This window comes from Apodemus sylvaticus, chromosome 9 (genome assembly GCF_947179515.1).
Source record: "Apodemus sylvaticus chromosome 9, mApoSyl1.1, whole genome shotgun sequence".
Lineage (NCBI taxonomy): Eukaryota > Metazoa > Chordata > Mammalia > Rodentia > Muridae > Apodemus > Apodemus sylvaticus.
In genome coordinates this window covers 64,621,030-64,693,118 of record NC_067480.1, presented here as the reverse complement: position 1 = coordinate 64,693,118, position 72,089 = coordinate 64,621,030, and the positions used below count along the sequence as shown (strand labels likewise).

Below are 72,089 nucleotides of genomic sequence, written 5' to 3'. Positions count from 1 at the left end.
ATACCTTCATCCTTCCTCCTTCTTGTAGCCATAGTGAAGATTGCCTACATCTGAGCATGCTGTGCAACTGGGTGATGTGTTGAACATTGTATGCTCAGGAGCTAGACTTTGGGGAAGAATAAAATAATGCAGCTAGTTGAGAGAAAACAAAGAATGTGTGAAGTATTTCAGCTAGCTCTTTCTAGGACTCCCTAGGTAATTATTCCAGTTATTATAGGGCATTTTAAAATTCTAAGTCAATCTTAGTGAGATGAGGGAGCCATGGCTCTCAGATATGCAGAAAAAAGTAGAGGGGGTGGGGAAGAAGAACTCAAACGGCCAAGCCTAGCGTTGGTTATTGTATTTTAATTTTTCCATTTATTTAAAAGTTCTTGGCGATGAGTTCATTATCTCTTTAACTTAGTTTCCAGATCATTTAATTTAACATTCCAGGAGAAGGTGGATCCGGACAGGCTGCGATGTTTCTTAGGGGACTCTATGGACTGAGAGGTGACCTCATGGGAGACATTCCCGTAGGAGTGATGCTCACCATTAAACAGCAAGACAGCCGAGTAGACGATGTGTCATTCTGGGGCAGAGCTCGTCTTTACTCTGCTGTGAACTGGAATAAAATTAGAAAAAGACAGCATTAAGTGTTGACCTAGAAACATCGAAAAAAAGGCTATTATTTCATTAGGATACATTTTCTGCCTGGAGTAAGTTTTATATGGTACAATAAGGAAGATGGAACCCATTACAGATATTTATTTAAACTATTGGGGATAATAAGGAAGAATGCAGAATAAAATGGCAACAATTGCTTAGGAGTTAGCCAGCAGTAGCTCTGTTTTATTTTCCCTGGGTGAGGACATTTGCTTAGAATGAAATGGATTTCCAAATAATCACTTCCATTATAAATGAGTTTACCTAGCAGGAAAAAGCTGTTAAGGTGTCAGTGCAGCCCCTCCTCTATCCTTACCTGGGAATCTGAACAAAATGTTTGCCAATCAAAGACCCCATTTCCAAAGGAGGCCTGTAAATTAATAACCGTGCCTCCAGAACTTCAATTTGCAAACATATGCCAAATATTTGCCTTAAAAACTTAAGTCCTTAAAATAGCAACTGTTTGCAGATAAGATTCGGAGGTCCAGAACGCTGTGTAAAGAAATTACCATCAGGCCACTTTGGAGATGTGAATCTGCGAAAATATAATGTCTGAATTTGTACTTGTCGAAACATTCCGTGTGTGTGACTCAATTAGGTATTCTTAGTCTTCATCTTTGCTTTGCATATGTAAATACGGTATTTTGTTCTTGTGGAATGTTTAGATAATTAGAGACTTGGATTGAGAAAATCAAATCTTTCAAAGGCATATTTGAAAAGCAGCAGGACTTCTTTCTTTCTTTCTTTCTTTCTTTCTTTCTTTCTTTCTTTCTTTCTTTCTTTCTTTCTTTCTTTCTTTCATCTTTGCGGGTCTTTTGGGTTATGAGGAAAGCAACGTTCCTTTGGTCAGTTTAAATTATGTGCCTGCCAACCTCTCAGGGGGACATGGCGGTTTGTATGTGGGAAGTAATGAGTCAGGGAGGAAAAATAAATGGTGATTAAGAAATGAGAGTGAGATTAATGTGGAAAGATGTCAAGTGGTGCCTAGGTGCCAAACATTTCTTCTGCTGGGAAGTTTTAGGGCATGTGTGCTACAGGGGAGGCTTAGGTAAAAGGTTGATTTATTCAATAAATATCCATTGAGTTCCTAATAGATGGCAGTTAGGTTCTGGAGTGAGGAAAACAGATGAGGCTCAGGACCAGCGGGGTGTTCAGCAAAGCTCTGTGCACCAGGAAAGAGCAGTTGCAGTGTTGACAGTAGGGGGAAGCGTGGCCCTGGGTTTCAACCCAGAAGGTACCCTGTTAACTAAAGAACTGTTCAAACAAGTCCCTTAGAATATCACCTACCTCACAGGTTCCTTATGCCTCCAGAGCAGGGCTTAGAGCTACAGTCTACACTCAGAGATGCGATCTTCCATGGATGTTCTGGATGTTGGTCCAGGTCTGGTGTTTCTAAAGGAGAGTTAGAATACTCATTCTATGTTAACAGCATTACTCGACTTCTCCCAGGCTCAAGACATGGAAGGGTACAGTGGTGATAGAAAGCTCTTAGATGGTTCAGTGCCCTTCACACTGTATCCACACTTGTGAAAGACACAGACACCAAGCAAATGAAAATCAGAGGAAATGATCTCACTATAAACTGAGCAGTATAAGGCTTTGCAGGAGCATAGACCCAGGCTTCTCATACTGGCCTGCGATCTGATGGGGAAGGTGGGGTTGGGCTTTATTAGGGGAATGGTGGGGGAAGAAATGTTGCCTGGGACTGGGGCTGGAGAGGAAGAAAGCCTTTTATGGGTGGAATTCAGAATAGAGGTCAAAATGAGTATATTCAGGGAAGGTAGGTGCCAAGACATGACACTCTCTTGGGTCCAGCTGGGTTGCTGGAGATTTTGAGAAGGCAAGAGATGTTCAACTTCCTATGTAGAAAAGATGATGGGGTATTAGACTTATTTTAATGTTTAATTTTTTGTGAGTCTATTGGACAGATTTTCTCAGTGAGAGTAGTTTGTTACAACAGCACAATTCAAAAACAGTAAGATGACATGCCAGTACACTATTTTCCAGTTCAACCACATCCAGGACTGATTTAATAAGACATTTCTTATAGTTCAGGACAGTGCCTGCCTAGAGTATGAGCCTTTTTTTGGCCATTAAGCTTAATGCAATTACAGTATTTATTAACCTCTCGTCTACAGTCTAGTGAATGATTTTACATATGTGATGGGAATCTAATGATGGTGTCTTAGTTAGGTTACTATTGCTGTGATGAAATACCATGGTCAAAAGAAAGTTAGGCAGGAAAGGGTTTATTTGGCTTACATTTCCACATCATGGCCCACCCACGGAAGAAAGTCAAGACAAGAACTCAAATGGCAGGAACCTGAAGGCAGGAGCAGATGCAGAGGCCATGGAGTGTGCTGCTTGTTGGCTTGTTCCTTGTGGCTTTCTTATAGAATCCAGAACCACCTTCCAGGGCCGGCCCCACCCACAATGGGCTTGGCCTTCCACATCAGTCGGCTGACCTACAGGCCAGTCTTATGGAGGCATTTTCTTTTTTTAATTGAATTTATTCTTCATTTGCATTTTAAAGGTTATACCCCTTCCCGGTTTCCCCCTCTCCGAAAACCCCCAACCCATCCTCCCACCCCCTGACTCTAAGAATATGCTCCTCCACCCAACCCACTCCCATGACCCCCCACTAGATTTCCCCACGCCTTTATTGAGCCTTCACAGGACCAAGGACCTCTCTTCCCTCTGATGCCCAACAAGGCATTTCTCTGCCACATTTTTGGCTGGAACCATGTGTACCCCTTAGTTGATGGCTTAGTCCCTGGGAACCCTGGGGCATCTGGTTGGCCAACATCATAACTGAGGTTCCCTCATCTACAGTCACTTTAGTCAAGTTGACTGAGAATCATCTAGTTCAAATGGAGATGGGGAAGTAGAAGAGGATTTCAGGATTTCATAACTGAATAATTTAATATGCCTTCCAAACCATAATTACCCAAATCTTGGACTCTTCTCTCTCTCTCTCTCTCTCTCTCTCTCTCTCTCTCTCTCTCTCTCTCTCTCTCTCTCTCTCTCTCTCTCTCTCTCTCTCTCTCTCTTTCCAAATCACTGGAATTAGGGACTATTCAGTAGCATCTTATCATAGAAAATCATCAGATTGCATGATGTGAGTATCTTGTCTAAATTTTTTTACTGTCAAAAAATGATCTTGTCTGAGAAAATATTTCAAACTCACTAAAGGCTCCTATATGTTCCTGAGTGTTTTATAGTCTGGGTTCTGTTATCAGGACTCGTGCACTGACGTAGCCCCTGTCTAGCTTTGTTTGAATGTTTCTCTTTATCTTGTTGGATTTAAAGCAGTAGTGCCATTGGCAGCCTTACAGGAACGGAGTGCTTCATCCTCAGTGCCACACTGAGTGGTATTCGTGCTCCTCTAGGACAGCTGCATGTGGACTGGGTGTTAAAAGTTGGCGCCATACCAGGGATGAGATCACAAGAGCTTCTTTCTCATCAATGAATCAAAGTGCTCATAAAAGTGGCTGTGCTTGCTGTACGTTTCTTATTTTATTTTATTTTTTTATTTTGGCTCAGAGAGGATATAATATGTATCTCTTTGGAGAGATACAGCCTCCAGATAACCATGGTGTAGTGTTGGCCTCAAACATCTCAGTATTGAGAAACACGATGACCGACCGTGTCTGAGTTTTATAAACAACACAGTGTGTGCTGTGCTGAAGCAGGAGTATGAATGGACTCACATAGTGCGTATGCTTTCCATGAATTGTTCTGGAGGAGATTGGCCAATGGGGCTCTGTCATTTTCACAAACTTCCACTTCTAGTCTTTGTAAGAAAGTCATACTCCTAGTACTTTCCCCGTCTTTTACCTTACACTGTACAGTGGTGGAATTCCAGAGGAACTTACTCCTGTAAAATCAGGGCAGAGAAAGCCTAGGTAGATTTGCAGAAGCATAATGAACTAATTTTCATATCATGTCAGCAATAAACTCATGTCTTTCCCTCTCAGTCTAACAGTGAATTTTGATTTATACATAAGGATGTATGCGATTATTTAAAGCAAACAAAGGACCCAGAGATGCTCTGTGAGAAAATGAGTCTGATTTAGTTATTGGTTTGACAGTGAAGATAAGCTTTGTTAGTTAGGTCCCTGATGGACAGTTTCTATACGTTTAATGAAAGAGACCCCCATAAAGTATGTCTTGGCATAAAGGCCAGCACATCCTTTACAATGATTGGCAGTTATAATAAAAATTTGAGATCTCAGCTTAAAAATTTGACAAAGAATCTAGGACTTCCATGCATTTTAGATTTCTTTATATTGTGTATGTGAGTGTTTTGCCTGAGTGTATGTATGTGCAGTACACATGTGTGTGATAGAAATCAGAAGGGGGTGCTGGAGAGCCCATAACTGGAGTTTCATATGGTTATGAAGCAATATTTGGGCACTGGGAAGGGAATTCAGGTCCTCTGCAAGAGTAAGTGCTCTTAACCACTGAGCCATCTCCCCAGCCCTTGATTCAGATATTTAATTTTAACTGTTTTTGTTTTTTAGATCATGGATCTCAAACATTACCTGTTGGAAATATGAGATAATGTGGCAGCCCAGGAAGGAAAGGTGCCTTCTAATCGCTTGCTAGAAAAAATGACTTAGCAATAACTTAACAATTCAAACAGTAAGAAAGCAGGTTCCTGGAAGTTCTATATATATACATATATGTATATGTGTACATGAACACATTGTAGCTGGTCTACAGTTGTTCTGGGGACACATGATGGATTCTACCAGTTGTTCTCAATGTCCTAGCTTGTTCATAAAGGTTGTTTTGCAGAACCCAAGAAGTGAACTTGTTATTCTGAATTTTAAATGTACTCTGGAATTAGTACCAAGAGAAAACAGCATTTTGACCCCATATTTATTCCCTAGAGATCTATCTTCTCACTATAAAGTTAATATTCATTGCAAGAGCTTTTGAAATGTCAAAAAGCATAAGAAAAACAATGTAGCAATGTATTAACATTTGGTTGTATTTCAATTCTTTTTCATTGTCAGACTTTTTCTTTAACAAGTTGCAAGTACCTTCAGCCTCATCCACATATTATCATCTCACCATCTCATTACATGTTTTCCTAGATTACATCTTCTCTCTCTCTCTCTCTCTCTCTCTCTCTCTCTCTCTCTCTCTCTCTGTGTGTGTGTGTGTGTGTGTGTGTTGCACATGACTGTGCATTTGTACATGTCGAGCCTGGCGGAGGACTTTGGATATCTTTCCTGTAACTTTCTGCCTTTCTTCACTGAGCTAGGGCTTGCCATTCAACATGTTGCTGTTTGGCTAGGGAGTTTCCAGGGTCCACCTGTCTCCAAGACCCACTACTGCGCCTGTGCTCCTATGTTGGGAATTTGAACTTAGGTTCTCCTGTTTTCAGAACACATGCAGTACTCTTACCCACTGAGCCATCTCCCAGCCCCTAAAACATTATTTGTAATGGTATGACATCACATGAGAAAGAAGTTCTATGATTAAATAAGTCTATTTCAAGACTTGAGCAAGTACACAGACCCTTTTCAAAAAGAGAAACAAATTCCTATGCTTTTTACAGGGCTCATATATTACTTTACTATGTTCTCATGCAGAAACACTGTGTAGAAACAGAATAATTAGATAAATTCAAAGCCAAACCTACCATTTAAAATTCAGATGTAAAATCATCATACTTAACATTCTGACAGTCGAGTGGAGTGGTGGCAGAAGTTTGGTAGCAGACTGCATCTGCTGTACATTTTTTAAATTTTGACGCAAGGAAACAACCATTGTGTCATTGTTATTATATCTTTTAATAACAAATTTATATCAAAGGAATAGTCCATTACTTTCCTGGGTCAACCAGAAATTGTACTTCAGAATATGCTTTAAATGCAACTTTAAATAAAACTCTTTCCCACTAAATTCATTCTTATTAGATATAAAGATGGCAGCTTCCATCGGTGTCAGTGTAACATTAACAGCTGGTTACCAAGCGACACCACGGTCCAGGCTGATGCTGGGGGTGCTAGGACCTCTTTTTTTCCTCAGGCTTCTCTGCCCTCCTTTCACATTATTACCACTATAAACACAAGCCTGGGCTGCAAGGCCACAGAGTAACCGAAGTAACTTGTCTCCTGATGATCCATGACGTCATTACTGTGACATTTTAAAGACATAAACTCCCTAAAGCAATAACATTAGTTTAAAATCTGAACAAAACAAAACAAAACAAAACCCTCCAAAATTGAGATCCTCAAGTATAAGATTTTGGATCCTTTACCAGTTCTAAATTGGCAAGTCTCTGATTCTCTGTAACTTGATATCTCGTGTAGCCATATATTGCTACATCAATAAAATATTATATATTAGTAATTTAAAACAACACCAAATTATCTTTCATTTTGGAGAAGAGGAGGCCTAGAATCACAGTGTAGTCCAGAGCCATTGCCCTTTGGGAGAGCCTGTAAGTAGTCTGTTTTCCCCTTTAGCCTCTAGGGCAGTGGTTCTCATCCTTTCTGATACTGTGACCCTTTAATACAGTTCCTCATGACGTAGTGACTCCCAAACATAAAATTATTTTCATTACTACTTCAGAATGGTTATCAATCTGAATGTAAATATCTTTGAAGATAGAGGTTAGCCATGGGGCCAAGTCCCACAGGTTGAGAACGGCCACTGTAGAGACCATCTACACTCTAGAACTGCTGCTGTCGAGGCTGTCTACACTCTAGAACTGCCACTTTAGAAGCCATCTACACTCTAGAACTGCCGCTGTAGAAGCCATCTACACTCTAGAACTGCTGCTGTCAAGGCTGTCTACACTCTAGAACTGCCACTGTAGAAGCCATCTACTCTCTAGAACTGCTGCTGTCGAGGCTGTCTCCACTCTAGAACTGCCACTGTAGAAGCCATCTACACTCTAGAACTGCTGCTGTAGAAGCCATCTACACTCTAGAACTGCTGCTGTAGAAGCCATCTACACTCTAGAACTGCCGCTGTAGAGGCTGTCTACACTCTAGAACTGCCACTGTAGAGGCTGTTGTCTACATTCTTTGGCTTGGTACATTCTTTGGTGCGCTTGGTAAAGCCAGGAGGTTGAGTTTTGTTTTGTTTGTTATTTAATCTGGACAATACCCATCTTTATATCCTGTGGGTGCCCAGTGTTCGAGCCTCATCTAATCTTAAACTTGTTTTGCTTCTGGCATCTCTTTAACTCCTGTTGTCTGATCACTTCTTAGGGTTTTGAAGCATCTGTTTTGCCCTTCTGGGGACTTTTGTGATTACTCTGGTCACATCCAGAAAGGCCACAATAAATCATTCCACCTCAACTCCTTACCCGAGACTCATCTATGAAGTCCTTTGCATCATATAAGGTCACTTACAGGTCCCAGGGTTAAGGACAATGGCACGTTTGCAGAGGCCATGCTTGAGTATGGAAAGCTTTTCATGCAGGAGACAAGATCAGCTGCCGACCGTGGTGCTCATTAGCCTAGTGCTGGAGTGCACAAATTACAGAGTATTTCAAAACTATTTCTCTGACAGGGCTGATCCAAACTGTACCCATGTACATAGAACATAGCAAGGATTTCTTGTCCAAGGATCAAAATGGTATTATTTTTGCAGAAACACTTTGCTGTTTGGTAACACAGATAATTCGTATTTTATATATTTTTACTGTGATTTCATGCTGTCTCTTTTGATGACACTGAGTATCGAAACCACGCGGAAGGTGATTGTAAATACATCAGCATATTAACTTACTTGCTTGGAAATTGTACTCAAGACTCTTATTGAGTGTTTACTGAAAGCTTATGAGGTTGCAGTATGGAAGGGATGGTGGGCAGTGGGGGGCGGCTGGACACAGAGTTCTCTGAACATTTCAGAATGTTTAGGACAGTGGGCTACAAGCTGTGAGAAGGGACCTGTCCATTGGGGACATCAGTTTAATAGGACTTGCGACTGTCACAGATTGTAGAGACCTGCAGCATGCAGCGTGTCTCTGTCATACCAGGCGAAACTCACTTCTCCCCCCGAGGAACATGGCTACCAAGCAAAACCTAGACATTTCGCTTAAAGGCAGCTGGTGTCTAAGGATGGACATGATGGTGTGAGTGGCATAAAAAGCTTTCTAAATAGGTAAAAATTAGAAAGCCTTTTATAAAATGTTCTATTACGCAATTACTACTTGCTAACCGGGAGAAAATTAAATTGTGGGCAATTAAAAAACAAAACAAAACACAAGTTATGTTGAAGAAGGAAGATGTGCTAAGGGCTCCTTTATTCCCAGAGAATTTGGCATCCTGAGGCCTGTGGTGACAGTAACAGAAAGTCTAAAATGGTAAGATTGAGCACACGCTATAAAATGAGGAGGGTTTTATAGTGGCTAGATTTTATATGCCTGTAAAGCCTTTATCCTTCCTGCTTCTTAAGAACACTTGTTGCCACGTTAGAGCATCCAGATATAATGTAAGGTAAGCCCCAAGGAAATCATGCAAAATGCTGCTCAGAGGGTTCTGAAAGCCTAAGGTTTCATTTCTCACTTAATGCAACTGGGGCTTTGCTTTCCCTGAACAAGACAAGTGTCAGTGGTTTTCCTCCCTACGATCTGCAGGAGGAGGCTGTTTTTAGCCGAGAGCGGCTGCTTTGCCTATCACTGAAGTGTGGTTGTAGAATGCCTGGGAGAGAAGGCAGCTGGAGAGGAGGAAGGAGGAAGCAAAATGCGTGTAGCGAGCTCAGGGCTAGCAAGCCAGTGTGCTAGGGATGTACTCCCCGAGCGAGGAGAGGCAGGCGGATCAGGGTGCGTTTTTTTGTTTTGTTTTGTTTCATTTTGTTTTGTTTTGTTTTTTGGAAATCTTTAGCGTCTTATGTTCTTCCATTTGTTTCTTATTCTATGGAGCTCTGATTTATTTGTACCATGTCACTGATATTGCGAGATTAAAAATACATTTCCGTGTGTATAGCAATTAACTGCAGACTCTGCAGAGTGGAATATTCCAGGATTTCGGAGACTGCTAGACCTTTATTGGTTCTAGCCAGCAGATGGCGGTAGGGTACCATAAAAGAGCACAGGGTGCGCCTGGTGAAGCCGGGAGGTTGAGTTTTGTTTTGCTTTGTTATTTAAGCTCGACAATACCCATCTATATATCCTGTGGGCGCACAGTGTTTGAGCCTCATCTAATCTTAAACTTGTTTTATGATGATATCGTTATTTTTTACTGCTACAAATTAACTGTCGGGTTCAATCTACCCTATATTTCAGCTGCCTTGGGGGATCATCTTGTCAGTTGTGCGGCTTTCCAATTTTATGACTGAGATCAAGAGTGATCCCTTAAAGGCACAAGGGAAACAATGAAATGTGGGGCAGCAACCGGGAGCTCTGTTTGGTGGCCACTCCCAGAGGTGGTCGGGACGGTACAGAAGGGCAAGCAAGCCACGAAGCCCACAGCTCCGTTTGAAAAGTGAGTTTCTTGACATTTACCCAGGCTCAGCCAATCATTTAGGCATGGCCCTGACTTACTATCAATGGAGTAAAGTGGGGCTACACGAATCCCAATATTATCTTACAGAGTTATGTTCAAACACAGGAGAAAGTAGAGAGATTGTAAGGCACAAATGTCTTCTTTCGCAGGGACAAAAAGCACCCGCATCCAATCACCTACTTACTCTCCCTTGAGTAGGCTGCTTTCTGGGAGCCTACTGGGTGCTTGCCCTTGTGTGAAAAGTCCTTGTGAACTTACAGGTCAGAAGCTCTTGATTGCTGCCTAATCTTTTCTTGAAGCGTAAGGGCAAAAGAGATTAGGATCCTCTTGATAGAGTTGGCAGAGCACCATTGATTGATGATAAACTTGAAGGAGAAAGGGGTCATATTCCAGCTTGCCCCAGTCAAAGATTTCCGACAGACAGCAGCACACTGTTGTAAATCTCTTGCCAGCCAGCATACTGTCTGTGGGTGTGCAGAGGCAGGGACAAAGCCCAGAGGCTGTGAAAAGACCAGGCTGCTCTTGAAATGCTGGGCGAACAGAGTAAGTGTGGGTTCAAGCTCCCTCCAAAGTCATCTGTTCTTTGCATAACGGCTATTTCGGCTTCTTCAGCAATCTGTGACCCACTCATCCCCCCCCCCCTCCGCGTCCCCCACGCCCCCCATCTCCTGCACATTCATTTCCTCATGCAATTGTTCTTAACCCTGCTTCTCCAAGGAAACCTAGAATTACTTGAAGAATTTTCTTTTAAATAAGAAAGCTTTAACCCCAGCATCTAGAACTGGTTGGTTTTTATTAGAATACATAAAAATGGCTACCCTATGTCCAATATGAGCTAAGACTCTTCCAGGTTTTATGTGTGTATGTCTGTGTGTGTATAGGACAAGTATCAAATGACTTTTTTTTTTCCTCAGATGTTTTTCTCAATCACTTCTTCACCTTACTTTTTGAAACAGGTGGTACTCTGTCTTTAAAGACAATGCTTGCTGTAACACTGCTCGGTGTCCTGGACAGGTGAGACAGAGAAAAGCAGAGATTGCAGGGTTTGTGCAGAGAGACTGATATATCTGCAAATGCGCCAGGCAGAAGATTCAATATACAGAGGCTTCAAGGTTTCCAAAGGCTGGATATGCAGAGGTTTGGGGTATTGAGAGACCAAAATCAGGAGACTCTCCTCAGAGGTTTAGCCAGCAGAGAGGAGCTGATTTATTCCAAGCCTGGGCTTCAGAGCTCCATTCAAATTGTGCAGTTAAAAGCACAGAGCAAAAACACACTTAGAACTGCTATGCTGGGATGTCTTTGCCTGATTACAGGACGCAAAGGAAGGATGCTTATGCACTGGTCCTTTTGGCTGACAGGCAAGGACAACAGCAGGAGTGTCAGCAGCATCTTACAACGCAGACAACCGCAGGTATTTTTTTTTTTTTTAGCTGAGAAAGTGTACACACTGAGGTAAGTGCACAGAAACACATTGAACACTGAGCACAGTTCAAATGGGCCCACTATTGATCCTTAGCGGAAATGTTCATGTTGGCCTTATGAGCAAATATTACTCCTGAGACCACCTTTAACAAAATATTTAGTCAGGCCTCACCAGGATGCATTTACAAGCTCATTTCTGTCCTCTTTTCACTAGGTTGCAGACTGGGGAGCCGTCCCAGGAGAATTTACTAGAAGGCTTTCAGACAGTGCAGTAGGTTTCCATGCAAAGGCATGCTGGGACTGCAGTGGAGGGGAGTTAGACATTGCAGGGAGTTAACAGACAGGGTAGGGCAGGCAGATTAGGTAGTAGCATCAGTTGCCTAGGGAGACCGCGGACTGTCCAGAAGCAGTGTTGTCAGACTGCCTGTTGACCCGAGTGTAGCTTCTCCATATGGAGATAATTCAGTCTATTGTGGATGTGGACACAGCCAAGTGTGGAGAACCACTTAGGGCAGTTTAAGAATCCATTAGAATCATTAGATCTCCTCTGAGCTAGCCAGAATAATTAAATCTGTGTCCAAGTGGAGACTAGTTTAGCTGCTGATTTTAGATTTTACTTACCTTTCAAAAGAATTGAGAGGAAATTCTTATGCACGATTCACTCACAAATGCCTTCTAATGGTTCCATAAAGGCATTTGACTCGTCTCCACTCAAAATGGTTTCATATTTATGTTGCTGAAGGCTGTTTTCAAAATGTATTGTGACTTTGTTTTAAATAGTCTGTGAGCTCAGGTTACTCACGGGATGGCTGGGAATTCAGCAGTCTGTGATTACAATGATGTTTTAAAGAAATCAGACTACGAACTTATTTGATTGCTCAAAGTTCTTGGTGCATTATCTGAATAGCCTGTCAATTTTTGTCTGGGTTAGTGTCAGAAGTTTTCAATTGCAAGTCCCTCCAGGGTAGGACTGATGTCATCTCCATCACTTTGAGAGCTCCAGGCTCTTCATCCCATAAGCATTTCTTGAGTGGCCATTACAAGACTGGACTTCTCAGCTGGTGAAGAGAGTGCCTACATTTATAGGACAGCACAGACCTCTGTATGATCAGGCACCGAGCATCAAAACAAGCTAGTTCCTTTCCTTCTCCATATCTGTCTCTTTCTACATCTCCTTTCTCCACTTCTTTCCAGCTTGCTTTCCCCAACTCCTGACTCTGTGGAAGCAAGAGGAAACAAAGATACATTGATGGTTTTCAACCTTGAGCATTCCTTCCTAGGCTAAAGTTGGGTTAAATATAGACCATTCAGGTACTAGGGTGCTTGCTGCAGCGTGTCAGACATTTTGGTTATATTCACTGCTTTTTTCTCTTCTTTCATCTCATTTTATTTTGGAAACACATTACCTCTTCTCGATGACCATACCTCATACAACCTTTGCTTCTTTCCTAGTCTCATGGTCTCCTACCATGGGTGTGGTGCTTGCTGCAGTGTGGCAGACATTTTGGTTGTATTCATTATTTTTTCTCTTCTTTCATCTCATTTTATTTTGGAAACACATTACCTCTTCTCAATGACCATACCTCATACAACCTTTGCTTCTTTCCCAGTCTCATGGTCTCCTACCATGAGTGTGGCACATTTTTTTTGACCAGCCAGTTGCCTAGAGCCTGTAAGCATGTGCTTTTTTATTGCAACTAAAAAGTGTCAATCAAGGCTGCTAGCTTCATGGGTTTATGCTCATAGTTGTCTCAACAGAAATGTAATTGGTAGGATAGTAGGGGCATATGAGTATAGTGGGTGGTTCTGATGCTAAGGTCCTGTTCCACAATTGGTTCTTGATCGATCAATAAAGATGTCTTATTGGTTCAAATGCTGGGCTCTTCTAAGCCTTCCCCAGCTATCTTGTGCCCAAAAAGGTGACCAGGCATGTGAGATCTTGGGTGGAGCAGCCATCGGCCACTTGCTTCCCCAGACAAGAGATTAGAAATGCAACAAAGTGGAGGGCAGTTTTGGGTTGCTGAACAAGGAGAAGGTAAAGTTGAGGGCAGATTTAGGGTGCTGACTTGAGACTGAAAGAAGTGTGCGAGATAAAAAAGCTCAGAAAAAGCTTAGAAGAGGCCAGCAATTGAGCCAATAAGGCAGGTTGAAAAATAAGCTAGTGTGTGTGTGTGTGTGTGTGTGTGTGTGTGTGTGTGTGTGTGTTTCATCCATGGATCTGAGGGAATCTGGGTTGGGCTAGTAGTATGGTCTGCCCAGAGCTTAAAGAGGGGTAACAAAAATTGCATGCTACATAGAAGCATGTAGATATCAATGATTTATATTTGTAAAGAAGATACTGAGTTATTATACTGTTTTGCATGTGTGATATGTAATCTGTGTGTAAGGGTATGTATGTCTATGTGCACATATGTGTGTGATCTGTGTGTAAGGGTGTGTGTGTCTATGTGCACATATATATGTGATCTGTGTGTAAGGGTGTGTGTGTTTATGTGCACATATACGTGTGATCTGTGTGTAAGGGTATGTGTGTTTATGTGCACATATACATGGTCCAGAGTAGAACATTAGGTTCCTATTCTATTGCTCCCTCCCTTCATCTCTCAAGACAGGGTCTCTCCCTGGATTGGAAATTTGCCCTTTCTGTTCATCTGCTAATCTGCTAGTCAAAGAGCTCTCAGGATCTACCTGTCTATGTGCCCAAATCCAGAATTACAAGAACATGAAGCTTTGGCCATCTTTTTTTATACTAGTACTAGATAGTTGAACTCAGTACTTTGTCAAGAGTGCAGAAGTGCTTGTGACCACTGGGCCTTCTCCATATCTCTCGTGCTGTTTTCTAGTCACTTAATTGGAAAGTGATGCTAAAGGTAGGAGATGAACTAGGATGAAAGACTTGGAGAACCAGACTCACAAAGCTGCTTTAAAATCTTTTAACTGGAGCCAGACACTTTCTACAAGTTTCTGAATTCCCATCAGCTAAATTAGGAGTAATAATCCTCTCTCTAGATTCTCTTTAGTTGCACAGTATTGAAGAGATGTATAAGTATTTACAACTGAAAGCTGTGTTAGAAGCATGGCTAGTAGGAGAGATTGTGCTTATTGATGTACTTCTTTATGTGACAAACAGTGCTAAAGCAATACTATTGCTTAAAAAGTAGGGAGTGTTATCTAAATATTCATTAAATAGATCCCGTATAAAATATAGCATCAAAATAGGAATGATAAATCAATGCCTATTTCTTGGTTAAAACAAGGAACCAGCAAGCAAATATGTGTTAAATTTTTCCTCTACTATTTTTTTAATGGAAAAAAATAAAATTCTCATTTATAAAGTGAAGTTAATAGTTTTACTTCAAGGAAGTAGGAGATGGATTAAGGGGAGTGTAGTAGGCTGGAATGCATAACATGCTGTGTGTATGAAATGAACACATTAGTTAGGGACTTGCATATACTTCTACATAAACAGTAGTTTCGATTTGCTTTATACGAAATGTGCCCTCAATAAAGTATTAATTCATGATTTTAAAAATGTATGGAGCTGGGCTTGGTTTAAGCCTGTAGTTCTAGCTCCTGGGAGGTGGAGGGCCACATATTTAAGGCCTCCTTAGCTACAAATAGAGTTTAGGCCTAGCTTAGGCAACTAAGAGAGATGCTGTCTCAAAAAAGAAAATAAGAAGGAGACCAGGGATAGCCCTCAGTGGTTGAACATCAGCCTCTTATGTGGGGCCTTAGGTACAAACACAGTCAGGGGCGGGTGTCACAGTGAGAGGCAGGGGCGGGTGTCACAGTGAGAGGCTGGGGTGGGTGTCACATGTGACAGTCAGGGGCGGGTGTCATAGTGAGAGGCTTGGGCGGGTGTCACAGTGAGAGTCAGGGGCGGGTGTCATAGTGAGAGGCAGGGGCGGGTGTCACAGTGAGAGGCAGGGGCGGGTGTCATAGGGGTGGGTGTCATATGTAAGAGGCAGGGTGGGTGTCATATGTGAGAGGCAGGGGTGGGTGTCATATGTGAGAGGCAGGGGTGGGTGTCATATGTGAGAGGCAGGGGCGGGTGTCATATGTGAGAGGCAGGGTGGGTGTCATATGTGAGAGGCAGGGTGGGTGTCATATGTGAGAGGCAGGGTGGGTGTCATATGTGAGAGGCAGGGTGGGTGTCATATGTGAGAGTCAGGGGCAGGTGTCATATGTAAGAGGCAGGGGTGGGTGTCATATGTAAGAGGTAGGGCGGGTGTCATATGTGAGAGGCAGGGCAGGTGTCATATGTGAGAGGCAGGGTGGGTGTCATATGTGAGAGGCAGGGTGGGTGTCATATGTGAGAGGCAGGGTGGGTGTCATATGTGAGAGGCAGGGTGGGTGTCATATGTGAGAGGCAGGGTGGGTGTCATATGTGAGAGGCAGGGTGGGTGTCATATGTGAGAGGCAGGGTGGGTGTCATATGTGAGAGGCAGGGTGGGTGTCATATGTGAGAGGCAGGAGTGGGTGTCATATGTGAGAGGCAGGGGTGGGTGTCATATGTGAGAGGTAGGGTGGGTGTCTTATGTGAGAGTCAGGGGTGGGTGTCATATGTGAGAGGCAGGGGTGGGTGTCATATGTGAGAGTCAGGGGTGGGTGTCATATGTGAGAGGCAGGAGTGGGTGTCATATGTGAGAGTCAGGAGTAGGTGTCATATGTGAGAGGCAGGAGTAGGTGTCATATGTGAGAGTCAGGGGCAGGTGTCATATGTGAGAGGCAGGGTGGGTGTCATATGTGAGAGGCAGGGTGGGTGTCATATGTGAGAGTCAGGGGTGGGTGTCATATGTGAGAGTCAGGGGTGGGTGTCATATGTGAGAGTCAGGGGTGGATGTCATATGTGAGAGGCAGGGTGGGTGTCATATGTGAGAGGCAGGGTGGGTGTCATATGTGAGAGGCAGGGTGGGTGTCATATGTGAGAGGCAGGGTGGGTGTCATATGTGAGAGGCAGGGGTGGGTGTCATATGTGAGAGGCAGGGTGGGTGTCATATGTGAGAGGCAGGGGTGGGTGTCATATGTGAGAGGCAGGGTGGGTGTCATATGTGAGAGGCAGGGCAGGTGTCATATGTGAGAGGCAGGGCGGGTGTCATATGTGAGAGGCAGGGTGGGTGTCATATGTGAGAGTCAGGGGCAGGTGTCATATGTAAGAGGCAGGGGTGGGTGTCATATGTAAGAGGTAGGGTGGGTGTCATATGTGAGAGGCAGGGCAGGTGTCATATGTGAGAGGCAGGGTGGGTGTCATATGTGAGAGGCAGGGTGGGTGTCATATATGAGAGGCAGGGTGGGTGTCATATGTGAGAGGCAGGGGCGGGTGTCATATGTGAGAGGCAGGGGCGGGTGTCATATGTGAGAGGCAGGGTGGGTGTCATATGTGAGAGGCAGGGTGGGTGTCATATGTGAGAGGCAGGGCAGGTGTCATATGTGAGAGGCAGGGTGGGTGTCATATGTGAGAGGCAGGGGCGGGTGTCATATGTGAGAGTCAGGGGCAGGTGTCATATGTAAGAGGCAGGGGTGGGTGTCATATGTAAGAGGTAGGGTGGGTGTCATATGTGAGAGGCAGGGCAGGTGTCATATGTGAGAGGCAGGGTGGGTGTCATATGTGAGAGGCAGGGTGGGTGTCATATGTGAGAGGCAGGGTGGGTGTCATATGTGAGAGGCAGGGTGGGTGTCATATGTGAGAGGCAGGGTGGGTGTCATATGTGAGAGGCAGGGTGGGTGTCATATGTGAGAGGCAGGGTGGGTGTCATATGTGAGAGGCAGGGTGGGTGTCATATGTGAGGGGCAGGTGTCATATGTGAGAGGCAGGGTGGGTGTCATATGTGAGAGGCAGGGTGGGTGTCATATGTGAGAGGCAGGGTGGGTGTCATATGTGAGAGGCAGGGTGGGTGTCATATGTGAGAGGCAGGGTGGGTGTCATATGTGAGAGGCAGGGGCAGGTGTCATATGTGAGAGGCAGGGTGGGTGTCATATGTGAGAGGCAGGGTGGGTGTCATATGTGAGAGGCAGGGTGGGTGTCATATGTGAGAGGCAGGGGCAGGTATCATATGTGAGAGGCAGGGTGGGTGTCATATGTGAGAGGCAGGGTGGGTGTCATATGTGAGAGGCAGGGGCAGGTGTCATATGTGAGAGGCAGGGGCAGGTGTCATATGTGAGAGGCAGGGGCAGGTGTCATACAGAAAGCTAGTTTCAGGCAATATCTTTCCTCCCTTAAACACTCTAACTGAGCAATGGGTTTCCTTCAATACTGCCTTCAAAGATGTTGCATGGTCAGCTTTGCAGTAACCAGTAATTGTATCCTAAGTCCCATGCTTTGCCACAAGTTGTTGGCCAAAAAGAATTCATTGGCATCTGGTTGCTATGGAGTTGGGCTCCACAGCCCGGCACGTGAGGCCTTCCCCAGTCCAAGGCGCGGGGAGGCGGGGGGGGGGGGGGGGGGAACTGAGGACTGGGAGGACTCCGTTGCTGAAATGTTAGGATCTTCGTTCATTTGCCACATTTGCTCGATATATGCACCATAAAACCTCAAAACATCCTGGGAGGTGAGGCTTTTCTTTTTTAAAGTGTTATTTTCCTATTGATGCAGAATATTTGACTGAAATCAACCCGCTTAATAAACTTCAAACTGTACTGCACAGTCCTGTTAGTGACGGATGCAATGCTTAGTAGTTCTCAGAGCTGCTTCTTCTTTCACGTTTATTTCATTCTATATGTTGTGAATTGGTGTGAGGGTGTTAGATCCTCTGGAATTGTGTGTGTGCTGGGAGTTGATCCTAGGTCCAAAGGAAGAGCGGCCAGTTCTCCTTACTGAGTCATCTCTCCAGCCTAAGAGCTTCTTTCGTTGTTTTTTTTTTTTGTTTTGTTTTAATTATTTATTATATATATGTGAGTACACTGTTGCTGTCTTCAGACATACTATTCATGTTCTATTACAGATGGTTGTGAGCTACCATGTGGTTGCTGGGATTTGAACTCAGGTCCTTCGGAAGAGCATCCAGTGCTCTTAACCACAGAGCCATCTCTCCAGCCCAAGAGCTTCTTTTGTAATGCTGAATTTCTATCATTGTTCCCCCTTCTCCTCCCCTTAAGCCTTGGACAACCTCTGTTCTCTCTACTGTTGCTGTAAGTTCAGCTCTGAAGATGGCTACTGATGATGGGGCTGGCTTTGTCATTCTGTGACTGGTTTATTCCGCTTAGGATGTCATCAACTTCATCCATTTTATCATAACGGGATTATTTTCTTCCACTTAAAGTGGAATAATTTCTTCATTTTCCCCCATTTTCTGGTGTATGCATGTATGTGTGTATGTGTGCGTGTGTGTGTATGTGTGTGTTGTGTATGACTATATAGTTATATTCCTGCATGTATGTGGAATAATACATGTATGTGAGTGCCCGTGGAAGCCTGCAGTTGGTGCTGGAAATCATTGTCTCTCCCCTTCCCCTTTATTCAGGGAGTCAGGGGCCTCAGTGTAATGCAGAACTCACTAGAATGGTAAATCTTGCTAGCTTGCCTGCTGGGATCGCCTATGTCTGCTTTTTGAGCCTGGAATTATATGCAGGCTGCCATGTCTCCTTGCCATTTAATGTGGGCTTCTGGGGATCTTAACTCTTGCTCCTTATATTTGCATGACAAGTGCTTTAATGACTGAGCCCTATCCCCAGGCCCCAGGCTGAATAATTTCTCATTGTATGCATAGAGCACATACAAATATCTGTTTATTTATCAGTGGCCATTTAAAGTTGTTTCTACATTTTTTTGCATAATGCTGCAATGAACATTGGAGTGCAGATATCTCTTCTTCTCTAGAATGAAAACGAGCTGGGGACTATTTTTAATACCTATCTTAAAATGAACAAACAGAAACACTGGGGGAGGTTTAAATATATTTAAGAAGTCACACAGCTAGTAAATATTCCAGCTGGGCTTCAGTCCCACACACGAGTTTGGGGCTCCTGTTCTGGAAGTGATAACACTAGAATACTTGAAATCTTAACAGTGCCTGGCGCCTGTATAAACAAAATAAATGTCTGCTAATTCTATTAACAAGAAGGCTGCGCCTCTGGCTTTAGGCTTTTGTCTACCTGCCTTTCATTTTTTTTTAGTTGCATTTCTGCAGAGGTGACGTTTTCTGTTATGAAAATGAACTTGCGTTTTATGGAATTATATGCAGGCTGCCGTGTCTGCTGCTCCTTAAAGAGGTAATTTCTATTAGTGTTGACTTTGAAACCTGGAACATTTTTGTGAACTCCATCATCTTAGTAGGAAGTTCCCCATTTCTCCTCTTTCTCTTCTACTTGTACTTCATAAATCCAAAGTTAATTCTCTCCAAACAAATAAAAACAATGAAAGCAAAGTATGATGTTCTTGTACCAATAAGAAAATCAAACAGCTGTCTTTCATGCTTTCAAACCAGAATTTGAATACACATAGATCATATAGTAGCTATCGAAATACCAACAAAACCGAGCCTTGCCTGCTGCCCATAGGGAAGGTCCAAAGGCAACTGTGACTGTGAGACTCACCGCTGAGTCTTGCTGTTAAATAGCACTGACCTGACTAAACCCTGATAAGACACAAGAGTCCATGAAAGCTAATGACAACTTGCAGGTCTTGTGTGCATTGCAAAGCAGAATTCTGCTTCTAGACCTTGGAGGAATATTTCTCTAAGGATGTTAGCTGGAGCAGAGGAGAAGGCGGAGGAGCAGGAGGAGGAGGAAGAAGAGGAGGAGGTAGCCAGACTGAGCTCTGTAAGAGCTCAGAGCTGCCCTGACACCGGAAGTCAGTCCTCCACTCTCCTCTCACCCGCCTTCCCCAGGTGGTGATTTTTCACAGCTGCAAAGCATGCTGCTGCTTCTCTGTCACAGAAGAGGCGGCTTTTCTTATCTTTAAGGTGTCTCAATTTAGTGGAAAGTAGAATCGAGTCTACTGCCCACTCCCTGTTCCAGGAATGCTTTTCCCAAAATAGGAAATATATAATGCGTAGGCTGCGTGGCTAGAATTAGGTTGGATCAGTATGAGGCAGAGAGACTTGTTTGCTTCAGAAAAGAAAAAAAAATCTCCCACTGCCTTAGGCTGGCTGCAGAATCCAGGACAAATATCTGGTCTCTGAGCTGTAGAAATCAAACTGTCTCTGTTGAAAATAGTGCTGATGACCCTCTCCCTGGACTCCCGCGCCCTTCGAACAAAGCCTTTTGTGACCAAGTTGCCATTTCCAGTTAAGACTTGGAAGCCACTATATTTAATCTGGTGTCATTGATTAGGTCAGAGGAGAAAGAAACAGACTTTATTATATAGGTAAATCTTTTCTTTCCTTTTTATAATAAATTAAAATATAAAACTGACTGCTCTCTAGATGTTCAAGTGAAATTAATCATCCCAAAATGGAGAAGAGAAAAAGTCAGAAGTTAACAAGGTATGTCTAAGGGTTTTTTTTAATTATGTGTGCAAATGTGTGTATGTGTGCATGTTGCATGTGTGTATGTATGTGTAGCATGCAAGTCTCTGTGTATACACATGTGTGGTTGTCTGTAGCATCAAAACACTCATCTGTGAAAAGGCACTACCAAATTTATTTTTCTTCAGCCTTTTGGATTCCTATTTCCCATCTACCTGTTGGGTAATAAAGGCTTAGATTTGTTTTGATTGCCTCAGAATACCACAGAGCAACCATGAAGCAGTGTATTACCCCAGCTCTCCAGCTCAAAGTCAGAGAGGCAAGAAGGGAAACCCTCCTGCAGTGTGATTACAACCCCCAGTGCTCACCAGTGAGAAACAGGGAGGGTCACAACAGACATGTGCATTTCATGCTGCGTGAAGGATTTCCATAAAACAGAGCTCATCAGTTACAAATAAATTCTATACTTTGGAAAAGGTAACTTCTTTCTATGCCCCAAATCCCTCAATTGGAAACTTTATTCTTCCATTAAAAAGAAATGCTCTCTGTGACTTATAAAGTGCAATTCTTTTGCTTCGAGTCCAATGTTAGCATTCTGCCTTTTGCCTTTAACTTAATGGGTATTCTCAAAACTGGCAGCTTTTTCCCTCATGCGGGAAGAAGGAATAATTCTGAATTAAGAGCACCAAAATAGGTTAAGGATACATTATGTCAGGGACTGTAGATTGTTAACAAGCAACGGAAACACAAGTCATAGGGCACAATTCAATTAAGGGCAACCAGCTAAGATTGCCAGGCATTCATCTCAATGACTTCACCTGTTGATTCTTGAGGCGACCCTTTCAGGATGTCTAAAACCTGGCTGAGCTCTGAATGTTTTTCTAATTTATGAGTGAATTGTTGTTAGTAAGCTGGTGGAACCATTCACCAGTTGGGGCTGTGGTGGATGCTGTGGGCATCTTGTGTGGGTACTCTAAGACCCATTTATTCCTCCTTAGCTGTGAACGTAGTACACACTGTGTGTGTGGCAGGTATAGACCCTCCAAGGGCCATGTTTTCTTTCCCAGATATGAGTGTTGGCTTGTTAATGACCCATAAATGGCCTTTTTGAGAGAATGACTGATGGAAGCTGTAGCTCTCAGGATGTTAGGATCCTTTCCCAATGAAGGAATCCCAATGATTAATGGGCAGGGGCCTACCAAAGGCTCCCTTGATAGAGGGATTAATAATCAATTTTATGGTGTAGAATCATGGGTCAGGTCAAACCTAGCATTGATATAGGACTACACCCCTGCTTGTCTCATCCTCTTGACTCTGCACCCTCAACTTTGGCTGATTTTCCCTCAATAGCCTCCTTTTAGTGGATTTCATGTGTTATCATTGTACTAGGCTCTGGTTTGTGTGTGCAGGTACTGCATATTTGTGTTTGCATATGTGCATGTGTCATGTGAAGAGGCCAGAGGTCAATGACAGGGACTTTCTTCAACCATTTCCCACTTTGCCTTCTGAGACACAGTCTCTCACTGAACCTGGAGCTCATCAAATCCAGCAAGCCTCAGCAATCCTTCTGAGTATGAGTTGGGATTACAGATGCACACGACTGTGTTTTTATTGTGTATGCAGTACTGATCTGATGAAACTCATGTTCTAATGATTCTTCAGCAAGCATTTTATCAACAGAAGTACCTCTCCAGCCCCGCTGGGCTCTGATTATTAGGGCACCAAGATGTGAGATAGTAACTTACTTTTAACTTACTTTGTCCTAATGAATTCAGTGAGACAAGATCATTATCAACTAGAGATCAAGCAGAATACAGTATGCCATACTTTAAATTGTTGAAGTCTATTCTATTGACCCTTAATAAGTGTTTGAAAGAGAAAACTCTTGTCAGTTGTGCAATATGATCTGTGCAGCCTTTACCCAGCTGCTGATGAAGAAAAGGCTGGCAGATAATCAAAGTCACAAGGCTGGAAATTTCAACTCTGACTGATTCCTACCCCTTTACCCCAATTTTGCTAGTTGCCTAAAGCTTGACTCTATTTATAGTAGTCTTCTCAAAAGCTTGGCTTTTCAAGTTACAATGATGCCCTGCTACAATAGGAGTAATTATTATGGCCTTCATTTCTGATAGTCATCTGGGTGACACAGGAAATGATTTTCACTTGGGAAGAAACCGGCCATCCAAGTCTGAAATAATATCTATTTTCTGGACCCTCTGTAATTAGAAATGTGATTGTATAAATGTCTGAAAATCTGTTCTGTTTTAAAGAAATTGGCCCAGAGCCTGTTCTACTCAGGACACAAAATTGCAGAATGTGAAGGTTTCCTTGTACTGCTACCAGCTAGTGGTGTGAGGGTGGGCTGAGTCAGCATGGAGAAAATGGCGATTCTAGCTGACAGACAGGAGTGATCCTCTAGGAAATGTCAGCTTGACCCCACTGTTAGAAAAAAGGAGCAGAGAGGGGGTTGGAGATATTTTAAAGGCATCATTACTTCTGTGGATGTATGCGTATGAGAATGTCTGCTGGGGGAGGGGGCAGAACATAGTCACACAGTGAAGGACTTGGAATAATTTACGTACTTCACAGCTATGCTCTGTAGCCAGTGTGATGTCTGTGCATGAGGTTGGGTATTACCGATTCTCAATACTATATCTCAGTCTAAAGGAATTAGCTCTTTATTTCCACCATGTTATTGCTTATTTATAATCAATACCTTCTAATTAATTCTGAAGCACCCTTTTAAAAGGAAGCAGGTGTTTTCTATTTTCTATTTAGACATCTGATGTTCATTTCAGTCTGATTGCTTCATGTTTAGAAATGATTTTTGCTGGATTTGTGGGATGGGAAGATAGCATTTGATCTTTGAATAAGATGCATCCATTTGAGGGTCAGTGCTGAAAAGTCAGAAAATTACTTTTAATTTTATGTAATTTGTGGTTTATTTGTGAGAGTCACAGAATTGCACATTCTAAGACTATTTTACCAGGGATTACATTTCTAAATGGTCTCTGCCTTTTACAGGAAGATGAATACAAAAAGCTTGAAACTTGCCATTTAGTACCACAAAGGTGGAGCTAATTTGTGTCAGTTGCTAATGTATTTGTTCATATCATAACATGATCCTCAGAGTGAGCAGGTTGGTGTCTTAGCCACATTTCCCAAGGCTGTGACAGATCCCCAAGAAAAGCAAAAGAATGGGAGAAATTATCTTGGCTCATAGCTTCAGAGGCATCAGGCTGTTTTCCTTGGCGACACTATTTCTGGGACAGTGGTGTGTAGAATAACTCAGGGAAAGAGACATATACCAGAGCATACTTGCTTCATAGAGGACAGTAAAGAGAGAGATGGGGAATGGAGAAGAAGAGAAGGAGGAGAGAGAAGACGATGGAAGGACCCAGGCAGGCAGATTAGTTCTAAGGACATATCTCCAGCAACCTCCTTCCTCCACCTATATCCCAGCTCCTACTGCTAGGACTAAATCTTCAGCAATGTACCTGTGCACTACATTCCATATTCAAACTATAACAGGCAGTGTAAGAAGTGTCCTTGATAGCTGGGTCTTTTCTGTTACTGTTTGGAATGAGAAAAGCAATACCTGGGGAACAATGTCTCTTCATAAAAAATTCAAGTAACCATTAGAGAGCTTAAATTATTCTCCACTTGTTATCCCTATGCTATCTCCATCTGAACAATGGCATCGACTAGAGTCTTAGGAAGTGAGATGTGGCACTCCAGCATAGTTCTCCTTAGGTTTTACTATTAGATACACTTGGGAATATGCGTTTTATTTTCAAATATATTGTGATGTAGTTATAATATTTTGTTCTCTGCGAGAAATTCTATTGGCATTTGAAAGTTTTAGATTTTAGGAGAATAATTTTGACTTTGATTACCACAAGAATATTTGTGGTGTGTGTGTGTGTATGTGTGTGTGTGTGTATGTGTGTGTGTAGTATATGTGTGGGGTGTTGTGTATGGTGTACAAGTGAGTGTGTTGTGTGTGTGTGTGTGTGTGTTTATGTATGGTATGATGTGTATAATCTCAGACACTATTCCTCAAGAATTGTCCACATTTTTTTTTGAGATAAAGCCTGTATTTACCAGGTACCTATGCTTCTGGCCAGTGAGCTCCAAGCAACTCTGCTGCCTCTGTCAACCCAGTGCTAGGGTTCCTGTGTGCCTACCCACATGGAATTTTGTCACATGAGTTCTTGGGTTTGAATTGGGGGCCTTGAGTTTTCAATGCAAGCACTCAGCTGCTTGAGTGAGCTACATAGCTTCGAAGAGCATTTTGTGGAGCTAGAACCTGTCCAAATAAAAGAAATTAACATAAAAGAAATCAACGACTAAGAAAAAACCAAGGATATTTGTGTAATGCATACTTATGAAGTCTTTGTAACACTTTTATTAAACTATTCTGAGTTGCTTTAAAATTTTAATCCTTTCTTAGATGTTCTTTCCTTATTTATTTATTTATTTATTTATTTGCTTGTTTCTAAAAATAAACTATAGTTCGTTGAACAGGAAGTAGTTTACTAGTAACTCTGACCTCTCTTGATTGACTAAACAATCATGGGTGATAAACAGAAAAGCAGCCCGATGGATTGCTGGGAGTTTTTGCATACAGTTAAACTTTGATTGTCCACTTTAATAATAACACAGAGACAATTCGTGAGACATTTCCACATTAACATATATGTATTATTAGCATACATTTATATTATTTTATAGATTTTCCTCTACCATGAAAAGTTTTAAGATGGATATCAAACAAAATTGATTTTCATTCTCTGATTTTCCAATTACTGACATAGTAAGCCATCCAGAAATGGTCTACATGTGAGCTGTCAGTCTAAAAATAAGACATTAGTTGTCTTTAATTCAGTGAGTAAATCATAACTGAAGAGTTACAAATTCCTTTTTAAAAGAGAAGAAAGTTGCAGATGATAGAAACTTTAAACAGTAAGAAAGTCCCCCGAAAATGTCTTTGCAAACACAGAATGGTGAATATTACTGTAAATAGAGTATAGAGTATTTGATAAATTAAATTGCAAAGATTTCCAAGTCATGCAGCTGCACTGAGAAAGGCACTGCTCTGTTCATCTCAATAGCAACTGCCTCACACAGTCCAGAGGCTTCTTGTCAAGCTGTTGTTGAGCACCTTCTAATGTCCCTTCCCTGAGGTCCCAGTTGGGCAATCTTCAGAGACGTGCTTTCAGGAACTCTCTACAATAGAGAGCTGCAGTTTTAAGAGTGACTAGCCACATCCGTCAGGCGTTAGCATAAATTCATGAACATTAACATTTTGTGTAAGAGCTTTCTCAGTTTCAAAGCAGCAAACTGAGCTCTGAGAAACAGCAGTCAGCTCATGGGCTCTACGCTGAGTAAATGCAGTGGAAGCTGAGGTGGTTAACACTGCTTACAGTGCTTATATGAATTGATGAAAGTGGGCAGCTTGTCACTTCAGGAGAAAAATGGAATCCAGGAATTTTACTGGAGCACTAGGAACTATGAATTATGACTAGTAATGTAAACCTATTTTTTAAAGTCTAGTCCTAGTCAAAGAACAATGAAAATAGCGGCTGTCTCATTGCCTTTTTGTTCATACAAGAAACAGATAAGAAAGCATTGGTATTCTAAAACCATAGATCAAACACTGTGTAGCTTAAGACTTTTAGAGTGGCAATAATTAGAAAGACATGCATCTTTTGTGGAAAAGCTAATGCTTATTATTTCTTCTGTGTTGCTATGGAGAGAGATGTAATGATCAGAGGGTGGAACTCTGTCCCTACTCTGAAGCAAAGATGAATGCCAAGTTTTATTTTCATTTTAATCTGATTTTTTTTTGCTTTCTTATTTTCCTTTCCCTCTCTCTTCTTTCTTTTTTCTTTGTTCTCTTTCCCTTTTTGGCACTCTTCCAAATCCCCTTGAAACCATATTGGGTCTAAATAGATCACTTCCTTTATGGGTAGTTACTTCAACTTGTTCTTTGAGAGTGAAATTAATTGACTCTCTCTCACAGCAGAGTCTCCTGGAGAACCCATCTGTCCTAAGAAAAGTCGGTGTCTCAGGTAGAACAATAGATCTGATGCAACCTCTGTCCATGATTTAAAAATTTCTGGGGATGATAATCTGTCTTTGTTTCAGGAATGATTCATTGCTGATGTCTTTGCTAATTCTTAGGCAACTATTAAGGAGAACAAGCCCCACTTGTATGTAGCTGTGACAGTGCCACAGATTTGAATTGTCACTAAGGAAAGGTCCAGAAGATGAAAAGAAATATGATTTTATTGATTGGTTATTTAAATTTAAAGAAGAAATACGGAGATGTATATGCATCTTTTATGATTTTTTTATTGGATACATACATAAGAAAACTATTAATGGTGTTTATCACTGAAGTGTATAGGTGTGTTGGGTTGGGGAGATAGCTCAGTAGATGAGAGAGAGCACTTGCTAATTCTGCAAGCAGGGAGACCAGAGGACCTGAGTTTGAATCCTTAGGTAAAAAGCCAGGTATGTCTTATGTGCCTATAACCCTAGCATTGGAGGGTGGAAACAATTTCCAGGAACTCTTGCACCTCCACCCTAGGGTTAGATTAAGTGAAAGAGCATGTCTCAAGGCAATAAGGCAAATACCTATAGAAAAATACATCCAATGCCTTGATCAGGCATAAGTATCTGTACCTTCATACTCCACACACAATCTACATAACACAAACACAGGAGTTACTTTGGCTTACAGTTTCACAGGTGTGAGTTCATCCTGGTGACAAAGGCTTGATAGAGAGGAGGAGTTCATTTCCTGGTGGGTTGGAAGCAGGAAAATGCTAAGAGAGGAAGATCACAGGGCAAGATACAGCCCTCAAAGCTGTACTTCAGGGAGTACTTCTAATTATGCCACACCTCCTACCTTTCAGAGCCTCTCAATAATGCTGTGATATTATGAAGTACTTAAGGGATGATGCCATACATTTGACCTTCAGGATCTATGTTTGGAAGCATCTCTACTAACATGTGGTGCTATACTCATCTCCCAGGTGTCTTTCAATCCAGTCAAGTAGACAGTTAAGATTGGTATGATGACAGGGTTGGAAGAAGTGGGGTTTAAACAACTTAATCCCCATTAGCACATCTTTGGGTCATGTTACTCAGGATCCTTCCTATGTCCTTTTATGGATTCGATAAAATTCACAGATGACTTTCAGATTTCCATGCCTTTTAGAGGACGCAGCACACATAACCCCTGGCCTATGTCTAAGCCACTGTTTGCTCAGACTATTATCTAACAGTTTGAGAGAGATGATCTGTGGGGCTGATTTCACCACAGGAGACTTTTAAAGACATGTGGTCTTCTCTTCTGGTCAATTAAAAAAAAGATGAAGACAGAGATTTAAAGCATGGGATGGGCAGAATGTGCCATCGTTTGCTTGCTGGAGATTTGGTTAAGGATTTTGGCTGCATCTAGGAGTGAAGACCATTCCCCAGATGATATCTAGCAAGGGGGCACAGCAAGCAGCCCACCCACGCAGGGATCTGAACACTGGTGGGATCAGAAGCTGACTTTCAGGCTCAGATGCCTGGAGCAGGGAAACCAGCCACACCATGCAGATTTCTGCACCTGTAGAATTGTGAGCTAATAAAAAAAAATCTGTGCAATGTCATTATTGCACAGAAACAGAAAAGTAATAGTTTTCTGTAATATTTGTATTTAGGAATATCAACACAGTAAGGCTTATCAGATAAGTGAAATTATATTTTTCTACCTACTTAATAACATTTAATTAAATTAAAAAGCAATAAATATAAATTTTAAAACTAACAAGGATAACAGTGTACAGAGAACTCAACCCCCATCAAAATTAGATATAAAGGTACAATATCTAAATCTGAAGAAATAGTATTGCCTCATTAATTTCCATTTAATAGTTCCATTTACTCATTGCTGTCATCCTAGCAAAAATATTATACGTCACTATGAAATATCAGTGCATTTTCATGAAGGAAAATTCCAAAAGTGAAATATGTGTGCATGCATACACACACACACACACACACACACACACACACACACACTTCAATACTTTTAGCATGGGAGCAAATGAGCCAGTAGTTTATTTCAGGCATGCTGGAATGCAGGGTTAGGGAGATCGTACCTGTTAGCTTCACTACCATATACCCTTTGAACTCAGGACCTCCCTTGGGTCTTGGCATATAGTCTGTGCTCAATACTGGCCAGTCAGCCTCGACAAATGAATGTACTTGCTGCCAATGCTGTCTTTTAAAGGCTTTATAGGTTCTTTCACTTACTCTCTCCTATCATTTGGTTTTACTACTTTAGAGCGGTGAAACTTCCCATTTGTACAGTTTCACTTTGAAAGTCCAATCATCTCCACCCACCACCATTTAGCTTCCTTCTCTCTCTATCCTCAATATTTACAGAATCTATTATCGTGTCAATGGTTATGACCCTGGACTACACACGTAGAAGCCTGTGAACTAACTGCATGAGGAGGTAGAGCCTTTAAGGGGTGATTAGACCAGGTGACTGCAGCTATCTGGGTGGAAATAATGTCTTAGGCCTTCTATCATAAGCCATAAAGTGAGGCCTTTAAAGATTCTTAATCTTCTGCTACCCCATCCTTGGGTTTCTTTGCCTTAAGAACTGTGAGAAATGAATTTCTGTTGTGTATGAGCCACCTAGTTTCTGGAAGGTCTGAGACAGTAACTTTCAGATCTAAGCTCCAGATCTACCACTCAGTGCTCTTGACTGACTACGTGCACATTGGTTCTGTAAGAACAACCAGCACTTCTCTCTCGATTTGCTGGTTCCCCGTTCCTTGCTACAGTAAGTCCATATTCTCTTTAGAGGGAATTCTCCACTCTTCATTACAGTCTAGAGACAGAGAGTCTCTAGGTGGCACAAACAATACAGGACTTAATGCAAATGCCTAATAAATAGAATTAATGTTAAAAATATAAAGTGAAATATGTATTGAAAAATGCTTTTAGCAGATAAATATTCTTTATGGTGATTGAATAATTCATGCTTAGCTAATTTTATTTAACCTTTGTAAAGTCCAGCTACAAGGTAGTTGGGAAGACGACCCCAGTGTCTGAGAACAAAGAGTAATGACAAATATAACCATGAATGTTTCAACTTTCATTGCTGAAATGAAATCCTTGACCTAAGCAAGGGAAGAGTTATTTACTTAGGTTCAAAGTCTTAGAGGTCCATTGCCCTTGGTTTTATTAATTCAAGACCCCTGGTGAAACAGAACCTAAATGCAACAGGAGATACTCACTTTACAATGAGGAAAACCAGGATAACCTCTACAGCACTGGTTCTCAATCTTCACAGTGCTGGGACCCATTAATACCAGTTCTTTACGTTGCGATGAGACCCAGCCAAAAAATTATTTTTGTCGCTACTTCATAACTGTAATGTTGCTACTGTTATGAATCATAACGTAAATATCTGAATTTTCTTATGGTTTTAGGTAACTTCTGTGAAATGGTCATTCTATAACCCCTAAAGGGGGTCTCAATCCACTGGGCAAGAACCACTACTCTAAGCCATGTGTAGTGTCTCTTCCTCCAGCAAGGTGCGACTTCCCAAAGTTTACATCACCTCTTCCAAAAGTGCTATGATTTGGGATTCAATTTTTCAACACATGAGGCTTTGTTTTGGAGCAAATTTCATATTCAAATCACAGCAGTGAACTAAGTGGTATACTAAATCATAATTAATATACTTCATGTGCTTTCTGTCCTTAATTTCAGGGCCAGTCCCCTAAGCTGTGATACTGCATATCTACATGCATCCTAGGGTGGGTACTTCTTCTTTTTGTCTATTTAGAAACTTAGAATTATTGATTTAAAAGCCCTAGGAAATTTAATTTGCCAAGGAGGGCTTATTCACTAGACTATTTCCTCTGTGTCCTTAGGGTTACAAAGATAATTGCCATGCAAATAGCCCTCAGAGACCCAGCTAAACCTTGCCCTTCCTCAGAACTACAAGTGGTTGCAAGCATGAAAGGTTTCTTTTTAACAAAGGACATCATGACCCTGTGCTAAATCTGTATCCGTTTCTTTCTCCAACTCTGAGTTTTGAAGGCTCAATTTAGCATCCAAAAAAAAAAAAAAAAAAACTGAGGCATGCTCTTCCCCTTGTGTACCTCATTATCAACAACGAAGAGTCGAAGAACAAATGTTGCCTGGCAATTTCACCATGATGCATGACGGAGCAGAACACAGATTTGCTTTTTGTCATCAATAGGGTCTCAAAGTTATTGACAAAAGCAGATATTTTTCAAGTGAAATACAAACAGGAAAGAATCTTCCCATGTTTAGTGAACCAAGTCTATTCATCCCTGACATCTGGGGGTGCTGCAGGTAACTCACATATGTCCAGTAACATTGATGACAAAGGACGGTATCTTCTCACTAATGAACATGTAATCACTCCAATGTAATTGGTTTCTGTTCCCTTATCACATCAAATATACATCAAGAAGAGCAATCTTTTAAAGCATCCAAAAAGCAACAAGAGGGAATGATCTTAAAAGATCCAGCAGGAACAATTTTGCACTTTATGATCCCTAGGAAGGTTTTTTTGTGTTCTTAAGGAAAATCTGATCCTATTGCTAGGTTTCTGTTCTGCTGTTTATAGCTTCAGGAAAGCACAAAGAACCCCAGAGCCGTCCTCTCTAGAGATCAAGAGTCAGAAACTGATGGTCTGTGCCTGGGCCACATCCAGCCAACAAGTAGTGATATTTGATGTGTACAGTATGCAGCTGCTTAAAATCATTTGAACTACTTGCCAAAAATTAAAAACCAGGAGATTTTTTTTTTTATGTTGTATAGAAATTCAAATTTTTGACCCTTTCAGAGAGAAGTCATCAGTTGCCTGGTTTTCCACATAGCAACTGGAGTTGGATAGCCTTTGTGGCTTGAAGAACTCCTTTGTGAGAGCTAGGGAAAGCTTGCCTCATCAGGAAGCCCACATGTAATGGCTATGCCACAACTGGCAGTACCTGTGTAAGCTGTTTCACTTCTGTCAGAGCCCTTTAGATATTTAAGTTTGTGGCCATTGCCAAAACCTTTGGAGGGAGTTGCTGCCTGCAGCATACTTCTTGATAAATGACTGCTAGCCTAGAGGTGTTCTTTGATTTTTTGGCCTATAGAGATGGAGGTTCAAGCAATTGTCTGACCGAGTCCTGTTTTTTCTGAGAAGAAAGCTTCATAGTAATGTAGAAATTACATTCACCAGAAGGGCTGCATACCATCATGGCCCACGTACCTTCCAAACTCTTCTTTCCTATCCTGTGCTAATCTTGCTCTTTCTGTCAGTTCATGGGAGGAGGTATCTGAGCAGATCACAGCAATTTCTCAGGAAGGATAGAGGAATGTGATTCCCAACACATAAGTTTTGAGCTGGACCTCAGGAGCCATGTTTGAATAAGCAACTTGCAGGATCTATAGATCGACAGCTTGCTTTTATTAAACCCGGTCCCAAAGTGAGTCCTGCATTCCCTGATAATGGATAACACAAGGACCTAAGGAGCTCCTCTGTGACGATAGAGAATAATTTTTTCTATCGTTTTCCAAAATCCACTGGGTCTGCATGATTTTGAAAGCACTGGAATGACAATCACGAGGATCATTCATGGAGTGCAGCTGTCTTTGATGCTGTAGGAGTGACACAGTGAAGTGAATGACAGACCCTCTTGAGAGCTTAGAAAGCATGTCATTGTTGAGGTTTGCTCTGTTGCTATGTACTGTAATGCTCAACTGGCTGCCCCTGGGGACAAGGAGATCCTCACATAGGCCAAGGAACCTTGTTCTTTAATTTGAAACTGTTGGTTGAATAAAGATGCCTATAGCCTATAGCTGGGGAGAAGAGAGGTGGGCAGGGCTTCGGTTTCCAAGATTGGAATCTGAGGCAGGGACCACAAGGACAGAGAAGAGAATGAAGAGAAGATGGCATGGGGTAGATGAAGTCTGAGAACATGGCTAAGAGGGCGTGTCCCAGGTGAAACATGGCAAGTCATATCTCAGAGTTATTGGCAAGGAAGTCAAAAAATAGCTTAGGGTTGATATCTGTCCAGCTCTAATGCTGTCTAAGGCTTATTATAAATATACAGGTCTTGTGTCTTTCATATGGGAACTACATGATCTAAGGCAGGATAGAAACCTCCAATTAATATTAAATATTTACCACAACAATTCATAGCAAGCACAATCACGTCATACCTAGGACTCCATTTTGGCAGAATGGATTTCAGATTGTGATTGAATGCTGGCACTATTTAGTGGTTAGTGGTTATGTTAACGTGGGCAAGTCATCTGATTGTAGTCCTCAAACAAAAAGCAGTTAGTCCCTATATCCATGCTTCTACACCAATTGGTTCAGCCACGGGTCAAAAATAACCAGAAAAAAGGAAACAAGTATGAAAATATAAAGTTTTTTTTTTTTTTTTTTACATTTTAAACAGTTTGGTATAAACTTGTGTGAAATTCTTGTGTGAAATGTGTGTATTGTTAGGGCGTAAGAGATGGCTCAGCAGATAAGAGTGCTAACTACTCTTACAAGAAGGCCCAGGTTCAGTTGCCAGCACCCACAATAGGCTGCTTACAAACACCCATAACTTCAATTCCAAGGAATAATCCACTGCCCTCTGCTTCCCCAGGCACCTGCAGACATGTGCTACCATAAACCAACACAGGCACACATACACATATGCACAAATAAAAATAAATAAATACTTTTAAAATGTGTGTGTTGTATTAGAGAATAGTGATCTAGAGAGAATTTAAAGTATCTAGGAGGATATGCATAGGTTATATGCAGATAGTATGCTACTTTATAACATTCTTGGATTTTGGTACCCATAAGATGGAGAGACTGGGAGTATTCTCCACACATCTGAGAGACATGGTATCTATGTATTTAAATGAGAACAAGATGGATGTTTAAAAATCTATGGAGTCCCTCCTTTTTACCTTACCAGGTGGAGTAAATTAATCACAAACATCTCAAGTTCTTTCTCCATTAAAATGGAAGAAAACCAGTGCTTTCCCAGTAGGATTCTGAATAAGTGAGATCATGCTTGCTCTAGTTACATAAAATTGCTAGACATTGGGGTGCTCAATCTGAAGTCAAGGAAACTATAAAAAAAATTATTGGTTCTTTCTTTTCATTCTTATGTATTGCACAAAGCACTTTAGAATGTCAGCAAATGAAAGACAGTAAAGGTTGCTTTGCTGTATAAATATTTAACAAATTGATTTTTACAGTGGAATGTATATAAATATATGAACATCAAGCCATTTGCTGAAGGTGTGACTTCTTAATTGGGGCAATTTGTGCTCAGAGTAGTTAAAAATAATTTTAGAGTTTCAAATACTGCAAGATAATGCAATGGTTAAAATAAAGACTAAAGTATCTGTAATAATGTGAGGTTTCTGCCTGTCCCTTTCAGGAATTAGTTGCTGGCTGTAGAATTCTTTATCTGGACACCCGGATCAAGCCACACAGAAAGGTCGCAATGCCAATTTCATCGACAATGTGTTTTGCAGTGCTGGAGTCTTGGGTTTTAGGGAAGGACTTGTGGTTGCTATGGAACTGTTAATAACGATTTCTGCCTGCACCTCCATCCTTCATACTCCCAATCTCCAATATAAAATCACTTAGATTCCGGCTGTAGGGCAGTAAACAAACTTTCGAGCAGGAATTAACTGGGCTCAGGCATTAGTGTCTTAATGTAGGAAATGACTTTCATTATAACCTTTACTTAACACTGGCGGCTTAGCTATGAAGGAGCCTCTCTTTTCTTACCATGGATGGAATCATACAAAGCCAAAACTTCCTGGGCGTGGGCACTGCTAGAGGCTTTCAGCAGAAAATCAGTCCTGAAAAAGTATGGATTTATGCAGAACTAATTTTTATCAGAAATCTATTTTTATCTTCCATGTAAAAAAGGAACTAGATTAATTCATCAAAAACAGTTTTTAAGTCAGAGAAGACATTCCTGTTGAACTATCTTTGAATTTAAAAGAAATAAATCTTGTAGAAAAATAACATTTTTGCTAGTTTGTGTGTGTGTGTGAGAGAGAGAGAGAGAGAGAGAGAGAAAGAGAGAGAGAGATTTGTGATCCATGTAATAGATGCTTCTAACTCCTGAGCCCTGTTTCTAAGATACAGATCTCAATCCTTACTAATGTGTAACTGATACTCGGGGAACAGTAATCGAGTTCTTTAGCGCCAGGCACATAAAGTTAGGGATGGTTTATTGGATGGGTGGGAAGAGGACATATCTAATTTGGGGCTTCCCAGCCTCACCAGTATGCAAATAATTCAACAATAATACAGAACAAATAGGTTCTATCTCAACAATTGCTACTTGCTCTAATCCCTATGGTATGTGTTTCCTAACAATTATCTGGCCTAATTCTCTGTTTTATTGCTTGGGATTTTAAAGCTTCAATTGTGGAACATAGAATAAATGTGATTGTTCAGTAAAACTTAAGACGTTTGCATGCAGTTTCCACTGACAAGTACCTAGTGTATAGGAATAAATGAGAAAGTTTTGTTTTTTGCTGTTTTGTTTGTTTGCTCTTTTTGCAATTGGAAGTAGAAATGTTTCTTGGATCGATGAATCCCCGCCTCTTCAGGCACAGTGACAGTCACTCCATAGAAGGTGCGGCAAGCCTGCTTTGGGTGCTATATGATGGTGTCCATATAGTCTATGGCACTGTAGAGGACAACAGTGTACCTGAGGGAATGAACTGAGTATAATAAAAAGCTCAATAGACTGAGGCTTGCAGGACCATTGAAAGTATTATAAGGCCGGTGCAATACTATCCAATGCAGATGGAACTGTCGAATTAATCAAGCTGCTGCAATAAATTCAGATGCCGTAGAGGTGGCAAGGCAGTGCCAAGAAAGTTAAATTTGAAGAATGAGTGTCGGGTTTCTCAATGAGATCAAGGGGGAAAGGAAAACGGAGTTAATAGGGAAATCAAGACTGGCCCAATCGGTAGGACTGATACACTCAGAGGAGCGTTTTAAAATCAATTTCTTCTGCCTGCAAGAGTGTTTTGCCAAACAAACTGACATTGTTCTATACTTTTTATTTTTGGTTTATTTAATCTTCTTTCACACAGGCGTTGTTAGTTCAACAATTTAGTATTTGGGGTTACATGAATTGAAAATAAAAATCATTTGTTCCTCACAGCTGAATAGGTTACACCATCAACACTCAGGATTCATCTCACTCCTACTCTGAAAGTCACGAGTGCAGCCTGGGACTGCAGCCTAGTCACCGCTGTGTGTGGGTCACTTGTACTACTGCACAGTAAGAGGAGAGAGTTTGAGCCCTGGCTCTCCCATCTTCAGGCTGCACTATAAGAAAGCATTGGCATTTTGTAATGAAAAATAGATAAAGCAAATTTTTAGCATGTTAGAACAAATGTACACATGAAATAAAGCACTAGCATGCTTTTATAAGCTAAAACATTAATATCCTGTGAAATTAATGTATAAATAAAATGTTACCTGGAATGAAATTACCATTATGTGATTTAAAAACCCAGCATTTTACAGTTCTTAAACGTGCAAGTTTGAATACCTCATAAACCTATATCATATTTGGAATGGAAAGGTCACTTCAAAGTGGAAAATATTAAAGAATCATTTGATTGACGTTCCCATAAAAAAAGTACATACTACTTATTTGAGACTTATATTTGTTCCAATGTTAAAGAGACAATATTCTTTGAGCTTTTTTCACAGAAAGATGTGTACTGCCATTTATTTAGTAAGAAGAACTATAGTTTTTACACTAGAATATCTGGTTATGTTATTTAATACTAGACTATAAAATATTGAGAAGATAAGATATATGGACTTCTTTAGTATTGTTAAAGAGCATAATAGGTTTAAAAAGTCAGTTTTTTTTCTCTTTGCTGTCATCCTTTTTGGCATCCTTTGCCCTCCATTTTTCCCACTTTCCAATCTTTTCATCTTAATTTTCTATCTCAGCAGTCCTGGTGCTAGTAGCTCGCCATCAGCACAGCCTTTCAGCACCCTTACATCAAACAATGGTTTCTATCAGAGAATAACCAGCTGATCCTTCTGCTCTATCTTTTGTAACTATTTTCTCCTTAAAACAAAGAGTTATATTCTCAGCTTACAGACTTATGTATATTCTATATCACAGACTTGAAGAATAATCATTCACAGAATTCACTACATTACTGCTACACTATTCAGCAAGCTGGTAAAATGACCAAAAAAAAAAAAAAATCACTTTTTATAACTACTATCCAAACTATCCTCTAGTTTTTCTGACTAAGCCAAAGAGATAGTTGTGTGTGTTTTTTGTTGTTTTTTTGTTTTGTTTTGTTTTGTTTTGTTTTAAACTGCTCCATTTCTTTCTTCTTGCAATCTTGGAGAAACTCTACAGAAATAGAACCTACGAGCAAATTAGAAATGGGATCCCTGGGAGTTTGCTTCTGTGATCCCATGTTTGTTTGAGGCTACTGTCTGGTCAGTGACTAAGGCCTGGACAGTCACAGTAGGGAGCAGGTAGAGATGAAGAGAAGCAGGGTGGTTCCCACAATGTGGATGTACCCAAGCGAGCCGCTGAGGGCAGCTGGCCCAGAGCTCCGGCAGGGCACTCAGGCAGTCTGATCCACATGCAACACAGCTGGCTGGACCGGTTTCTCACTGGATTCCTCCATCTCCTCGGAGTTGAGCATGTAGCCACTCTCATAGCGCACCTGCTGGGCCTGCTGCAGGGCTACTGGCTCCTCTTCGTCATCTTCCATAATGGTCAGATCCGCGTTACTGCCCACACCTGAGCTGTTCGCTCTCAGTGCGGACTTCTCAGCATCTTCTGCGCTGCCCTCCGCCAGGCCGCTGGGGAGGGATGCTTCAGAAAGACCCTCTGTGAACGAACCCTCCTCACGGTCGTCCTGCATCTGGTCTTCCAACTTGGTCTCATTTTCTACAGAGCTTTCTCCCTCTCGGACTTTCTTACGACCAAAGGAGAGGGGAGAAACCTTGAAGGGGGAGCTTTTCCCAGAAGATGCTTTCTGGGGGTTGGGTGTGAGCGATTTCTTAATCTTTTCTCTCCTCTCAACAGATACGATCTTTGTTCCCAGCTTGTTCATCTTTTTCTCGATATTCTGGCGAGAAAACGCTTTCTTGAGGCTATCCACTTTCTTGAGGCTGGTTCTTTTGATTTTTTCGGCCCTGCTTTCTTCCATCTTCTCTTCTGCACTATCTTCCAGGGCTTCCTCATCACGGGGCAATTCATCATCGGAGGAGAGGTCCACGTTGTGCAGAGTTTCCTCCAGGGACTTGTTCTCATCAGCAAGCTCCTCCTTGCCTTCTGCAGCGCTGGGAACTGGCTCCTTCACAAACACACTGGCAGGGATCTCACTTTCTTCCTGCAAAGAAGGGCAGTGTGAATTTATGATGATAGCATATTGAACAAAGAGTCCTAAACTGCTGTGACTTGGGTTTGTGTTCTAGGCAGTGCACATGACAGAAGCAAAGTGTGGCTTTCCAGAAGAGGAAGCAGGCGTTCTAATTTGGGTGCCGTCATTCACCTTGGGCTGGATAAGGCCAAGGCCTGCCAGTGGGAGTACCATGACGCTTAACTGGCAAGGGACTATCAGTGACAGGCAGAGGGAAGTGGCCTGACTCATTCATATAGGCCAGGAAGCTGCCCAGATAAAGGAAATAAAGTAAGTTATAAAGCTGTGAACCCAGAGGCCTCTCCTGCCTTCCTTCAAATCAAGGGAAAGGGGTGAGGACAGGGAGGGACGTGGGCACAGCTTCTGTGACAAAATCCCACTACAAAGGAACACAAAAGTCTGGCTGGGAAATATATATAAGGAGGCAAAGGAGAGCACTGAGGGGGGGGGGGTGTCATTAACTAATCAAGGTTTAGAGCCTTGGTTATGTTCCCTGGTCTTCCACTCACATACCACACACACACACACACACACAGAGAGAGAGAGAGAGAGAGAGAGAGAGAGAGAGAGAGAGAGAGAGAGAGAGAGAGAGAGAGAGAGAGAGAGAGAGAGAGAGAGAGAGAGAGAGAGAGAGAGAGAGAGAGAAAGGAACAGCTTTCCCTAGGTCTGCTCATGAAGCCTTATGTTTCAGGCACGATGTGTGGCCAGGGAGAGCATCAAGCCCACAGTATGAAGTTTCTTCTTTGGCCTCCCACCCAGCTAAGGGTAGAAGAGAACCTTTTCTCTTCAGGCTCCCCAGCTTCTCATGTAGTCAAATGCAGCCTTCTATTAGAGTTTTGGGGAATGGTAGAGACAGAACATTTGTCTCTGAAGCATAAAGCTGCTTGCTGAGAGATTTGAATACAAACAGATTTTGACCACAGTGTGTAAGAGCACCTTTGAGTTTTAAGTGTTTTCTTTTTCTCACTGTTACATGGGAATCCATTATCATGGTACTTACACGTTTTCATCAAAAAATAATAGCACATGATGGAGAATTGTGGCAGGAAGCCTAGAGTCTTTGCTGTACTGCTAAATGGCTGTGTGTCTTCAACAAATAGCTTAATCTCCTTGGGTTCCTATTCTTTCCAAATATGAACCAGAGGATTTGACCTAGATTAGTAGCTTTCAAAATGCACTCTCAGGGCCATCAGAGGTTCAGCAAGAATCTAAGCAGGGCGCAGATCCAAACTCCTTTCCACCTATGCTGCACCCAGAGACTCCAGATGACCTGATTGCATCTCAGCCAGCCCAGCACACTTGGAGGTTGAAAGAAGTTAACTGTAGTCTGCAGATTTAAAAGTCTGTCTGGCTTCCCTGATTGCTGTCTTTCACACGCTAGAGGATGCTACACAGGCTATTGTAAGAGAGAAAACACACCAGTGGTCTTATATAGTATTGAAGTATGCATCCTGTAATACCAACCTGCCAGGCAAGGTAGGGTCACTGACACATTAGTGGGTATGGTTGTTATGTGAGTAGCTAACTGCTTTCTGATTGCATTTCAGGCCTGCTTCACAGGAAGGAATTTCGTTCCTGGCACTGTAACTCTGGCTTGGGGAGATCACAGTTCTTAGTATTCTGCTATTATTATTTTGCTAAATGGTCATAATGTCAAAGCAGCTTTTAAATATTGATGTTTGCGATCATAGATCAGGCCCATTCTTACTCGTGGTCACAGAAACTTCTCTTTGCCCTGGGCAGCAGTCAATAGAAAGATACATAACTGTTCACAGCACTGAGAATAGGAGACTGAGTGCTTGGTTAGATCTAAATGGGAATCTTTATAAATCTTCCTCCCTCCTCCAAGGCTCAGATAACATGAAGGAAGAGAGGAAAAATAAGTGCTAGAGGATAGGAAGAAGTGCTGTGACATTCTGTCTTATTTACATGTCATAGCTACCACACCCATGGATTCAGAGCAAGTGGTGTTACCTGCCAAGACCTGCAAAACACCGGCTTACCCCAGATTTCAGCCTAGTGCAGCTGATCTCCTAGGCCCTTATCCTACTGGCAGTGGATAATTCCCAGGAATTCTTTTCAACGTGGACTTTTGAGGAGAATAGTTTGCCATGCTTCCTGGTGAAGTTGATTTGGATTCATGGGCATATACTCCCTAGAAGGATTTTTATCATGTCTTCATCACTGTGTCTCAACAGGTCAAGCTTAACAACCACTCATTAAATGAGCACATTGGGTAAGATGGCTTTTTAAGAAGTCCACGAAGGTACCTGAAGTGTAGACTGCTCTATCCGGTGGCAGGCTGGAGGGTTATAGAAGAATGGGCCTGTTTAGTTCTGTGTCTAGAAGGAAGTCTGCTGAATGTTGGTGACGCCGGAGAAACCAGAGAAGCTAAGGCCTGAGGGGCACTTTCTCCCTCTGAAAGAAGGATTTTCTTTCCAGTGGACAGATGAATATTACAGAAAGAGGTAGACTTACAGAAGTAGCCAGGGCTCTGATGGCTAGTCCTGAAGCATAATTTCTCCTGGGGTTTGATTAAGAGCATTGAGGAGATTTGTCAGTCATTGCTTGCAGGGAAGGATAAAACCTCAGTGAAATGTTATTAAAAGTCCTCAGTGACGAAAGAAGGGATTCTGGTAGAAATCCATAAAAACTAAGCCTTAAGGTACTTTGTCTATACCATAAGCTCTCGGGGTAATCAAAAGCTGTAGATCAGATAGCTTTCCATTCTTCAATTTTCACAAAAGGGAGAATTAAAATACATTTTAGTTTTTCTTAAATGTAAATTTTATTGCCAACATGGAGCTCCTACTGAGTCTTATGGCCCTTTGGTTCCTCCTCTCAAGCATCCTTCAAGGATAGTTCTGAGGAGAGCAGAGAGTGATTTGGAATAGCAGTGGTAGATGCAGGCTGAATGTGGGGGTGAGGTGGGGTGAGAGAAGGAGGAAAACCAGCAGAACTCTTCTGTGAAATGTGAAAATGTATAGGAAAATTTACACGCGAGCTCTTTGATGCCAGTTAAGGGATTAACCCAGCAAGGGCAGAGATAACCCAGAATACGTTGGCTGTGTCTTTATGCAACTGGAAACTCCTGAGCAATGGCCGACTCCTCAGCTAGCTGTTGGGCTTCAGCTGTCATTTTAATTACCTGGGAAATATTTTATTGGCAAACATTTTATGTTCTGTCTACTGGACAGTGTGTATCTTTCTTTGGCATCTTTTTTGAAGGCTGCCCTTTCCCTTTCACAGATGGATTTGTAAATTTACAAGCACACAGATCTCTTTCTTTTTCTAAACCATTTGTTTAGAATTGGAAAAATACCAATTCCCTTCTTTCCAAGTCACTCTCTTATACAAAGCATATGATGCATGGTGTTGGGCTAGTTCAGCGGTGTTCTATGTGAATAGGATCCGCTACAGCTGCTCCCTTACCAGTGCACACTGTGTACTACGTAATCCTCTTACACACTGCCACGAAACACCTTCTACTTCACATGTCTACAAGTGAGGCGACACCTCGGCGTCCACCTCCAGTTGTAATGTGTGTGACCTGCGGTTCTTTTATAGATTCCCAGGCTGGCAGCTACTTTAAGGGTGAGGCTAAACACACATCCATAACCCTGGGCTGCTCACTAATGCTAGCTACTCGTTTGTCTACATGGGATATGTGACTCCCTGAAATGGCACAGAGAATCCCTGCGGTTTATTTCCTTGGACAGCTCTAGCGAGGAAAAGCTTCTAGGAGTATGTGGTTATTTGTCCTTTGTTTTCAAAAAAGGTCCTCACCCACCACTGATGTAGGTGTTCCTGGTTGTGACCTTTCACAAGGACCCTTAGGAGGTTTTCAAAGAAAGGGAATATTAAATAGTAAACTTCTAACCTATATGATGGATATGTTTGCAGCATTCAGGGGGAAAGGAATGGAACAAACTCTTGAGAAGTAGCATTTTCCTTGCACTTCAGCTTGTTTGCTATTTATATTGATCCTTCTGAACTAATAGTCCCAGTCATGCATGGAAATACCAACGCAGAGAAACCCGCCAGCGTTTCAAGTTGGTGATACAAATCTCTGTACATATACAGATGTGCAAACTTAAAAACAAAAGGCTCTAGGATTAGCAGTAGGAAAGAAATCCAACTTGAAGTCTTTTAAAAGCCCGAGTAAGAAGAGAGAAGCCAGATGTTTGCTTTCCTGCCACTCGCAAAAATAACAGGGACATGGTGGACCCTGCTGGGATGACACGGTGCCACCCTGCTGGGGTGTGACAGGCACACATTTGTGTCCATGGGATATTTTCCTTAATAATCTCTAAATACTAGTTATTAAAATGAAACTACGCCACCTGACATTCTGATTTATAGGTCTCCTTTACACATTGATGGTTTTCTCCAATTTGTGTTTCTGAGGTATAGATTGCCAAGTGGATAAAGCCATTGATTAGAACTGCACCCGCAGGGCGGCTGTCGGTGGAATCAGCAAGTCATAAGAATAAAATGCATTAGGTATAATCCCTGGGCAGTCTTTCACATACTGGAGGATTTAAAAGTCTCATTATTTTCAGTGTTATCAAGGGTTCTTTTTTTTTTTTTTAAAGATCACATTGGTTAGTTCTTTCTTACACACACACACAAAAACATAAATATAAAAAAATTAAACCACATTGAATTATTTAAAAGCTGATCTAGTAAAACTCATAAACATGAACTTTACCACAGTGACTTTATAGTTTTTACCTGTTTCACAATTCTATCCTACAATTTCTCTTATCAATGAAATGAGACCTCAACAGTTATTTTGTTTCTCCGATCCTCTGTTTCCTTCCTATAAAATAAGGTTACACTAAATGATTATTAAGAGGTCTTCCAGATTAAAAAATATTTGATTATGTGATTTTAATCTACATCCCACAAAAAAATTACCATTCACAGGAACAATACCATGATGTACCCATCCACCAAATGTATTTAATTCCACACAGGAATAAAAATCATAGGAGTTAAGTTGCATTGAAGAGCCTTTAAAAGGTGGGAAACCTAGAGAATGTGTAACTGACATAGCATATGTATATATATGTATATATATTCACTTCTAGTGCCAGGGACAAAGCTGACATTTTCTAAGTGTAACTATTAACAGTAAGAAACAGTATTAATTTTTTTATCATAAACAAAAAGGGCACTGGATAAGTAACATAACAAAACCAATATTCTTTTAAGGAAACATTGACCTGTGATACAAACATGGAGGGTTCTCATATCAAGGTATATTTGATGACTCATATTCCCCTTTCTCTGCAGTCCATACCAATTGAACAGCTTTTAGAGCAGCGATTTTGGATAAAGTACTGTCTTAAACCAATTTAAAAATCATCAGGAGATTTAACTTTTAGCACACTTCTAAACTTCTGGTCTCATTAAGGAACCCAAGCGATGACTGTTTAAGTACATTTACAGACTCACGTTTTCAGAAATCCATCTGTGGCAAGTAGGTAGTAACTTCGCTTGGCTTTTCTTACCCAGGTTCCCAGCTCCATGCGGATAGCACTACAAGCTGTTAATGCACTCTCTCATTTTGTCTCCTGTTTTGAAATCATTCTCAAGCTGCTTTTTCAAATAATCATTCCCAGGATGGACTGAGGACATAAGTGGCACCTTCTGAACCCAGAGCCAGTTACTGTGAAGTTCAGGCAGCCCTTCAACCAACAGACAGAATTTTCTCTTAACTCTACTTTATAACTTCTGTTTTTAGTAAAAGATAGACATGCTTCCAAGAAAAGTGTTAAATGTGGTATTCCTTTGGCATTAATATTTTCACTTTTATTTTGTTTTTGTGTTTGTTTTGGGGCAGAGTTTCTCTGTGTAGCCTTGGCTGTCCTGGAACTCACTCTAAACCAGGTTGGACTCAAACTCAAAGATTTGCCTGCCTCTGCCTCCCAAGTGCTGGATGCCTCTGCCTCCCAAGTGCTACCACTGCCAGGCTTACCGTGAATATTTTGAGCAGCGATACCCAGAAGTCTTATTTATTCTGGCTTATGACTCATTATATTGTGTCTCATTATATATTGAGTATATGTACTGAAATATTATATTAAACTATTGCCAAAAATGTTTCTAAAACTTGCTGAATTTCACCGGGATTTTCAAATATATCTCTGAGTTCAAAGGGGGAAAGTTTCTTCAGTTCTTAGATACTGATGGTTATAATTTGAAGTTATCACTAAGGAATTATATGCTTAATAGCTACAATAGTGTTGGGAAACTGTTACTGAAACTCAGATTTCAATAAATACATGACTTATTTTTAATAGGATGGATTTAAAACAAAGTTAGGAATTAAAAGTCCAAATGTATAAGAGTCTTAAAAATCATCTAATACACACACACACACACACACAAACACACTCACATTCATATACATTCACACTCTCTCAAAGATATATTACTCACATAAACTCACACAAACATACATACAGATACACACTCACACAGATTTGCACACACAGAAATGCATATGTACAAGCAGACACACACTCAGGTAGATTTGGAATGCTGTGACAGGATCCCACAAATTGTAAACATAGATCTTCTTCTCAACATTACAGTACTAAATATGCCTAAGTCAAGGGACAGATTTATCTTTTTGAACATTGCTCTTATTTTTAAATACTTATCACCCTAAGCCAGAAGCCAGAAAAGTACTGAAAATGACAATTTTTTAAGACAAAGTGCTATCAGTTCAGTATATGACATCCACATTCTCTGTGGGTCTGGGATAGTCCCCTTCGGCCAAACTGATGTATATGCTGACACTAGAAGGATCTATTTAGAGTAGGTATTTTGGATAGAGTCCTTTGCTGTCATAGATTATGATAAAAATGTTCATGCTGACATGGTGGTAGCCGTATAATGTATGTGTGCATGTGTGTGCACTAGCAAGCCTCAACCAAAAAGGGACAAAGCTATTTCAAGATCCTCAGAAGGGTGGGGTCAGTTCTGGCCTAAGAACAGCATTTCTAACTCAGTAGGAGTGGAGCTGCCTGTCTCAGCCCTGCATTTCAGAGTCATGGAGTAATAGAGTCTACTCAATGAGCACTTCCATCATGCCAGTCTGTAAGAATCATTTTGCATATGTCATTTCCTTTACCCTCATTTGTGGGAGAGATATGAGCCAGGAAGCACTACAGTTTAAAAGCACATATTCTGGGACCAGTTAAATGTAGCTTTGAATGCCAACCTTGTCACTTATGTACAACTTCAGACAAACACCAAGCACATGAAGGGAATCTCAGCATCTTCACTGGTAAACTAGGGATAGGCAAGGGTGCAGAGAATGGAGGGGCCTTACAGTGCACGCTGGGTTTATCAAGACTGTAGCTATTTCATGCTCTTGTTAGCATCGTCTGTGTATAAGGGGAAACAGGGGCTTCCAGATATCAAATGTGTCAATGATCAACACAGTTGGCAAGTGACCAACTAGGATGTGAGCCAGTGTCTGTGTGAAAATTTGTCTTCCCACTCACTATCCTGGACTTCACTGTAATAAAAAGTATTGTTTCATCCATTAGCATAATTGGTACCCTATTAAAACCCCTACTTTAAGAAAGAAAAGAGACAAAGCACTGAAGACGACTGCAGTTACATTTTGTTTTTCAAATAACCATCTTGTGTCTTCAGAGTTGGAATTCTAATTCCCTTGAGCTAGCAGAGGACCCCCTCTGAGTAGGAAAAGGTCTAGTCACAGGCTTGAGGTTCCCTGCTTTCCACATTGTTCTCTACACCAGTTGGAGGTGCTTTTTAACAGGCCTCTAACAGCTCGAACTCTTTCCTTTGGCTTTCCCATAGTTTCTGTTCTGGACTTGAGCACCCCTGTTTCACCATTTCATCACTGTGGGGGGGGGATTTTTACCATTTCTAATGGGATGTCACACCTGTCAATTCAGTGCAACAAAACAGATGGCTTTGTCAGGTCCCCACCAACAATACATGCCTTTAAGATCCCCAATAGTAAGATTCACAATTCTCTTGAACGTGTAGTCATTTATCTCCCATCCCTTCTTCTCACAACTGTAGAACCTTCCTATCAACACAGAAACTAAACCTTAAAATCCTTATTTTCCTTTAATAGATGAACACTTTCCTTCCTTACTTAATGAATAAGATGAGATAAAGTTTCCTTGATTCATACTGAAGTTTCCTTTGATAGGCCTGTATATGTTCTGCTTTGTTTTGAAATCACTATTTAATTTAGAAATGTCTTCAGGGCTATGGCTTCTAGGATCTCGTAGGCTAATAAAGGTAGGATCACAGATCCTGGTGTGGCTGACCACAGCTTTTTCAGCTGCTTCCTGAAAAGTGATTGCATCTGCACTGAAAGCCTAAAAGTTTCCCAACTGCAGAAAACCTGTGAGATACAAGGAACGACAGTTGTTTGGACCTCTCAGCTCTCAAGAACAATTTGGGGAGGACAGAGGCAGCAAGATTCCTCTTCCCTTTTATGGAGATAGGCAGGCCGGAGTCCTAACTTGGCAGAGTAGATTCGTTAGGAAAAAAGAAAGCTCCCATGGTTTAAATCCCAGTTTCTAAATGTCTCTTGGGAGATGAAGGCTCCCCCTGTGTACTTTCACAATCTGTTGGTTAGAGCCTCTCCCCTCCGTGGCTTTGAAAGTCTCTCCTGTTCACAGGATCATAAGGAGACAACCCGGAGGCAGGGTGGCAGCGCTTCCTGGGGCCTGGCTTGGCTCAACGCCGGCCATGGAAGGGCTTCCAGCATTAAGCAGGGCAGCCCTTAGATTTACAGATGCCCACCACTTGGCTGAACAACCGCTCCATGCAATCTTCCTGTCCCCAGATAGCCTTTGCTACATAAATTGCATCATTGATGCATTTAAAAAAAATTAAGTGTCCTTTTCATGGTAAGGCAACTATTTGCAGGGGAAGATATTCAAAGTGTTGGTCTTTGTGGCAACCACTGATAACGTTTCTTCTATTTCACTTTGGAGTTCCGTCCTGAGCAACAAGAGGGCGTATTTAACGTGTTTGTAAGGAGTTACACTTTGCTTCTCACTTTGATTCACATCATTTTCTAGAAAAGAACTGGAGATTGCTTTGACAAAAGATGATTGAAAGAACAAGACTAGTTCAACTTTCCATTCCGGTAATTTCCCAAACACGGGGGTGGGGGGTGGGGGGGTGGGGGGGGGGTGGGGGAGGCGTGGAAAAAGGATGGTTTAAAGGTGATGTGTGTCATGGTCAGAGCAAAAGAAAACAAATCCTTCACATAGTTACCTCACTTCCACTAAGAGTTAATAAACAGCCACTGGATTAATTTGCCCTGTCCAGCTAACAGCTGCAGCCACAGCCGCAAGTTCCAAATGAAAAGAGACAAATGAATTTGACTAGAGTGGGCGCCTGCACCTGCTCGGCTTCCCACCCTTAACCAAGTGCATCTAGGTGTTCACTGACACATGTCCCCAGCCTGCCAGGCACACAGGCTTTGCCTGAAGGATCGGGGAGATTCCAATCCTCATGGCCACATTTCCCAGTAGCCTGCAGCAGGCAGCTAGAGGACAAAGCTTTGTGTGTGAGAGAAACTTGACTGGCAGGGCAGATGGGAAGATGGCCTCGAGAGCTCTGAGGACTGGGCTCAAGTAGGTGGAGGGGTACGCTGGGGACACTGACCTGGAAGATGAGCACTTTGAAGTGGTTGCGTCGGAGGAGTTGGGCGTGGTTGTTCTCCAGCCTCTTCACCTGTACACACTGCCTCTCCAGGCGCTCCCGGACAGCCCGCGTGTGAGCGCTGACCTTGCGAGACTTCTCCAGAAGTTTGCTCACTGTGTTGCTGGTGGAGGCCTGGTACTTGGAGAGCTTGCTGAGGTCATTCTGGATGCCCTTCACCGAGCCCTCCAGGTTGATCTGCCGCTGTTCCATGTTGTGCTGGTTCTCCCTCACGGCGTCCAGCATGTTGACCAATTTCTCCAGGAGCGTGTGCACAGTGACAGCATTCACCTGTGAGTTGTCTCGGATGGCCTCCTCCGTGGACCCCAGGTTCAGGCTGGGGCTCGGTGTGGAGGAAGGCATTGGGCTGGGGCCGGATGGCTTCTCCTGAAGCATGTCTGTATTCGGGTGCTGGAACTTTTCTGCCTGTGTAGCGTCCTCTCCCATGGCTGGACAGATGGAAACCTACCTCCCCCCCGCTGGAAACTTCTTGCTCAAGACGCACAGGAGGCTGGTTGGTCTGAAGTGAGCACTGCTCTCTAGGGCTAGCAGAAGTTCTGAATAACTGGCTAAGCTGATCAGGGAAACTGCATTCCGCTGCTCTTAAAGGATCTACTCCACCCAGTGGAAGGCAAAGGTTACAGGACCCACTCAGGGATCAGTGACAAGCACACGCACTTCCTAACCACTCTCCTCACAAACCCGAGCTCTTTTCTGCAGTAGCTTCCCCCCCCCTACACCCCTTTCCTTAATAAAAAAAAAGTTCAATGCCATATTTCAATCATGAGTTCATTTAGAGGCGGAGAGAAACATGTTAACTTGGCAGAGCTCCCCAGCCTCTGATTGGCTAAAGCTAGTAAACTTTTCTCTGGCTGCTATGTTACAGAGCGCCTGTTTCTTTTTCCTGGATACAAGTTATTGTAACAGAAAGAATTGTTTGCTCTTGCCCCAGAGCTGACTGATAGGTTGCAGAACACCGAGTTCCCTTAGGGGAGGTGTAGAGTTGAGAGGGTCTGTGCTGCCAGGTTCTTGGTGTTAGTTTCTCATTTGCAAAGCACAGGAGATTATTAGGATACTGACAAGGAACCCAGCTTGGCGCCCTGTCCAAGATGGGATGCAATCCAATCTGAAAGAGCTTAGACTCAGGGATGTTACAGCAAGCAGCGCTGCACACTGTGAACCGTTATATAAGAGATGGAAATCTTTTGAATGAATGCTTTTTTTTTAGAAGATGGAAGATAGAGCCCCTCTCCTCAAGTAGCACCTTTAACAAAAAGAAAGTAACTGGTGTGTCTCCAGTAATTCTGAATTCCTGCAGAACGTTTCTCATTTCCCATCTTTTCGAGGCATGTCTTGACACAGGTCCAGAAGCGTGACTGCGAGCCAGGTTGAGCTGGAGTGGTTCTGATGCTTGACATTTCCAGATTCTTGCTCTGCGAAGTGGCACACCTGTTCTCACATGTGGCCCTTCTTAGCCGGACCCTTGGGATGCAGGACTCATCTCCTAAAACTGCTTTCCATGCTTGAATTGGTCTTAAATGTATCCAGCCTGTGAAAGTGCTCTTGGCAGGAGGTTTGTGACAGGCATGCTATGAAGGATTTCAAGAACAAATGTCAGCTAGTACCGGGTCAGGGACTGATTATGGGACAGTGTCTTTCTTAATGGCAACACTTCTACGTAAACTGAAGAAACAGTAGCTCTTAGGATCATATATTCATTGGTTGCCTTATCCATTGTCATATGGAACATTCATAGAGCGTGTGTGCCAGGTCCCTCAATGAGTTCCTGCTCATTAGGAAGATGCATTAAAGGTATTATAAAGGCTCCCAGTTTTCTAAGATAATCAGTAGCCCCCACCACACACTTAAAGTGAGACCTTTAGAAACCAAGATTACAAAATGCCAAAAGATTTGATTGCTTGTGCCTTTTAAGAATTTTAAAATTTTTCTGAAACAAACTTATGTTTTGTGTATTTTAGTTGGACAGTGGATGTGTTAAATATTAAAACAAAAAAAAAAGACCCATGAATCTGGCATTGATTTTCATAAGCTTGATTTTCTAACAAAATTATATGGTATTATGATACCACGTTCTTTTACATTTGGCTTCTGTTGGTAAATCATAGAGTGTCATTATTTAAAAAATATTGGAGAGCTTTATCAGTTTCCCAAGGGCCTCTCCTACATGGTGACATCCCAGTCATTCCCTCTGAGGCTTTTATCATGCTGTCATTCACAAAGAATTCTTCTCCCAAATGTCAACTATTACAGCTGCAAATTCTCATTGGTTGTGGAGGCTGACCACAATTCAAGGGCTCCTCTGACATTACCTTCATCAATTTTTATGATTTCATATTTTGAAAGATTTGCAATTTCACATTATAATCACTTCACCCTGATTTTGCATTGATTCACATGAGTTTTGCATCGCATTGTTGGATATTGTACAGTCAGATAGATGAATTAGAGGGATAGGTGTGAGAGACCAAAGCACAGAGGCTCTTTCTTAAATAAGAAGGTACACTGAGGATTATTTGTTTGGTTGAGACTGGCTTCTCTCTGTAGCCCAGGTTGCTCTCAAGCTCAAAGCAGTGCCCTTGACTCCGGCTTCTTAGACAGCATTTATAGGTGTGAGCCATCATGCCTACCTCTGAGTTTATTTATGTTTTAAGTTAATCTTGAATAACACAAATGATATTTCAACCAGTGGTCTATGGGTTTGTAACAAGCCAAACTAAGACTAAGTGGTTTATAGTACCAACCACATCACTCACTCATGATTCTTTGGTTGTCTTGGCAACACTCAACTGGAACAGTCTTTGCCCTACTTGCTGTTTTCAGCTACAGTTTGAGGTGAGGAATCCCAGAGGACATGGCTTTAGTCATACCTGTTGCCACTGCAGAACTGACGAGATCTCTTTTCTGCTATTTAGGTTCTAGAAGCTGTCTGATCTCTCTAGCAGGGATACTAGATTTCTTTATGTGGTGCTTTAGTGTTATAAGAGATTAAAAGCAAAGGCTATGAACAGTTTTAAGGGCAGGATTTGAAACTCCCAACTTGGCATATCCACAGTGTTCTGTGCCCAAGCACAGATTCAGAGATGGGGACCTGACTCCACCACTTTCCCATACTCTAGCAAGTGTGAGTGTCACAGGAGAGATTATTGTCACCATCTTTGGACAAGATCTATCATGGTGTAAATGCACTCTCCAAAAGAGCTGTTGCACATAAAACTGAAGTCTGTGGTCACCATGGGAATTATGAAAAGCTATCTAAAACAAAAAACCTTTTTGTTCTAAAAAAAATTAATTACAGAATATAGTACTAATGGTAAGAGCTAGAATTTGAGATAACTCCGAGCATCCAAACTTTTCTCTTGTGTTGCCCCAAACCAAGTCCCATGTCTGTCTGAGAGAAATTGGTATAAAAGTTTAAGAAGAACTTCAGCAACATAAACCTTACATTTTGTACAGTTCATTACAAATTAGGTAGTAGACTTAGAATGCAATGAGCAATGAAGGGGAATCTTGAATGTTTCTGAACATGCAAGTGACATGATCAATAACAATTGTTGCAGCCATTAAATGGAGGATGGGGAGTTTATGGTTGAAACCAGGTACTGAAGGGGAAGTAAATGCTAGGCCTTGGAGTGCGCAAAGATAAGCGAGTGGCATCTATTTTCTACTGTAAAGTGCTTCCTTAGTAGGAAAACTTGGCAGCTAGAGAACTATAATGTCTACATACTGCATAACTTAAAGAAAAGAAAGGTTTATCTGACCTCACAGCCCATCCTGGAGAAGAAGCCATGGTGTATGTATGGGTCTAGCTGCCGGATCTACAGCATGAACAAGCTAGTCACATTGCAACCAAAGTGAGGAAGCCGTGAGAGAGGAAAGGTGGGGGGTGATCTTTGCTTTCTCCTTTTTATTTAGACCAGGACCTAAGGCGGGAAAGGTAAGCACATGCACAGTCTATCTGTACTCCTCAGCAAGCCTCCTGTAACCCACTCCTTATATTCCCAGATGTGTGTCTCCCAGGCGATTCTAAATTCTTTCTAGTTTAATGTGTAAATCCAGGTACAGTGCATAGAGAAGGGTGATTTTTTCTCTTGCAGCCAACATGTGAGAGCATGCCAGGGTGTGATTAGGACTTATAATTCTTTGCCTGACCAGCTGCCTACCAATACCTCAGGCATCTAAGTCAAGCAAGCTCAGGAGTCTCTGTACCTAAATGCCTACTTTTTCTACTAGCTAGGGATAGTTGATTCCAATCTCTACATTTTAACCCATTTCAAACATGACAAAATTCTTGCTTCATTGTGCTAGCATCACAGTTAGACCAGGTTCAGGTCAATGTCTCTTTGGTCTTTTCTATTTAGACCTATATAGCAATATTGAAATTATTGGTCCTGCTACTATGCTGATGATAGGCACACTGAACAATGGAATTGTAGCAGTGAAGGTCCCCTTCCTAAGTGACCAAAGAAGCAAGGAAAGCTGGACTTGCAATATATACTCTAGCTTACATACTAGAGTTCCATTTTTTTTTATTCGATATATTTTTTATTTATATTTCAAATGATTTCCCTTTTTCTGGTCCCCCACTCCCCAAAAGTCACATAAGCCCCCTTCCCTCCCTCTGTTCTCCCACCCATTCCTTCCCACTTCCCTGTTCTGGTTTTGTCTTATACTGCTACACTGAGTCTTTCCAGAACTAGGGGCCACTCCTCCGTTCTTCTTGTACCTCATTTGATGTGTGGATTATGTTTTGGGTATTCCAGTTTTCCAGGCTAATATCCACTTATTATTGAGTGCATATCGTGATTGATCTTTTGAGACTGGGTTACCTCACTTAGTATGATGTTCTCCAACTTCATCCATTTGCCTAAGAATTTCATGAATTCATTGTTTCTAATGGCTGAATAGTACTCCATTGTGTATATATACCACATTTTTTACATCCATTCTTCTGTTGAGGGATCCCTGGGTTCTTTCCAGCTTCTGGCAATTATAAATAGGGCTGCTATGAACACAGTGGAGCATATATCCTTATACCCAGGAGTGGTATAGCAGGATCTTCCGGAAGTGACATGCCCAGTTTTCTGTGGAACCGCCAGACTGATTTCCAGAGTGGTTGTACTAATTTGCAACCCCACCAGCAATGGAGAAGTGTTCCTCTTTCTCCACATCCTCCCCAACACCTGCTGTCTCCTGAGTTTTTAATCTTAGCCATTCTGACTGGTGTAAGGTGAAATCTCAGGGTTGTTTTGATTTGCATTTCCCTAATGACTAATGAAGTTGAGCATTTTTTAAGAAGTTTCTCCACCATCCGGAAGTTCTTCAGGTGAGAATTCTTTGTTTAACTCTGTACCCCATTTTTAATAGGGTTATTTGGTTTCCTGGGGTCTAACTTCTTGAGTTCTTTGTATATATTGGATATTAGCCCTCTATCTGATGTAGGGTTGGTGAAGATCTTTTCCCAATTTGTTGGTTGCTCTGCTGTGTGCGTAGGTGAGGTGCCCTGTGCCATGGAGACTCTATAGCTTTGGAACAGCTGCAGAGCCTGCTCTTCTAAGTGCTACAGCTGGTGATGGGTATGGATAACTTGTCTAAGCTCATGACCCTGTGGCAGCTTTCCTGACTACTGGAAGTGGTGAGGCATGGGGATGGGAGATATCACCTCTGTACCCTTGCCACCCTACAGCAGATAAATGGCAGGGTCAGATCTCCCATACTCATTCCCTTGAGGTGGCTCATCCACACCCCTGCCACCAGGATCAGCTCCACTCTGTTGTCTTGGTAAGGCACAAGGCCTGCTCTCCCAAGTGCTACTGTTGGTGAGAGATGGGAACAGCTCTCCAGAGCACTGAGGAGGGGCAGAGCATAGCTCCTGGATATCCACATGGTCCCTGGGAGCAGCCCCAACCATGAACATCCATGATCTCTAGCGGTAATATGAACCACGGATATCGGCATTGAAGCCCACTTCTGCATAGCCATGGACTCAGACATAGCCTTCAGTGGTAGCTCAGTTGGGACCTCACCATGGCCTCAGGTGGCCAGGTTGGCTGCTCACAACAGCCCTCTCTCTTTACAATGCTCATGCTGCTCCACTTCTCTTTCTCTCCCATCTGTCTGTAACGTATGTCAGCCTGACTATGTGACTTGTGGGCCCCTGGGTGACATCCTACATCTGTGCTGTGTGGCATGAGACAAGCAGGTGTCGATAGCCCACCTGTGCCATGTGCTGTGCAGCAGGTCTGTGGGTGGCAGTCTGAAGGCCTCTGTCTGTCTTCCTTTTCTTGTGCTGCACTGCCTAGGTTTGATTTGATTTTTATGAGTCCTAGGCATAGGACAGGTTTGGTCACTAAACCAATCTAGGATGAACAAAGGACTGCTATGAGCTCTGCCCCTGACTGATATAAGAACAATGCCATCAACAAAATAAGGTATCTCTTTGCCCATTTCTGATGGGGGTCGGTTGTGTGTGTGGGTTTGGAGATAGGATGGGAGTATAGAGTGTGGAGGTTGGAAGGGTGAGAACACATCCTTTAAGAGTGGTTTCTTTCTTTCTACTTTGTTAAGGCAGGGTCTCTCTTGTTGCTTCTGATTGACTAGGTACTTCAGGCTATTTGGCCTGTATGTTTCTGGCTGGTAGGGATGCTGGTTTATAGATGTGTGCCACTATGTCGAGGTTTTATGTGGGTTTGGGGGATTTAAGTCAACTTGCCAGGTTTGGGCAGAAAGCATTTTTGCCTACTGAGCTATCTCTCTATCCTGGGGTTCCATTCTTAATGCCTTTTTTGACTCTTGTGTGTGCCTAGTTTTCCATGTTTTGTTTAGTGCTTGCTCAGTTGTAAACACAAATCCTTCCTGAAGTCAGACTGTCTACACATGTAGTGTCCATAAGTAGAGTAGATGTCTGTGGACTTTCAAGGTCAGTCAAGGAAATTTCTGATGTGAGGACTTCCTCTTTCTTTATGCTTTTTCCTTACTTCCTTTATCCCCAGTTCATAAAGAGAAATGTTAGTTAGATGTTGGATATTGAGTCTATTGTCTAGTCACAAAAGACTTTTTTTTTTTTTAAAAAAAAGAAAGGATAGTTTCTCCTTTTCTTAAGAATTCTTGTGCTAGCTGAGGTGAGCACATTGTTCATTCATAATTCATTAATTTATGCACTCAACAATTAGTATTGAGTGAATGTTAGGTACTAGGAATATGCCAGCTCTTATGAAGCATGCATCCTCAAGAGTGGAATTGTGCTAGAGAAAAAGTGAAGCAGGTTAAATCCTGAAGTGTGATGTTGGGGACTGGTTCTAATGCTTCGACTTAATTGGAAATCTTCATGTCCAAATGATGAAGGTTCTTGTCCCCAGTTGGTTTTTGATCAATCAACAAGGATGCCAGTGGCTAATGGTTGGGCAAATGAAGACAGGGAAAGACCCTTATAATTGCTCGAGCTAGGATGTGGGAGAGAGGAGGAGAGAGAGCATCAAAATGTTTTAGTGGGGGAGAAAGATGGAACATTTAAGAGCTGCAGGAGAGATAGCCAATCTGCCATGTAATAATTCAATGGCCACTTCCAAGATTTTGCCTGGGGTAGGAGGTAATAGGTTTAGTAGTCTCAGGAGTACTGGAGAGGAACATTTGCTATCAGGGAAAGGTTTAAGAGTGCTCGGCCTTTGAGCTAGTCATGGCATGTCAAAAATTAATTGGTATGTGTGTGTGTTCCATTCTCAAATCCAGATAGCTCCTGGGTGGCTGTATGGCATATATGACCCACTGGGAGTCAAAGCAGTGTAGCCCAAATTACTGCTACAGAGTGACCAGGGTATTGTCCTCTGTAAACCAGGATGGGAAAAGCAGAGCTACTGCAAGTTTCCAGAAGAAAGGAATGGGGTATGTAGCAATGTGTGTTTTAACTGGGCATGTGTACACACACCTAATGACTATACATATTTTTGTCCTTTTTGTTTGTTTGGTTTGTTCTTTGAGTTCTCTAAATTTCTATTTAAGGGATATGAGAATGATACTTCCAAACACTGCCCTTCGAAGAGTTAATTAAATATATGATCCTGTTGGGGCTCAGCGAAGAATACCCTCAAACCTAGAGCTTTGGCAAGCCGAGAAGGCTTAGCACCTACCTTAGAAATAAGGACTTTTTGACACTGTCTTGTCATCCACAAGCACAAGGAGTGTTTCATGGTTGGGTTTGTCTTTGTTTGTTTGTTTGTTTCTCTGGAAAGTCATCTCATGAATCTCATGGGATATATCTACAGAGGACAACAATCTTCTGTCTCATTGAAACTGCTTTAGCTAGAGACAATATTGAATGGGAAGAAAGACTGACATCTTCCAACACACCTGGGCAGACTTTTCTTGCATATCTTTCTCCTGTATTAGGGTTCCACAGAGAATCACTTATACTCTATCATCTGTTTTAATGGCAGGGAGCTGTTGTCAGGCTGTTGTATATTTCTCAAGCGTAAATGGTAAACATGATTTTCCCTAAAAATCATTTTATTATTTCCCTGAAAATTGTTTCTACTCTCCACTCTACTGTTCTTGGCTTCTGAACCACGTTGAGCAAGATGTAAAACCTACTCCTTTGATTTTCCTCTTTTGCACATTAATGAATCTGGATGCCTTTTCTCTATACAGTCTATTTATCATTGGCCCATCTAGCAGACCCCAATATTTTTGCCCACTCTACCCCCCAAAGCCACTGGTCACTACCTTCTTTTGTCCATATTTTTCCAATAGATGCAAGAGTTGAACTTGGACACAGAAATGGAAACTATTGAAGACTGAAGAAGGAAGCACTTCCTTCTTTCCTGATCAATCTTTTCTTCTCAGGAAATAGAATAATTATGGTCATGAATTCTCAAGCCACACTTTCCAGGTCACATTTGGGGAGTGTTGTATGTTTGACCCTGGACAAATGAATCTTCTTTTTTGACCCCAGTTTCTTATTATGAAATGAGGGTAATAGTGATCCTTACAGTTTTGAATTCGTATGGAGAATAAGTCAATATTTGAAATGTTTTGGCCAGGGCTTGGAAAGTAGCATATGTGTTAAATATAAAAATCATTAAAAGGTCTTATGAATTTAACTGTCTGTCTCACTCTCTTGGCTTTGAAGAGATGATTTTATATTTTGAAAACATGTGATGTCTTGTTGCATATTCAGAGTTAATACCTCTTTAGTTGTTGCTCTCCACTGTGCTCATTCACACATACAATGTGGGAGATGTTAGGAAAATATATGCGGGTGACCAGCTAACTTACAGATAAATTAATCTACTTTAAATGAGTCTAAGACTGTGCTCAGCACAGTCTTAGACTTTTAGACAATGTAAAAGAAGCATAAATCAAGATCATAATCCTCAAGAAGTTCTGAGTCTTCAGTTGGGATAAGCAAGATTTATGTATAAGAAGCAATTAGAAGACAATACTAGGCAATACCTAATGAAGTGTTGAAGTTGTGTCTTTCAGTTTCCAGAAACCATGATCATCACTCCAACTTGTAGTTTTTACTTTCCTTACGGCAGATCCCTGAAGCAAACAGGAACTATAGCAAAGAATGCTAAATTAAAAGGCTATCCTAGTAATAAAAGCTTTCCTTACAATACAGTGTTTGAATAGATATTGTCCCAAAGTATTTTAAGACTATTAAAAAAAAAAACAATACATCCAGGAAGTCAGCAGATATTCCAGCATTTTTGCAGCTGGGTTGACACTTGGAGAAGCGGAGGGCTCTGGACAGCTCTGGGAGATACTTCCTTCTTCTGCCTCATGTCCTCTCATCCTATTCCATGGTCCTGTTTAAAGCATGTGAATGCTCCCCATAAAGTTTAGGAATTCATTAGATCACACATGTTTCAGAATTTAATAGGGCTTATTTTTAAATTACCATTTTTGAATATGTTTTGTAAAATATGATGAGTGGTCAAGAAATATAATTTTGTAGTATATTTCAAACAAACAAAGTAACAAACACATAAGCGAAGTCCCAAATTAACAACACAGACTTCTTACACCGTCTTAAAAGGAAGTTATATTAATTTGAGAACTAGGGAAGGAAATTCCAAAGCCACTTTGGTAACCAAGCCTGGTACTTGTCAGGAAGCTCCTCTTCATAGATAATTTAAACCCTTATCATAGCAATATAAAACCATTTCCTTCCATTCTTCTGTTTTTGAGTTAATGAACATTCCATAATGGATTTCTATAAATTACATATAAATCATCCTCCTGAAATTTCTACATTTTCATGCTGAAACTTAGGCCCTTTGGTTAAAGTAGAGTTATGTCTCTAGAGCAGCCACAACTACAAATACTCTTTATCAAATGTATTTTGGCAACACAGTGCAACATGTTTCAGCAATAAAATACCTTTGTAGGCAAACACTGGGGGTGGTGAGGGCTTTTGCCTGTTGTGTTACACTTAGAGGTACTTGAACCATCTTAAACTATCTCTGAATGCCAAAAATGTCTGATTCCAAATTCCTCTCTCACATATATTGGGCTCAAAGAATTGTTGTCTTAGTAGCAGTTGTAGCATTTTTCCAATTGAAAGAAGAAGAAGAAAAAGAAGGAGGAGGAGGATGATGAAGAAAAGAAGAAGAGGAGGAGGTGGAAAAGGAAGGAGAAGAAGAAAAGGAGAAGGAGGAGAAGGAAAAGGAGAAAGAGGAGAAGGAGGAAGATAAGGAGAAGGAGGAGGAGTAGCAAGAGGAGGAGGAAGAGAAGGAGGAGAAAGAGGAGGAGAAGGAAGAGGAGAAGGAGGAGAAGGAGAAGGAGAAGGAGGAGGAGGAGGAGGAGGAGGAGGAGAAGGAAAAGAAGAAGAAAAGAAGAAGAAGAAGAAGAAGAAGAAGAAGAAGAAGAAGAAGAAGACGACAACACGATGACGAAGACTAAGATGATGATGAAGATGACAATGAAGACGACAACGAAGATGAAGAAGATGAAGAAGAGGAAGAAGAAGCAGAAGCAGTAACCTCTGATACTGAACAAGCTAGAAACTAAGGCAACAGGCACAGATGACAAGAACAGGGGGAGTGCATGACTGTTTTATCACTGTGTACTCTGAGATTTTCTTTCCAATATAATTGTAAGCTGTGACATAGACATAACTGCTGTAGCAGACCTCACTGATGACACACATATTGTGTTAAAATGCAAAAGGAGCTTAGAGACATTAGATTTTCCTTTCATTATTGTGAAACTAGTATATTGTATCTCCAAGGCCTTTTCTGTTGTGACCAGTTTATAATTCAATGATTATTTTAACACATTTTTTGCATAGTAATTATGTTAGTATTATCTCAAATTCTTTAAAAACAACTTGGACAAACAACAAAGCCTTCTTTGATCATGGAGGCTTACCACTTCTCCCAGCTGAGAGGTGGTTTGACACAGTGTAATGTTCCAGAGAGCTGAGGAATCAAAGAAATTGGCCTTCATTTTCCAGTTCCTACTCTTATCTGGATGGTACTGAGCAATGGCCATGTGAGGACTGGGATTCTTCATTTGTGACAAAAAAAAATGGTTTTAACTATAGGATTTAATTAATTCTGTAAACATTCTTGTTTTTTATATTTAGGACCCTTTAAACAACCATGAGTGAGAAACTGAGAAAAACACAAATATACATTAATGTTGAGAAGGAACTCTCCTTGGAATTTAAGTCCAGTGGAACAGATGCAAGGATTAAATACTACAACAAAAGATTTCAGAAGCAAAGCAAAGCAAAACAGGAGACCAGCAAGCCAGTGTTCTAGGAGCCCTAGAGACAAAGAATAAACAGCTGAGCCTTTGAGTGTCATGAAAGATGTCCGCCTGCATCTGGGGGACTTTTCAAGCCAATGCTCAGCCTAGTGCACACAGCTCATTGTAGCAGCTACTTCAGAACTATAGTGTATGGTGATCGGGCATGCCCATTTCTCACTGCTAATTTCATTCCTCTGCAGGGTGTAAGAAATAAAAAACATGGGAAAATGGAGTTCTTCCAGTTCAGGCTCTGACCTTTAAAAGAATCAGGGCAGAAAGAGGGTAATAAAGCTAGTGGAGGAAAGTCGTGTAACTATCCCTGACATAAGACAGAACTAACTTAACTTAAATGTAAGGAAGCCTGATTTAACTTAGAGAAAAAATTGTGTAAATTATAAGATCTTTATTTTAAGAGAAGTGTAATTATATTATCTCCAAGGGTATGTAGCAATTTTTAGGGGTATCTGTAGTAATTTAAAATGATTGCTAAAGAAGCATTTTGTAGTGTAAGTGTTAATATACACCTCCTTTAAATGAATTGAATTGTGTTTCCTTGGGGATATCTTTTTTGATATGTACAGTATACATTATCTGTTAACAAGTTTAATATAAAATGACTAACGAAGTTCCTAAAATTTTTAGCATATTATTGTTTATTTACTTATATAAGTAGTTCAGAGGTAAACAAAGTCAGGCTCTAGTTTTCAAAATCTATAAATTAGATCTTGGGAGCAGAGGGACAGTGCAGACTCCCTCCGGTCCTTGACTATGAGACACAATGATCCTTCAGTACAGTCAGATGATAATTATGTTGTCTTAAAAGCTGTGGTTAAAAGAGCTTCTGGGTGGTTTTCTTAGTCACACAGACAGTGAAAGCAACTGGAAGATGGAAGTGGTAGAACGTGGTCAAGAGAGCCACTTACAGCTGCTGCTGGAACTAGACTTGGGGACGGAGGGGTAGAAAGGTCAGAGTCAAGCACGAGCGAGGAGAAGCTGAGATGGCAAAGAGGAAAAGGCTTCCAGGGAGGGCGAGCAGTCCGGTGCCTGGACACACCGAGGGAGGAAACTGGATGGGGAACTATAGCTGGTCCCCATCGCGCATCCTGCTCAAGGGTTTCTCAGAGTAGCAGCATCTGCAATATCCAATTCTTCAATTTGTGGGTCCAGAAATGTAATGCTTACTCATGCTTACATGATAACATTTTAGGGAAGTTGACTTACTGTGTTTGTATTCACTAGGGAACCATTTATGAGCCTATACTTATCCATATTAATCAACAGAGAGATAGTGCTGTCTGGCATTCCAGAGTCTGGTTGTTCCTTCTGTGCTGGTAGAAGCTGAGAAGGTGCTGGAGCAGCACAATGCAGACATCCAAAAATATCTTGGAGGTGCCACTAACTGCACAGAGTACTAATTCATACCTTGGGCATGTTTATGTGTGCTTTCCAGTGCTTGGCTAGGGAGTTTCATGAACCTGTAGTGAAAGAAAAGCAATGAATTCTAGACACTAAAAATATTGAATTTAAAAGAGTGTACTTTATTTTGTGATTATATCACTGCTCTTTTAAAAGTTTGTGTGTGTGTGTGTGTGTGTGTATTTGTATGTTCTTAGAATCTTTGATATCCCAGGGTGGCTTTGTCCTGTCTCTATTTCCCAAATATTGAAATTACAGTTGTGTGTAACTACACCAATTCATTGTTACTTTTATGTTAAAAATTTTTTACTTTGGGGAATAAAAATCCTACTACCTTTGTGATATTTTAAGTTTGACAGAATGAAAATACTGTTCCTAAGTTTTTCCATTTTGACGGTAATTTAATGGTAGCACAAAATCCAAAATTCTCTGACCTTGGAAATGGAAGATATCAATTGCTTTAAAACAGATCCACAAAGGGCAACATTTCAAAAACTATATGCTTACTAACAGGAACATAAATATATATTTGGAAGTTTAGAGCAGAAATAATTTCATAAAACAGTATTGAACCTTGCCTCATACAACAGACAATCCTTCTTGTTGAAAATCTCAGCCAGAATCTAATAATTAGATCTTGTGACCTGCTAATGGACCACAGCTTGGAAAGTGCTGTGGAAGACCCCAGGCCTCCCTTCCCGACAGGCTGAGTAAACATTGACAGGTGTTTCCTTTGGGGATCTGCATTTCCACATTCCAGAGCACATCCCTTCCATTGGCTGAATGTGCAGTGGGTAGTTACATTCTAACTGACTCAAAGAGGAGGCTTCTTTTCTTAAACAAAGTGTGCCTTTTGGGTATGTCCCCTCCGCCTTGCTGAGGATGAGAAATACAGGACTTCATTTAAACCAGGAGACTCTTCCTTTTCTTGCAATAAGAGGACCTCCCCTGGTCTCATTAGCCTCACATTTACAAAATACTTCTTTCAATAGGTTATTTTGCAGGCTACTGAGCCACACTGGCTTTAATTGATTCTATTAACTTCAATTGTGAAGCATGACTTTTGAATTACAAGTCAGAGTTGAAATTGTAAGAGGAGCAGGAGGGCTCACCTCAATTCAACCCCCACCCCAACATCTCCCAGGCCCTGAGAGAATGAGACGCCACCAGGAAGGAAGAAAGGCAACTGAAACTAATTAAAGACATTCACGATTAAGGATGAGTTAAAAGGGTCCAAATATAATTAGTTTGGCTATACAAATTTGCCACAGTAAAAGAGAACAGAAAATATGTCAGGCGCATTTGCAGCAATTATGGATTGCTTTTGGATCAAAGGGCACAGGAGCATAGCGTGGTGGCTCACAGTGTGGGCTGTGGTGCCAGAGAGACAATAGCAGGGACTGCAAGGACCACCATGTGGCTTAAGTAGCTTGCTGGACACCTGGCACCCTGCGGCTCCCCAGTTCACTTCAGTCACGTGCTGTAACTAGCTGCTGACAGCCTAGGGCTTAGAGTCATTCCCTTGGATTCAAGTCCCTGCTCCCATCCTTACAATTTGTACATTTTTTTTTTTTGAGAAAACATCCGTTTTTTTAAACCACGGATCTCTTTATTAAAGATAGTGATAACAACACTATCATATTGTTGAATGTTTCATGGGCTTAGGAACACCACACACTGTATTTTGCACAGAGCTCAGTAAGTAATGGAAACTAGCCCAAACCTGCCAAAGTCACCTCACTTTTGCTATGTTTATTGTTACTGCAGTTCTGTTGCCTTTGTAATAATGCAGACCCTAATGTATCCATCAGTCGACTGGTCTGGGCTGAGCACAATTTAGTTGTTCTTAATTGTTATGTCTCCCTTATACGGAACAACATTCCACACCAGAAGAATCAGAACAACACCAATCTTTAAATTCAGGTGACATATTCCCAACTCGTTATCTGTCCTTTTGCATTTCCATTGTGCAAAGTACCCTGTTCTATAAGGAACATTTCTGCCTGGCAGAGGTGGAAGAAAAGCCAAATTTAAAAAGGCTACTATAATTAGAACCTTTGCTAATGGCACTTAAACTGATTAATGTCCAATAGTACCCACTCTCCTGAAGCATATTTTGTAGGCAGTTATACTTTTCTATTAAATTAAATCTTCATTAAATGAATGAGCTTGCGGGACAGCGTCTCCATGAAACCCTTGGAGTTAATTCTGTAATGATCCGGCCACCAACATGGAGGCCTTCTCTTTTGCCATTTCTTTCTGCCTGGAACGCTCTTTCTACTTATCTCCTGTGGCTGACTTTTGGGTTTGAGTGAGCTCCTGGGCCGCTCTCACCATCCACTCTCTCTATACTCTACCAGCTGGATTTTTTTTTTTTTTCTGTTGCACATATCATTAGGAATACTGTTGGGAATTTACAAGGAAGTGGTTGCTCATGTTCCCCAGTGAACTTAAAGCTGTTCTTTGTCTATGTTATTCACTCTCTGTATTCACAGCAGCAGCAGAAGCAGCAGCAGCAGTAGCAACAACAACAACAACAGCATAACAAGTTACCACAAAGTCAGCAGTTTATAAAACACACATTTCTGGACTGGAGAGTTGGCTCTACACTTACCTACAGTTAAGAGTATTGCAGAGGATGCTAACTTACAGGCCATTCTGCTAAGCTCCTCCCCAGGACCTAGCTTACATCATCACCTGATGACAGACATTACCTGCAGCTGCCAGAGGCTGGAGTCGGGGTGGGTAGGATGTGGGGAGGGAGGGGCACATATAAAAAGGACCACCCCAGTTCTCTCTTCGTGTTCCCATGTGTTCCTGGTGGTCTCCCCGTTCTGCCCTTCTCTGTGCCCCATCCTCTCCTCTGCCCTCATGGCTCTGCTCCCGTCTGTCTGTCTGTCTGTCTGTCTGTCCATCTACATGCCCACTTGTTTGCCTCTACGCCATTTTCTCATTCCTCTCCCCAAACCCCTTTATACAAGATCTGCTGCATAGTGCCATTTCTCAGGGGGACACCTGGACATGGGCCTACCAGATGCCTCCTTGCCACACTATATTTCATAACAGGATCTGCCTTTTGTTCTCAGCACTCCTGTCTGGTGGCTCAGGTGTTGGTAGGCGCAGGAGAGTTCTGACACCTGTGGACTGCACAGGCCCCTGCACTCACATGCACTCACCACACCCACTCCCAACACACAGCTGAAAATCTTTAAAAGGGCATGCATAGATGGACTGTTTCAAGTAATTTTCAAGGGCAAGTTCAGGCTTTTCTCAGGTAGAAATCAAGATCTGGGCTAGATTCTCATCTAATCTGTGATACGGTATCTCCTAACAGCTTTCAGTCTCTCGTGGGCATGTCACTGAAGAAGAATAGAAAAAGAACAGAGACAATTCAGTGTAATCTCTTTTGGGAGAGAGTCCCAGGATCCCATCTGTGCAGATTCTGTTATGGACTTTAGGTTTTCCTGGGAAAGATCTGGGGAGTCAGTCTCAGGGGTGGAGCCTGCCCCTTGAAAAGGCTCATTGGGCGACAGAGTCTGGCTCTGTTCCATTCAGTTATAGCTCCACATGTGTGAGAATCTCTGTTATCTTGCTCTGGAAGAACTGTGTCTGGGAGCTGATTTTTATTCCCTTTAAAAAGATCAAGTTGCCTGAGACGCACGTGAGCTCCCCCCTTATGCCACGCCGCCTCTCTTTTGACTTAGTCACTGAAACTCCGCAGTACATGAATGGTTGGTACAGGACCCCAAAATGATAGTCTTTACAACTACTGTAGTATAAAAGGGGAACACTATTTCACTCAGGGCTCTATGTCTTTGACCTGTGACCCTGCATACAGTGCCCAAGTATTTTCTCACATCACTAGTTTTCAAATATGGTTCAATTATAGACCTATCATGAAACCATCAAATAAAAACAATATAGTGATCGGATTGAATCTTCGCATGTGTAGACCCTGCACCTCGCTTGGTACACCCCCAAATTGATTACTGGGTAGTTTTCAATGTATGTGCAAAATACTAAAGATAAAACATGGGCTAGCACTATTGGAAGAGCACAGTGTTTATTCAGGACGTTTGCCCACCTCATAGTTATTATTTTTGTCTTACTCTACTGTCCTGTTTATCTTAGCTGTCAGCTTGAATGCACGTAGAATCAACAGAATGGCAAGCTGCTGGGCACATCTGTGAGAGATTTTTCTCACCAGGTCATTTTAAGTGTAACGAATTCCCCTAAATATGGGCATCACCTTTCCACTGAGGCCCAGATAAAGGATGGAAGAAGGAAGGTCTGCTTTTGCCTGCCTGCCTTCCAGGCCACTTCACCTACCCTGTTGCTGCTACTGCAGCATCTGCTAGATTCCTTTTCTGATATCAGAATTCAGCTTCTTCAGGCTTTTGGTGTAGACCAAGAGCCAATGGCTCCCTAAGAATTCTTCATGGTTAGGCTACTTAGGTCGTATAGGCCATATCCGGCAGTCTGAGTGGCAGCTATGGATAAGCTAGGGACCTCCTCCGGACTCTGCTCCTTCTCCTGCTGCACCTTGTGCTCTGGCAGGAGTTTTGTCTGCAACTGTCTTGTCATATCCCTGGTTATGCTGGGTCCTCAGAAGCGCAGCTTCCTAGCCTGACAGGGAGGAGATTTGCATTGGCAGCATGACTCAACTCGTTTGTCCTGGTCTTTGAACACCTTGAAAACTCTGCTGGTGGCACAGATAAAAGGTATGCCACACTGGAAAAACTCCTTCTAGCCTGAGTTAAGATTATTACAGTATTGAATTCTCAGGGGGATACAAAGAATCAAGCACTGGACACGGAGCATAACCAGGTCTCTGTGAACTCCTTTGGCATAATGTGAAAAGACATGAAAGGGACTTCTTGGGTGGTAAAACGCTGACATGAGAAGTTTCATATCTACACGAATCTAAATATCTTCCACTGAGGCTACTTACTTGAAACCATCACTGCCTTATTCTGAGTACTCTTATCTTGTCTGCATGCCATTGGTTGTGTTCTACTTCCTTGCAGAATAATAGTATTAGGGGTGTCTAGGAATAATTCAGTCTCAGAATTGCATGTGGATGGAGCAGTGATTCTTAGCCACATTATTTATTTGACAAATTCTATTAGGCATTGTTTAATGCACTTGGGATAACTCAATAAACATGACAGGCAAAAATTAGAAAAAAAAATTCCTTGCCCTTATGACCTGCATGCTTAGTTGAACATGTGTCATAAAATTCAGGCAAGTTTCTATACTTACCACTGAAACCCAAGTAGCTTAGTACTTTGCCTGTGGGATCGGCCGTTCAAATTATCCGGGGAGTAGAGCGCCTCCTGAGAGGGTAAAAGTTATGCTGCAGGCTGGCCTGACAAGAAACGCTTTGCTAGACCTCTCTTAAAACATGCCTGGGAGAAACCTATGCTTCTACACAGTCCTTATGTGACACACCTTTCATCTGGAGCTGGGCTGTGTCACCAATGCAGTCATACAGCCGTCAAATGCCAGTTTGCCTGAGTAGCGTGTTCACAGTGCCTGCCAGGGCCACCATGTTCATTGATCTTTCTCAAAACAAGACTCAAAAGCAGCTAAGGACATAAAGTAAGACAAACAAATGAGCTGAGAGAAAGCACAGGGTCCCATTTCTAGGAGGAGCAAGCAGTTTATCACTGTATTCACTAGTAAGAAGAAGGAGTTTAGGCATAGACTCTAGACAAACTAGGGAGAATTGATGGCCATTGCTTAGGAGACTTGGAAAGTAAATAATTAAGCTTGGATTTGAAGTGACTGTTAACATACACATAATCCATGCTACTCCATGTCCCGTGTATATGTGCCTATGTATGTTTTAGGACTAGAAGATTGCCAGCTGTGGGTTGGGAGAATGTGAATGATTCCCAGGCGTCAATACCCATAATCTCTCACATGCTTTATAAATGCATGAGTTGCTTCTTTGGCTGTTTTATTTTTTATTTTTTTATATTTTTATTTTTTTCCAAGTCTCTGAAATAGCCAAAGCTGTTGTAAAATCACAGGAAACCAGACGCTTACAGTCAACAGTAAATCAAAGGGGACTCCTCTGTGTCCGTTTTTACTAATAGACATGGGAAATGTATTGACTCTGCCAGATCTGTATTTGATACCCTGTTACCAAAACCTGCCCGCATAATAAGCTCCTGTCTTTCTACCCTTTATTTCTCCACCTCGTGGCCACGTTAAAGGTTGGTAAACCCCTCAGGACAGGAGATGGCTTTCAGCAAAGGTTGGAGTAGTTCACTGAGCACACTTGATCTGTGCTCCTCCTTAGAGTCCCAACATACTGAGTCCTGACATCAGAACTGATTTCTGTCAGCTCTAATGTGCCTGAGAAATTTCTTTCAAGGCAGTTTCCTCTTCTAACACATCCCTGGGGAAGTTCCCCTGGGGGCTGTGAGGCAACAGTGGAAATGTGACTATGATAAGGCATTACCATGCTTAAGAGTTCTGTATGAAAAGCAGCACACACTGCATCTGTTGTTTTCCTTATTTAGGGTTCATTTCACACTGAATGATACTGGAACACTACCCAGGACTCTGTCTTGACTCCCCTGCAGTCTTGTTCTTCCTCTTCAATGACAGCAGATCCCGAAACTCTTAGTGACATATGGCAGCCTCTCTGAAGAGAACTGAATGCCATGCATTTGCTTTCTGGCTCTGGAGTGCTGCTTTTCTTTTCGGGCAGCATATTTCTTAAAGTGATACTGACAAAGTGGAACTCTCAGGGTCTGGAATCCCGTTCTGGAACAGGGTAGGTCGAACCCTAGTCTCTGAACAACTAGCTCATTCACAGCAGAGGGCCAAAGGGATGGGTGCATAGCAGCATTTCATGAGAAACTGTTTAAAGAAACTGGAGGTGTTCAAGCCTAAAATGGTCAATTATTATTGCTGTTATTGTGTTTTAGAAGAAGGTTGTAGCCGTAATTCAAATATTTGAGAAGTTGCCAAATACAAATGCACTTTATTTCTACAGTTTCAAAGGTAAACAGGTTTCATTCATAAAGCGATTGTTCTGCTGGAAATAGCTATGCCATGACAAAACACAGGCACACAAGAAACACACTAACTAACAAAACAACAACAAAACAAGCTCTTGTAGACTGAGAGACCTCCTGAATAGAGCGTGTATACTCTTTCCTCTCTCTCCCCATATTTAGCCTGGGAATCAACTTGGAGGCCAGGGGCATGATAGGTAAGTGTTCTACTATAAACTATACTCCCAGCCTCTGTGATTTTGTGAATTAAAAATTTCTTGCTTAGCTATGCATGGTGGCATACCTGTTTAATCCTAGTACCCAGGAGGCAGAGGCAGGCATATCTCTGAATTTGGGGCCAGCCTGGTCTACAGAGCAAGTTCTAGTATAACCAGGGATACAAAAAGCAAACCTGTACTGAAAAAACAAAAAGTAATTTTTTGCTCAATTTTCATTTTGGCAGAGAATTGAGGAAAGGCTTGGGGGAATCTCTTTTCATGGAGCCCACTAAGGTATCTTCTTAACAGTGTTGGCCTTACTGTCTTTAGGGCCACAATCTTAAATGGAGGAAAGCTCACAACAGCAGCTAAGAGTCCTGCTCCTTATAAGCCTGTACAACTGTTGAAGGTCTAGCTGAGGTTGGATATTACTGTGCTTGCTTTAGAGCTAATCTCCCAGTTTTCCTGCCATGAATGGAATGCTATTTCCTCTGATAACGATGTTCTGCTTTCTCTTGGGAACCACACCTCTCGCCTGTCCTCTTGTCAAGGATTCTAGTCTTTGTCAGGCATGCTGGAGTGAGAACACACTAAGGCTTGGTCAATCCCCTCTTGGAATCTGAGTGTTGAGTGTTATGATAAAAATACTGAGAAAGGGTGGGGGCTCATTCTCTACACCTCTGGGAAGCAAATGATGTTTAGTCTGTGTTTCTTAGCCTCACATGCAGATAACTTGATTGGGTGTGTTGCATATGTCTGTTGCACAGCATATTGTTTGATTGTTAGATGAGGAGTTTGTATAAAGATCTAGAATGTGTGATCTCGCATGTTTTGAGTGAGAAGGGAGAATGATATGCACGCAGTATGTACAATCAAGTGTTTTTTTGGAGAGTTTTCCAGGGGCTTGTTTTACTAAGAGGCCCGAGGGTGTGCGAATTCCTGTTTCCTGAAGTGTTGGGAAGTGAAGGTCAAAAACTGGCTGTGCTTCAAGTTCTGAGACAATACCATACAATTTCAAAGCTGCTGTTTGTGTGTGCGTGCAAATGTGTGAGTACAGAACCCAAGAAGAAAGGCAGTCTCTAAAAATCTGCTTTGAAAAATGCCAAATACTGAGCTGCATGCTTGAGATCTGTCCATTTTGATGAAATCTGTCTCTTTGGTAAACACAAGGCAAAGAAGGGCCTGTGTCTGTCCGTCCGTCCTCCTGCCCTGCTGTTGAACTTTTGTTCAAATCAGCAACTTCCCTCACCTTGGCTGTTGAACTGCCCTCTGTAGTAAAACTCACAAGTGAACTGGCAAGAAACCATGGAAATAAAGGGTGTGCTGGAGTGGACTGCATTTTTTCCTGAACACACTGAGATATCAGGATGTATGGACTATGAGTCAGCACTTTCTGTTGGAAACTTTCATGACCTTACAGAGTAGGCCAAATTCCTCCCAAGCTGTGCTTCTTCACACCCCAGTGCATGACAGCAAAGGGGCAAATCCGAGGGAGGCAGAAGCAGATTCCTATTTTTTTTTTTTGCAATCTGTTCCTTGTTATTGTCCTTAAAAAAAAAAAAAAAAACAAAAAAACAAAAAACAAAAAACACTTTGCTTCCCAGGACAGCACTAATGGAAGATGTGTGAGAGACTAGCATCTTGTTTGAACACAGAGCACTGTTAGAATCGGACAATAGGATACGGATCTGAGTTTTGCCAATGATTTAGACGTGCCTCTCGGGAAGAAGGCCACATTCAAAATTGTGACCCCCTAGGAAAAACTTTATTTTGCATACACTATAATCTTCCCCCTCCTCCTCCACCACTACCACCTCCTGTTCTTTATTTGTGTGTGTGTGTGTGTGTGTGTGTGTGTGCATGCACTCGAGTTAGGATAAAGGACAACTTTGTGATGTCATTTCTGCCCTTCCGTCTTTAGGTGGGTTCCAGAGATCTCATTCAGGATCACGAGGCTCGTGGGGCAAACACTCTATGCTCTTAAACACACTTGGTTTAAGCAGTGTGAAGTAAGGAGGAAGAGGGGAAAACTTCCTAGAAAGAAAACTTTGAGTTAAAGTGCTTAGTCTTTGGAAAGTTTGGATAGCCAGACTTGATGGTATGTGCGACTTAGCCACAGACCTCTTGTCAAGGAGGCCTAAATGTTCAGTTTGGGTAAGATTCAAAATTTGTTTGCAGTGAGAAGTTGTATCTTTGAAGGGAGCAGAAAAAGGTCCCTGCAGTTAGGTGCGTGGACTTTAGTGAACAGGTTTGCTAACATGAATACTTGCTCTTTGGAGACCTTTGAAAACCTTTCTCTGAGGCTTTTTCTTATCCATCTTTGGCTCTCAGTGTGTCCCAGACATTTGAAGCTATCAGAGAAGTGACCCTTAGGTAAGTACAGAGTCATTGGGGCTGCTGTTCTTCAAAGGTTAGAAAACAAATGGAATCTATCTATTGCCCAGTTGGGAGTTGTGGTCAGCTGCTTAGACAGCTGAGGAAGGTATTTGTAGTCAATAGCATAAGCTCCATTTCCAAACTAAGTGTTTATATGACCATAAGTGGCTTGTCAACATAAGGAAGATCAGGAGACAGGTTCTAAGAGACACTGCATATTGGGACAGACAGAGTGTGCAACATGGACACAACAGACAAAATGGGAAGGAGCCTTATGTAGAGGGCAATAGGGAACCTGTCACCAAAGGGTGGCACTCTTGGATTTTAATTGAGTTACCTGTAAAAACCTGAATGACCTGCTCTTTGTAATTATACTTATCAAGGACTCAAATGCTCTGTAAAACTTAGAATATCTTAGAGGTGGGGGGAGGTGTGCTCATTCCTAATACTTTATTTTAGAGTAAAAATATGAACTGAAAACAAGAATTTGTGTTCTTAGGTAAGCTGACACAAGAAATCAGCCTGATTCCAAAGCCAATGAAGCTAACGCTCTTTTTTTTTCTATACTATAGTGATTCTCAGTGTAAGCTGCTGTGACTATAAGAAAGATTTTCTGTTGGAAGCAGACACCTTGATAATTTCTGGATGGAAAACCCTGATATAGTAGGTTAATTTACTACATTCAAGCAAAAACAGGCAAGTGGTCATCTATGAAGAATGACAAGATGATTCAGAAAAGTTTTTATTTTCATTTTACATATCTGTAGATGACAGGAGGTACCATCAAACCAAGCACAAAAAGAGATACAAATGATGGAATTTAGTCATTGTTCCCTGTATACCTTGAGAAATTGATATCCAGGTAGAGGATGTATTGTTACTTCTATACCAGGGGAGAAATTGCTTTTGCATGTAGATTTGGGTTCAGTTATTTCTTCTATATTAAACTGCCAATATTACAGTTGGTTTAAACAGTTGTCCAAATTTTGGACCTAAATTTACTCTTTTGAGGAGACACCTGGAGAAATGATTCATCAATCATGTTGTTAAGATTAATTGGACATTTTGGTTGTGTTAAGTGGATTCACACACTGTGTAAAAATCCAGGAGCTTTTCTTATTGGCCTGCTTTCTTTCTTTCTTTCTTTCTTTCTTT

At 41.7% G+C, this 72,089-nt stretch overlaps 1 protein-coding gene across 1 annotated transcript; it reads right to left on the bottom strand.

Moving 5' to 3' along the window:
* Positions 1–36,059: 36,059 nt before the first annotated feature.
* Cavin2 (caveolae associated protein 2) lies at positions 36,060–48,870 on the bottom strand. The gene is made up of 2 exons (XM_052192717.1): positions 48,110–48,870; positions 36,060–38,401 (listed from the first exon to the last, which is right to left on the bottom strand). Exons 1-2 carry the CDS (start codon positions 48,590–48,592, stop codon positions 37,628–37,630), a joined length of 1,257 nt encoding a protein of 418 aa, XP_052048677.1. The 5' UTR covers positions 48,593–48,870; the 3' UTR covers positions 36,060–37,627.
* Positions 48,871–72,089: the final 23,219 nt, after the last annotated feature.

Bases quoted from the DNA above. Each gene is read 5' to 3' on its own strand.
- Cavin2 (XM_052192717.1), bottom strand. From the start codon at position 48,592: ATGGGAGAGGACGCTACACAGGCAGAAAAGTTCCAGCACCCGAATACA. The intron at 38,402-48,109 runs GTCAGTGTCCCC...CCTTCTTTGCAG, and splicing joins TCAAAGTGCTCATCTTCCAG to GAAGAAAGTGAGATCCCTGC.